This window comes from Dendropsophus ebraccatus, chromosome 7 (genome assembly GCF_027789765.1).
Source record: "Dendropsophus ebraccatus isolate aDenEbr1 chromosome 7, aDenEbr1.pat, whole genome shotgun sequence".
Classification (NCBI taxonomy): domain Eukaryota; kingdom Metazoa; phylum Chordata; class Amphibia; order Anura; family Hylidae; genus Dendropsophus; species Dendropsophus ebraccatus.
In genome coordinates this window covers 49,474,305-49,546,393 of record NC_091460.1, presented here as the reverse complement: position 1 = coordinate 49,546,393, position 72,089 = coordinate 49,474,305, and the positions used below count along the sequence as shown (strand labels likewise).

At 43.5% G+C, this 72,089-nt stretch overlaps 2 protein-coding genes across 2 annotated transcripts; one reads left to right on the top strand and one right to left on the bottom strand.

The window, feature by feature from the left end:
• Positions 1 to 16,609: 16,609 nt before the first annotated feature.
• Positions 16,610 to 37,854, bottom strand: ZCCHC4 (zinc finger CCHC-type containing 4). Its single transcript, XM_069977487.1, has 14 exons — positions 37,823 to 37,854; positions 35,344 to 35,557; positions 34,519 to 34,637; positions 31,642 to 31,724; positions 31,249 to 31,524; positions 30,946 to 31,026; positions 30,422 to 30,494; positions 29,017 to 29,167; positions 25,753 to 25,850; positions 25,057 to 25,178; positions 24,176 to 24,251; positions 23,090 to 23,141; positions 17,376 to 17,526; positions 16,610 to 17,202 (listed from the first exon to the last, which is right to left on the bottom strand). The coding sequence occupies exons 2-14, from the start codon at positions 35,492 to 35,494 to the stop codon at positions 17,094 to 17,096; spliced, it is 1,542 nt and encodes a 513-aa protein (XP_069833588.1). The 5' UTR covers positions 35,495 to 35,557; positions 37,823 to 37,854; the 3' UTR covers positions 16,610 to 17,093.
• Positions 37,855 to 38,092: 238 nt separating this feature from the next.
• Positions 38,093 to 64,931, top strand: SEPSECS (Sep (O-phosphoserine) tRNA:Sec (selenocysteine) tRNA synthase). The gene is made up of 10 exons (XM_069977488.1): positions 38,093 to 38,306; positions 39,641 to 39,795; positions 40,577 to 40,695; positions 40,784 to 40,942; positions 41,569 to 41,722; positions 42,756 to 42,858; positions 44,708 to 44,929; positions 50,141 to 50,234; positions 59,032 to 59,122; positions 64,299 to 64,931. The coding sequence occupies exons 1-10, from the start codon at positions 38,193 to 38,195 to the stop codon at positions 64,585 to 64,587; spliced, it is 1,500 nt and encodes a 499-aa protein (XP_069833589.1). The 5' UTR covers positions 38,093 to 38,192; the 3' UTR covers positions 64,588 to 64,931.
• The last annotated feature ends 7,158 nt before the right edge of the window (positions 64,932 to 72,089 follow it).

Genomic DNA, 72,089 nt, shown 5'->3' with positions numbered 1-72,089 from the left:
CTCCTCAGAGCTTATCCTCTATGTACATCAGGTGCACCGCTCGTGGACACGTACAGTCTAACCAACCACAGACACTCTGCCATTATACAGGAGGCGCACTGCTAATCAGAGCGTACGCTCTATGGACAGCCAGACGCGGGGCTCCTGCGGCCACATTCCCACCAGGGCCGACACACCGCCAACATTCTCACCACACGCACTAGCTGCACCGCTCGTCTGAGCGCGTACACTCAATGTACATGAGAAGCTCCAAAGGGCTTACACTCTAATAGCCAACAGATGTCCTGCTCCTCATACAGCTTCATGTCTGGAATCATCCTCTTCAATCTGTCAAGTTAGAAAAGATGATTCAGGTTTAGAGGTTTGTACATTCTGCAACAATTGTGATGTCATATGATGTCTATGATGTCATAAGCCTTATGATGTAATGTGGTACACGCTATCTAGCAGTGTTATGATATGAATGTCCTTTGTTGCCCGTAGTAACATGAGCTCATTATTATTATTATTAGGAAGCTGGGCTGGGACTGGTTGCTATGGGCAACAAGAAGTATCTTACTATAAGATGACATAAGAAATGTCGTCAGTCACCCCCTGATCCAACAGGACCAGAAAGGGCTGATAACAGAGAATTGTAGCCATTTTGCTATTCGATTTATGTTACACAATGCTAACAAAGTATAATGGTACAAACCACTCAACAATGGAGCCTGATGGATGTCATAGAGAGAGCGCAGCTGTGATCCCTATATATGAGCAAGAGAGGGAAGGAGCTGCAAGCATCAGCCTGTGTGTATAACATAGCCAGTCATCCCTAAGGGAGCCCTGTAATACCACATGTGTCCTGAGGAGGCAGCAGCGCCCCCACCCCTATAACAGCCCAGAGGAAGGATAACTCCTGTAAGGCCGGGTTCACACATGGCAGAATTCCTGCACATACTGCTCACATCCAGGGAGATTTATTAAACATGGTGTAAAGTGAAACATGCTCAGTTGCCCCTAGCAACCAATCAGATTCATCCTTTCATTTCCCAAAGAGTCCGTGAGAAATGAAAGGTGGAATCTGATTGGTTGCTAGGGGCAACTGAGCCAGTTTCACTTTCCACCATCTTTGATAAATGCCCCCCTTATTTAGTTTACATTTTTTGGCATAAATTCTAGATGTGTGATGAGGTCTCAGTATTTAGGGAGGAGGGAAGAGCTACATACCTGGACTCTACAAGCTGTCAGGCTCCAGTGACTCCAGGCTCAGGATTGCAGCTGTTTACATTCAGTGTCAGTGGTGATGTCATGTCCTCTGTGATGTCATCATAACTGCTGTTCTGTGTGTTATCTCTGTGAAATGCAGAACATAGGGAGTGGGAGGGGCTTAGCAAAAGGACGCGTGGCCTGACATTGACGCTGTAATTGATACCAACAATAAATGTACATTGCAGTGGGAATAATGATGGGGGTGATCTGCACAGGCTGTCATAAATCTCCCCCACGGGGTATAATTCTGTTTCGGCTGCAGACCGGTGATGTGTACATCTCCTCATGCTTGATAAAGGTCCGTGACCCAATATATAGACCAAAACGTGTTGTGGCAATAAAACGAATACTAAGTCACACCGCCGTGCCATGGTTTGTTGGTGACCGTGCCGACATCCTGGACGTTTACCTGCGCTGACCCTCCTCTGGGGTTTCTCGTGGTTCCTGTGACCCTTCTGGGACACTATGGGTAATAGGGGTGGCTTTGGCCTGTTATCGTTGCTGCTGATGTCACACTATATGAACCCATTCCCCCGTCCGCCACACGACTTATATCTTTACAGCCACAGTCACAAAAAAAAAACCCATGCAAACTCCTAGAGACGTGGAAATGTTCAGAATTCCTTTATAATCTGCTGCCCTTTGCACGGTTCAGTAATTTTATCACCTTTCTTCTTTACCTAACCATACCTTTAATGTGTCTAGGGCAGTAAAGCAGTAAACACCTCGCCATCATTATTGCTGTTTATTGAGAGTCACTTCTAAAGCCCTGACCTTAGCTAAGGTGACAAGTGCTGCATAAGGCTCTGAGAATGGGATGTAGGCTATGAGGTTCTCTACAATGCTCAGTATGACCTGCTCCTCAATAGCCTGGCAGGACTTTTTGTCCTTAATATATTTTATGATCTGGAAACGTAACCTTGTAGTACTCACATTCATTTTATAAGGCTGCGTTGACACCTGCATGGTGAAAGCCACTAAACCAGGAGTGGGGAACCTTCGGCCTTCCAGCTTTCCATTGTAGTTTTGCAACAGCTGGAGGGCTGAAGGTTCCCCATCCCTGCACTAAACAGTGCCAGATCCCTGGCTTGACAGACACCACCAGTGCCCTGGCCACGCCTCTTTGACTCTTCACACGACCAGTCAAAGGCATCTTTCAAGTTTCCAGCCAATCACAAGGTATTTTACTAGTGACATTTCTCCTGTGTCCAAGTATGGAGCTGGCAGGTAGATTTTTTTTTTTAGCTTCCTTGGTTCCAGTGTGCTGTGTATACAGTATGATAAGAGGTTAAAATTCTTTTTTCAAAATAACACTGTTCTTTATCAACTTTACTATTTCCTTGTTTGTGACTACATATAATGGGCTTTCACCTCACACTAGTTGGCTTTACCGTATGCTTCTTGGCAGCAATCTTATTTATGGGTCCTTTAAGGTTTATTATATGGTACCTGATGGTCACATGACTTTTGTTAAACAAATTCAGTGACCATCAAATGTATCTGCTTCTCTATCCCACCGCTTATACCTGCACTGGAGCATGCTTAAGGCCTCCTTCACACATCCATAAAATCTTCGAATGGCCCTGTTTACACGCCCGTAGGCATGTAGTCATTTTCTAAGACTCTAAAGGTGCGTGCACACTGCGGAAGTTGAAATAAAACACTGACTTGAAGGGAAAACTACCTTTTCAGCACCCACACTTTGTCAATAACACTAAAAGGCCCCCTAAAAAAATGGCTCTACACAAACAACTTGTCTTTGTACAAGTGATAAAATTCTTAAAGGGGTATTCCCCTCAATAATAACTTTTGATATGTTGCTGCCCATGGTAAGACTAACAATTCATTCCTTACTTGTTATTATCAATTCAGTCTCCTTCCCCCCAGATCTAAGCTGCTGCTTTCTGCTGAAGACACTAAAAGTGTGTGAGCTTTTCTCTCTGCTCCCCATGCCTTCTGAGACAGCTGATGTAAACAAGTCCCTAGCAAGCTTTATCTGCAACATTGTAGCCTCTTTGTAATGCTGGGAGGATTAATCACAGTGAGTTCACTAGCAACTTGACCTTAAACTAACCCTCCCAGCATAATGTAGAAGCTACAATGTTGCAGATAAAGCCTGCCAGGGACTTGTTTACATCAGTTGTCTCAGAAGGGAGGGAGGGGGAGAGAGAGAAAGTCTTACACACAGATTGTTGTGCTTTCAGCAGAAAGCAGCAGCTGAGAACTGGGGGAAGGAGACTGAATAGATAATAACAAGTATGGAATGAATTGTTAGTCTAGCCATGAGCTGCAACATATCAAAAGTTATGTTTCAGTGGAATACTTTAAAGATTTGTTCAATTTCTTCTCAGATTAAAAAAATCTCCAATTCTGGAATATTTACTCAACAAAAGCCACCACAAAGAGAGCATTCCATAATCATACCTACATTCTTTGAATATTACAGGGATAAAACTCATATGTGCAATAAAAAGCTGATGACACGAAGGTCAACTCCTAAGCAGATATAACTACAGAATTTCGGAAATACTATGAATCTCCCTGTAACCTTGGACTTTGACATTCCTGTACTATACACCCACACGCAATAATCTCTAATAAGCTTTTTCCTTGTAGTAATGGAAAACAGGTCCACCCTGATGAAGTCGATGGCCTATTGATATTGATAATTGACCCATATACTGCATACTGAATAGATGTGACACGTTTGGCACAATCTCAGAATTAATTACAGGGCGACATATGAGCTTAATGTATCAGCCCCAGGAGACTTAAATGTTTACTGTCATTTCAAAACTACTTTCCTCCTTTTGATAGCCTATGTCAGGGGTACTCAACAACTTTTAGTGAAGGTCCACTTACCGGGGTCTATTGTCAGGTGAAGGTCCGAGCTGAACATCAGTAGGAAACGTGTTTTGTTACTTTGTCACAAACGTTCAACTATTTACATACAGAATTGCTGCTTATTAGCGGGAAAACTGGCATTTTTTCTCTCTCACCAGGCCTTTGATATTAGGTACAAAGGGGGTGACTGCCTTGGTAGTATATAGCCCCCCTGTTGCTCCCCCAGTATTGTATAGCCCCCCTGTGCGCTCTCCCCCAGTAGTATATAGCCCCCTGTTGCTCCCCCAGTAGTATATAGCCCCCCTGTGCGCTCTCCCCCAGTAGTATATAGCCCCCTGTTGCTCCCCCAGTAGTATATAGCCCCCCTGTGCGCTCTCCCCCTGTAGTATATAGCCTCCTGTGCGCTGTCCCCCAGTAGTATATAGCCCCCCTGTTGCTCCCCCAGTATTGTATAGCCCCCCTGTGCGCTCTCCCCCAGTAGTATATAGCCCCCTGTTGCTCCCCCAGTAGTATATAGCCCCCCTGTGCGCTCTCCCCCAGTAGTATATAGCCACCTGTTGCTCCCCCAGTAGTATATAGCCCCCCTGTGCGCTCTCCCCCTGTAGTATATAGCCTCCTGTGCGCTGTCCCCCAGTAGTATATAGCCCCCGTGAGCTCCCCCCAGTAGTATATAGCCCCCCTGTGCACTCTCCCCCAGTAGTATATAGCCCCCCCTGTGCACTCTCCCCCAGTAGTATATAGCCCCCCTGTGTGCTCCCCCCAGTAGTATATAGCCCCCCTGTGCTCTCCCCTGTAGTATATAGCCCCCGTGCGCTCTCCCCCAGTAGTATATAGCCCCCCCGTGCGCTCTTCCCCTGTAGTATATAGCCCCCCTGTGCTCTCCCCCTGTAGTATATAGCCCCCCTGTGCGCTCTCCCCAGTAGTATATAGCCCCCCTGTGCTCTCCCCCTGTAGTATATAGCCCCCCTGTGTGCTGTCCCCCAGTAGTATATAGCCCCCCCTGTGCTCTCCCCCTGTAGTATATAGCCCCCCTGTGCACTCTCCCCAGTAGTATATAGCCCCCCTGTGCTCTCCCCCTGTAGTATATAGCCCCCTGTGAGCTCCCCCCAGTAGTATATAGCCCCTGTGCTCTCTCCCTGTAGTATAAAGCCCCCTGTGAGCTCCCCCCAGTAGTATATAGCCCCCCGTGCTCTCCCCCTGTAGTATATAGCCCCCCTGTGCTCTCCCCCTGTAGTATATAGCCCCCTGTGAGCTCCCCCCCAGTAGTATATAGCCCCCCTGTGCTCTCCCCCTGTAGTATATAGCCCCCTGTGAGCTCCCCCCAGTAGTATATAGCCCCCCTGTGCTCTCCCCCTGTAGTATATAGCCCCCTGTGAGGTCCCCCTGTAGTATATAGCACCCTGTGAGGTCCCCCCTGTAGTATATAGCCCCCTGTGAGGTCCCCCCTGTAGTATATAGCCCCCTGTGCGCTCCCCCAGTAGTATATAGCCCCCTCAGTAGTATATAGCCCCCTGTGAGGTCCCCCTGTAGTATATAGCCCCCTGTGCGCTCCCCCCAGTAGTATATAGCCCCCTCAGTAGTATATAGCCCCCTGTGAGGTCTCCCCTGTAGTATATAGCCCCCTGTGCGCTCCCCCCAGTAGTATATAGCCCCCTGTAGTATATAGCCCCCTCAGTAGTATATAGCCCCCTGTGAGGTCCCCCCTGTAGTATATAGCCCCCTGTGGGCTCCCCCCAGTAGTATATAGCCCCCTCAGTAGTATATAGCCCCCTCAGTAGTATATAGCCCCCTGTGAGGTCCCCCCTGTAGTATATAGCCCCCCTGTGCGCTCTTCCCTTACAGATGGCCCCCAGACAAAAAAAACAAACAAAAAACAACTCACCTAGCACATCGTTCCCCGCTGCGGCTGTCTTCTTCTCCTGTCGGTCCGGCCCCCGGCTGATACGCGCTCTCTGGGGACGTCCCGGGGATTCCCCAGCAGAGCGCGCATCAGTGACCTCAGTGTGCGCCGCCGTCCTGTACTTCCGGGAAGTTCAGGACGGTGGCGTACACTGAGGTCTGTGGTGAGCGCTCTGCTGGGAAATCCCCGGGAGGTCCCCAGAGAGCGCATATCAGCCGGGGGCCGGACCGACACTGCCTCCAGCCCCACAGGCGTACCGCAACCTAAGGACAGTATGCCTATGGGGCAGGAGGCAGTGCGGTGGGGAGCGGGACCTCCTAACCACCCCGGGACTGACCGGATCCGGGGCGGTTAGGAGGTCTGACCAGGGGTCCGGACAGCTGGCCTATGGCCAGTTGAGGACCCCTGGCCTATGTGATTCCTAAATTATTTTTTAAATTATTATTATTATTCCTAAACATTTTTTAAAAACTAATAAAATGACTCCTTATCCCCCCCCAAAAAAATAGATGCAACTTGGTGTCTCACTTTCCTGATCTCCTCTTATTCTGTGGTGACCCCCTGGGGTGTTATGTCGGAGGTATGGCTGGTCACTTTCTAGGTGGTGAGTTGTGTCAAGATACAGCCAGGTCCAGTGATGTTATGTCATGATGCCAGTGCCGGTTGGGCACACAGGTATGATGGCACACCTGCTTTTAGTTTAAAGGGCTGGTTGTACCCTGTTCCCCTGTGGACAGTGTCCTGCCAGGCTGCTACGGGGTCCCTTGGGATGATATCACGGTGGGCCGGAGTGGTGTAGTGACCCTTCTGGACTATTGGAACTGCAACCCACAGAAAGGGGAAATGTTCCAAGGCTGTAGTGTACACTGTGTCGGTGTGGGGCGAAGAATCACAAAGTCTCTTTATCATAAATAATCTTGTTTTTACTAGGAAAGTACCTGTGTGCAACAGGTAATACAGCTTTGCTTTAACACGATATGTTTCTCTTGAGAAAGTACTTGATAAGACACCTGATAATACACTCGGTAGAACACTTAATAATACAGCAACCAGATCTGTGATAGGGATACAGTGAAGAGTACAGTCATGCCGACTGAGTAGGGTGTTGAGAGATACAAGGAATCAAAGGAGCAGAGAGGAGGATGTTGTGAGAGTCCCAACCCAAGTAGTACTGTGCTCTGCCGGGATGTTGGAAGATGAGGTAGAAGAATACTTAGAAGAACACTTGTGCCCGTGTATTGACCACCTAATGACTACCAGTGTCGGCTGACCTGTCCTATGAGGGTGACACAAGGCACCAGACCTTGTTACCTGGGATGAGCGGAATGCTGAGGATTACTGCCGACAATCACGTTGCAAGATAGAGTTCATAGGCTCTTAGCAACTTTTTTTTTTTTTTTTTTTTTTTTATTATAATTTTCAATTCCAGAATACAACAATTCACATAAAAAACACAGACCCTTATCATATCAAAAAGCAACCATCCCCCCCCCCTTCCCCCCAATTCCTCCCCCCCCCAAACCCACCCACCCCCCGTGGAGTGAAGAGAAGAACAGCAAAACAAACCGGAAAAAAAAAAAAAAAAAAACACACCTTCTTCAACATCACCCCTATAAAGAACCCTTGAGTTTTCTAACACACCCCTTCCACATCTCTTTATTGGGTGGGACCATGGCAATCCAGTTCCGAGTAATCATCAGACGTGCCAAAAACAATAACCTCAATATCTTTCTCCGGCTCTCTCTACCAATCTTTAGGCCCGTATGATCCCCCAAAATAGCCAAACCTGGTGTATAAGGTATTTCCATGTTCATTTTCTTTTCAATTTCCCCATATACCTCCCTCCAATACCCCTGAATATTATTACATGACCAAAACATGTGGATAAGGTCTGCCTCTGCCATATTACATCTGGGACAGTTACTATTGGGCCATTTTTTTATTTTCTTTAGAAGTACCGGTGTAAAGTAGGTCCTATGCACAATATTGAACTGTACTAATCTATGATTCCCTGACCTAGAGGCCAGATTTATCCCCTCATAAATTCTACTCCACTGATTATCCGTCAGCTTCCCCACGTCTTCTTCCCATTTCCCCTTGCTTCTAAAATTAACCTCCTCCCTCCTCTTTAACTGAGCATATAAGATCGATATCAGCTTCTTCTCTATTGTCTGTTTCATAAGATGCTCAACAAGAAAATCAAAATCAAACAACACCTTTTTAGGAATTGAGGCTTTAGATAAGACCACTCGAAGTCTAAGATAGTCAAACCACAAAGTCTCAGGAAGCTCAAACTCTGCCCTGACCTTTTCCCACTCTTTAACCTGGCCTCTATAAATAACATCACCCATGGTCCTGATACCTTTTCTCTCCAAACTTTTTATCACCCCCAACTTCCTCAGCTCCTCAAATCTATTATTCTCCCATAATGGTGTGAATTCAAAAACTGCGTTCAATTTCAGCAACTTCTTTAGCTCCATCCATGTTTTACCAAGTGCTTGAACCATGCGCCAGTCCTTTCTACTTCCAGATCTCCAATACTCTCCATCTAGAAACTCGAATATAGTACATGAACCATCCCGTGTTCCCTCCCCAATACACTGAAAAAAGTTGTAAATTAAGGAAGAAATTTAGGGAAAGGGAGGGGGAGTTAAGGAAGGTAGTGGGTAAAACGGAGGAGGAATATATCAAGGATAGCTCCTTGGCTAATAGGGAAAAGTTAGAACAAAGTCATGAGGAGTTAAATACATTTCTACTTAAAAAGGCTGAAAGTCGTCTTGCATTTCAGGGTAGAGAGCGGTATCTAGGGTCAGGGCTCCCAAACAAGATGTTAATGGCAGTAGTGAAAGCCCAGAAGGAAAAAAGGGATATACAGGCAGTTAAAACTCCACAAGGTAGCATAGTGAACTGTACAGAGGACATATTGAGACAGTTTAGGGTTTATTATGAAGCAGTTTATAGCTCTGAATATAAACAAATGCCGGAAGAGTTAGCAGGTTTTTTTGGGGAAATGGAACTGCCAAGGTTGTCCGATGAGCAGAGGGAGTTGTTAGATGAGGATGTCACGCTTGAAGAAATATCTGGGGCCCTGGATTCGTCCCCTAAGAGCTCTGCTCCAGGGAATGATGGAATTCCATATGAGCTGTACAGGAAGCACCGGGGTTGTATGCTCCCTATGTTGCTGGAAGTATTTAATGCCTCCATGGATGACGGTCTGCTCCCGTCATCCATGGAGGAGGCATTGATCACACTGATCCTTAAATCAGGAAAGGATGAGTTGGAGGTGGAGTCTTATCGCCCTATTTCTTTAATGAATGTGGACGCGAAGATTCTAGCCAAAGTGTTGGCGAATAAGGTACAGAAGGTGGTGTGTGATTTAGTACACGAGGATCAGTGTGGCTTCATCCCGGGTAGAATGGCCAAGTTTAACACTAGGAGGTTATATGAGAATATCCAGCTAGTAGAGAGTCCGAGTTCCCACTCCATCCTGTCCCTGGATGCCACTAAGGCGTTCGACAGGGTGGAGTGGGAGTATTTGTGGGGGGTATTGAATAAGTTTGGTTTTGGTCCCCGTTTTGTGTCATGGGTTAGGTTATTATATAGGAAACCCAGGGCGGCAGTGGTGGTTAATAACGTGGTGTCAGATTTTTTTTTATTGTCACGAGGAACCAGGCAGGGTTGCCCTCTCTCCCCTCTCCTCTTCGCCCTGAGTATTGAGCCCTTGGCACATCTGGTGAGAGCAGATGATGGTATTGAGGGTTTTGGGGCGGGGGGGAGAGGGGACAAGGTCTCCCTGTATGCTGATGATATTTTGTTTTTTTTGAAAGACCCAAATATTGCAGTTCCGAGAGTTATAGATTTGGTAGAGAGGGTGGGTAAATTCTCCGGCCTTAAAATAAATTGGGGAAAGTCAATCCTGATGCCCTTGGGGGTGAATAAGCAATTTTTCTTTCCCCCCTTAACAGTTTTGGGGGAGGGAGGAGATTTCAGATACTTGGGTATAAGGGTGTCAAGAGAGATCAAAGAGTTCAATGATCTTAACACAAGGTTGGTTATAGAGGAGGTGGAGAGAAAGTGTAAGATCTGGCAGAAGTTATGCCTCTCTAGAATGGATAGGATAGTGTTGTTTCGAACAGTATGTCTTCCTAAGTTCCTTTATATTTTTGGTACAGCCCCTATATGGATTTCAGAGAAAAGTCTAAGACGGATTGGTATTATCATTAACTCTCTAATATGGGGGAGAAAGAGGGCTAGATTAAAATTGGAAGTACTGTGTCAGCTGAAAAATAGAGGTGGTCTTGGATTCCCAGATTTAAAAAAATATTTTCTTGCTTCTCAACTCTTTTGGCTAGGAAAAAAGAATCAGGCTCTTAGCAACTTTGCTCTATCCGGATCAGTTCCTAGCTTATTGCTGTCTGTGGATATTGTCCTGCACTGTGACACTCCTATTCCACGGCGTGGGTTGAGGTTATCTCTGATTTGTCCTCTCCTGTAGGGTCTTCAACACTGCATAGTGTTGTATAGAGTAAACGGAGGAGAAACTGTTAGCTGTGTCTTGTCTTGCTTCCTACCCATACGGGAACCTGACTAAGACTGAACTGCTCTTCCTGTCTCCCACGTGACTTCCTTCCTCAGCGTATCTAAGGTGCGCTGTGAGTGGGTGAAGAGTGCAGTAGAAGTAAAGAGAGATGATAGGATAGAAGAAAAGATTCCCATAGGTTCACAAATCCATGTGACACACAAACAAACAATAACCCTTTACACACTTCAGCCGTGCAGCATCTGTGAACATACATCTATAATAGCGACATCTAGTGGCGAAACTTTATCACTGCTCATCACCCCTTAAGTACAATAAGTACAGTCTTTTGCGAAGGGTGTAACCCATAGCAACACACGTGGTGGGACACCACACTTGTCGTTAGGTGTAACAAAGATACCAGATAGAACCCAGAACTGTGGACAGGGCTTAGCTAGTGCTAAGGAGAGAGTCTGGACTGTACATGCAATCTGTAAGCCTGTTTGCCTTCTCAAGAAAGCGTAGACCTGATTTGCATACACATTCTTAAAACATGCAAAAAAATAAATAAATCAAAGGCTCATTTTGTTTGCAAATACAAGAGCCTTGTGAATATAGTATTAGAATTCAGAGTTAGGCTAGGTTCACATTATGTAAAAATGACGTCCGTCTTTCATAAGAATGTCTGTCATTGCAGAAATAATGTCCTTTATTTTTGTTGTTGTTATGCAAGCCAGCCATCCTTTTTTATGTAACGCTACAGTACTTGAGGCCATTCTATAGTTTTTATACTAACCTATTTTCTGCAATTTGTCTACTAAAATTGTTCGTATTATTTGCTTATCTGTTTCCAAGGCAGTCTATATCTGTTTGGGCAGTCTATAGATATGGGAACAATATGAGTAACAACACCAATATAGATGTTACATTGTCAATTTTTAACCAGCTATGGGATAAATTGGGTTAGGTGAGAGTGATTCGAACATAAACCTGCCTGCATTATATACGTGTAAGGTATATTATTAGAAATGCACAGTCAATGGTTAACTGTCCTTAGAACTGCTAGGTAATGAATATGATATGTCAGTTGTCTGGTGCCGTTTCTAGAGTGCAAATAGTCCCTCTAAACAACAAAGTAAAATTTCCACATAGCAGATTATCTGTATTTTACCAAATCTCATCCATATTCTGCAGATGTGTTCTGTACAGAAATGATCCCGTAGAGCAGATTTTAGGATCCGCAGTATGTCACTTTCGGTTGTGGACACACTTTCAAGGTAGCAGATGTGAAATTCTCCCCATATACAACTTAACAGAATTTCCATTCAGGCTGCTGGGAAAGCTGAGTGATGACAGTGTGCCACAATGGTGACCAGAGACCTAATAATGCACTGAGGGCTTTACATGATGAATTTTTCATTCATCACACAGGTTGTTATCCTAGGTTCCCACTTCTCTTATAGAATACCTAGTCATATTTGTTATCCAAAAGCCAGGGAAAGCTGTGTAAGAATCCCTAGTAACTAGTTAGGCAGATTTACCTTTCAGGGTCCAGGGAAAGCTGGGTAACCACATGGAGGTGTAATAGGGACAGCTTAACATTAAATCTACATGGGTAAACCCCCCTTGCCTTGGGAAAATAAGCCTTTCAGGAACCCAGGAAAGCTAGGTAACTCGCAGCTAACACTATTTACTGTATATAGAAAGTGTGTATTGCTTCACAAGACTTGGAATCCATCCTTCTATGTGCCATTTGCCTACTCCAACAGTTAAAAAGACTTACACTTTCTGCAATGGATGCCACAATAAGTGAGCTTATACTGAGATATCAGCCAGTCTCTAGCAGAAGATGAAATGGATATATTTCTTTGGTGGGCAGATGTCCAGATTTTTCACTGCAATATGTGATAGACCTCCAGTTCCCAAGCAAAATGAATTAAACCAAAGCGCACAAAATAAAGGCAAAACTTTGTAATCGGGTGTCAAATGGTTGCAATTTCATTTAAAATCACATGACAATGAAAAAAAAAATCAAACCATGACTCACAAAGAGTCACCCTCCAGCACTCAGGTGAGGAAAAATACCATGTGGAGGAAACCTAGAGGGACCCATGGCTGGTGAGTTGCCCCTCCCCTGGGCTTAGAGGGTAATACCAATATAATATAGTTTAAGGATGCATACATTTTATCTGATTTACAGACAACAAAATAAAAATAGACTATAAATATATTATGTGAGAGAGATCTGTCACCTTATTAATGACTAGGGAGAAGTACCTTTTCTACCTTACAGATCCACCTCTCAAGAAGATGGAGACTTGTATAAAAGAGTAGTCTAAAGCAAATGACCCCTTTTCCACTGCTAGAACCTCCAAATTACATCAAGGGTAGGAGAGAAATAAGCAGTCAAGCTCAGGGCCCTCTGGCACATCCATGATAGCACTTATCCAGGCAGCAGGCCTTTCTTTTATGGAACCTTCTTTATGACATAAGCGATTGTCCTCACAGTTCATGGTTGCCATGGTGACTAGAGGGCCTTACAGTGATCTGACATATTAACCCTTTATTGACTAGTGATGTGCTTTAGCACAGAGGCCATTAAACACACTTGTGATCAAACAGCTTATGGTTTGGGCACTAAGAGTACAAAAAGCTTAGTGATTACACAGGTGACGGCCCTGTATCCAGCACATACCTCAACTTTTTGGACAACCAAAGAGGGACACATATGGTCACTACAGTACACTAACACAACGGCTCTGTAACTGTCTAGAGCTGCACTACATACAGCGTCTGTGGCTGTCATGGTGATGCTGCCACAACTAAACATGGCCGTCCTGCAACATCTTGTGCTGTTATGAGATGGCAGAAGCATGGCGGATACATAGATAGATAGATAGGAATCCAGAGAAGCAGCACATCCAAATTCAAGTCCAAAGCAGTGGGTGCAGGGGTAACAGTGGGTTACAATGAGGCCACTCAGTTTTGCCATATATCAGATGCGCTCAGTCTCTAGTAAGTATTCCAACTATCCTCATAATAGATGGCTCTCAATGAATAATCACATCTTTATCTTTAGCTTTTTATCTGTTTTGTGTGATTATATATACATTTTTTACTCCCCAATCTTTATTTCAAAGGGAATATTAGGTGCATTTACTGTGATGTCAATAGGCTTTCAGAGAGCTAATCCTTTCTGTTCACATATTAGCACTGGGTTACCTGGAATTGTATAAGCCATTAGGCAAATATTGCAAGCCCTCTTCTGCTACCTTCTACAAGTTATCCTGTGAGAACATTACGACTCTCAGCACCAGGACTTCTTTTATTGTTATCCAGTCACCATTTCTAATTAATATGCAAACAACTAAATCTTTCCAATGAAGAATACATTATACATCAGCAATCCTGTTTTTTTTTTCGTTTACACCGTTCACCGTGCGGGAACAATAATGTTCTATTGTATGGGACAATTCCACACGCTAAGATGTTTTTTTTTTTCTTTTAACATTTTTATAATGGGCAAGTGGGTATTTTAAACTTTTATTGCCCCCCCCCCATTAAAAGTTTAAAATACCTCCTTGCCCATTATAAAAAATATGTTAAAACACAAAAAAATACATCTTAGCGTGTTATAAGGGTTTTTTAAATACTTTTAAAAACTTTTTTTTTTTTTTTTTTTTTTACAGTTAAACATGCATTCATTAGATTGCATATACTGATCTATGCTATGACATAGCATAGATCAGTACTATCGGTGATCTTTACATAGAGTCTGCCTGAGAGCAGACTATCTACAGAACGCTGATTCAACAGGACGGAGGTAAGTGTTTTACAAGTGATCAGGTCCCGATTAGTCACAGACTTCCTTAAACGATGCAATCGCTATAGATCGCGGGATAGCAGCTGCCTGTCATTTTCCTCTGCACCGGACACAATTATCTGGACACATCTAAAGCCCCTCACAGTCAGGAACATATATATGTGTGTGTGTGTGTGTGTATATATATTGCTGACTTGAAGGGGTTAAGTAGCTAGATTACTGCTATGTTCACACATAGTATTTTCGTCAGTGTTTTTTCAACCAAAATCAGGAGTGGAGCTGACAGGGCAAAATTATAATGGAAAGATTTGCACAGTTTGTGTTTTCAACTAACTCCTGTTTTTGTTAGAAAAAATACCGACAGAAATACTATGTGTGAACATGTGTGAGCCTAAAGGTTAATGTGATACAATGTTTTTTTTTTTCATTAGGAAAATTTCCGATGTGCCAGTTCCAAAGTATTATGATGTAATACTCTTCACTATCATTTCATAAGTGCCAATATTATTCTTGTTTTTATTGAGTGCTATTAAAGTGTAAAAACTAAAGAACTAAAGATTAGATTGCATTCTTATCATATTACTAACCCTGACCACGAATAACATCTTGTAAGTATTGGGTATTTGTTTATTAAGCGCTAAATAAAAAAGTCTATAACATGAGGTATTTATCTTGTATAAGTTGACATATTGATTAGGGGCTCCTGATCATTGGGTTACATACTTCCTCGCTCCCCACTGCTGTAAGGGTCTATTTACACAGAAAGATTATCTGACAGATTATCTGCCAAAGATTTGAAGCCAAAGCCAGGAACAGACTATAAACAAAGATCAGGTCATAAAAGACTGAGATTTGTCCTCTTTTCAAATCCATTCCTGGCTTTGGCTTCAAATCTTTGGCAGATAATCTTTCTGTGTAAAAGGACCCTAAGAGTCCCTGATGTGCTGCACTTCAGTAATCACTGTGATCCATTGCCCCCTCAGCCAATCAGCAGCCACAATGGTGTGCGGTCTCAGCCACTGATTGGCTGAGTAGGTAATGGTTTATACCATCCCCAATCTTGGAAGTGCAGCACTGGAGAGAGAGACTTGGAAGTGCCGAGACTGGAGCTCTGTGATGGAACAAGGAGGGTAAGGATGTGTTAATTTTTTATTTTATTTCTCTCCTCTCTGAGCATAAATGTGTAAAAAAAAAAACAAGCAAAAAAAACACCAAATAACCCCTTTAAAAAGTTATCCCCATAAGGATGGTTTTTGGCATTTCCTACGGGTATTTCATGGCCAACAGTACTGCATAAAGAGGCATTTCAAGTGTTCTACTGAAGCCACTCAAGTAGGCTACCTTGATTTATTTTATTTTTTTTCCTATCCCTGTTTGAGGGAGATCCACTGGTGAGTATTGGCATTCCTCCTAGGTGCAGTCTGACTGCATTACATAATGTAGAGGAAAAAAAACAGGTGACTGCTATATGGCATAGGTAACGTTTTCTTGAAAAAGTGGTTAGAACTTGTGGTCAGAATAAACCTTGTAATCATAGAAAGTTGCTAGACCCTTTTCCTCACAATGAACACCAAAGTCAGGTGGTGATATTAGTTGCTGTGGTAGGACATGCCAAAGGAAGGGAACATGAGCAATATTCACCAATCCTGCAAAGTAGATAATTTATTAGAATAATAAAGGCCGGACATCTCCAGTGCGTCACGCTACTAGTCTTGACATGTGCACCACTGAAGCATTGCATCCTGTATGGACTATACTACTTTGTGTGCAGTGTAGAGCGGTATTCACACAGTAGTGCCAGCTCTTTGCGCTTAGTGTGTCTGCTGTAGTATGACATCTATCTCAGTGTGCCCTCCTTTTATTGTCTTTAGTTCAGACAGGCTGAGAGCATGAATTAAATAGGGTAAATGAATAAGTGAACACATGGAGGATGTGACTACTACTGCCATCTGTGGTGTCCATTAAAGGACAAATCCATATTACTTAGAATCTTGTTTTGTATGTAAACTGGTTGAACTCCATAGCAGAGTGAAGGTGCCCTTGCATGATGTGATATATAATATCTGACAAGTGAGCCAATAATGTATAAAACCAAACCCTTTCCTAACATACAGTGGAGGATGTATTGATCTATGCTATTGGTTACCTACATATACAGACTAATTAACTCTGAGAGTATATGTAGCTGAATAGGCCTATAATACAGTATATACAGTCAGTAAACAACTTGCTGGAACATGTAAATGTATGAAATGACTGAAATATTTACTGCTTCAGTATAACGCTGAGTCACAGGACAGACCTGGGTTGGTTTAATTATTGTAAAGATGTACGAAAATATAAGAAAACATGTTGAAAGACAGAGGAACAAGACAGCAGCCTGTACTAGACAAATGCCAGCTGGATGTTAAAGGGAACCGGACACATTAAACATGCTGTTTGAGCAGCTAGCATGGCAGAGAGCAGGAGGAGAAAAGCAGATATCCGTATAACTTTATGTATTTCTCATTATAGTCCTAGGAGTCCAGTGGGTGGTCCAGAATGTGCATACAGATAGCTGTCAGTCACTGAGTAGGACCACCCACTGGACTCCTCAGTCCAGAATCAGCACAAATAACACATATGTGACAAGTTATGCAAAATCTTGGCCCAAAAACTATATATCAATCTTCTCAGCTGCCCCTGCTGGATAATGCAACATTGGCAGACCAGACACAATGTTCAATGTCCTAGCTTCCCCGCAATATGCTGTACACTCAGAAAGCCTGTTTCTTCTGCTTCTGTTTCCTATTAGTCTTCCGTGCGGCTGGAATATGCCAACCTTTCTTTGTGATTACTTTTCGATTTCTTTTGCCCTTTTGCATTCTGTAAGGATTAAACAGAGTTATAAGAATAATATACAATATACACAACACACTATGCTCTGAATATACAACACAACACAAAATGTCCTGCACAATTTACAACACAACAAATTTGTATATATAATAGAGAAAACAAATTTGAGACACATTCCATACAAAGTTTTCCGAACTCACTTTTTGTGGACCCCGGTGACAAAACGTTGAGGACAACTGCTACGTTTATGACCTTTGTCTCCACACAGAAAACAGCCTTCTACCACCGTGCTATTACCACAGTGATGGTCTTCAAGAACACAACGGCCACACGAGGAACAATGAGTCCATGCTGTAAAATAAAGCCAGTGATAAATAAGATTCTGCTCAGTTGTGTTTATTGTGTTACCCTAGGGCCAGTTCACACTAAGTAAAATCGTTTGAACTGTCTGCTGCGGAATCCAGCCTGCCTTAGTGTGACACTGTTTCTGTATGGGAGGGCTCTGTGAGCGGACAGCCGCGGAGAGCAGGGCGCGCAAGCCCTCCCATACAGAAACAGTGTCACACTAAGGCAGATTTGTAATTTACTTCTATTTAAAAATCTCAAGTCTTCCAATACTTACCAGCTGCTGTATGTCCTATAGGAAGTGGTGTATTCTTTCCAGTCTGACACAGTGCTCTCTGCTGCCATCTCTGTCCATGACAGGAACTGTCCAAAACCGTAGCAAGTTTTTAAAGAAAACCTTTCCTGTCATGTACAGAGGACACTGTAGTCAGACTGGAAAGAATACACCACATACACTAGCTAATAAGTACTGAAAGACTAGAAATTTTTAAATAGAAGTAGAACCCAAATCTACATAACTTTTGGACACCAGTTGATTTAAAAGAAAAACAATTTAGCAGAAGTACCCCTTTAATCCACTGATTTTACCCATGTACTGTTCTACTGACGTGTTCTCAAACGTGCCAATTCAGTAGATACATGGACCCACTGAAGTGATCCCATACACATTGTCTGCACAGAGGTATAAAGCACCCTTGTACTGAATTCTTTGTGTAGGTATAAGTGGAGGTAAGGGCTGAGTACACAAAATGCAGGTTAACAATAGCACAAGGTATCCTATATAGTATGGTCCCATTCATGTCACATTTCAGTGCCCTGTTGCCATCATAGGTTTGAATAACTGACAAGTTTAGACTTCTCAAACTTTTTCAGTTCGGGCCTCACCAACCAAACTACAGTGTTGCTCGGGCCTCACTATTGGTGGATGTTGAAGCCAGAAGTGAAAAAGAGTTAAAAGATTATCAGAGGGCAGGGATGTGGGGCAGAGGGCAGGAAGCAGAGTGCAGGGATGTGGGGCAGAGGGCAGGAAGCAGAGTGCAGGGATGTGGGGCAGAGGGCAGGAAGCAGAGTGCAGGGATGTGGGGCAGAGGGCAGGAAGCAGAGTGCAGGGATGTGGGGGCAGGAAGCAGAGGGCAGGGATGTGGGGCAGAGGGCAGGAAGCAGAGTGCAGGGATGTGGGGGCAGGAAGCAGAGGGCAGGGATGTGGGGCAGAGGGCAGGAAGCAGAGTGCAGGCATGTGGGGGCAGGAAGCAGAGGGCAGGGATGTGGGGCAGAGGGCAGGAAGCAGAGTGCAGGGATGTAGGGGCAGGAAGCAGAGTGCAAGGATGTAGGGGCAGGAAGCAGAGTGCAGGGATGTGGGGGCAGGAAGCAGAGGGCAGGGATGTAGGGGCAGGAAGCAAAGTGCAGGGATGTAGGGGCAGGAAGCAGAGGGCAGGGATGTGGGGGCAGGGAGCAGAGGGCAGGGATGTAGGGGCAGGAAGCAGAGTGCAGGGATGTAGGGGCAGGAAGCAGAGTGCAGGGATGTGAGGGCAGGAAGCAGAGGGCAGGGATGTAAGGGCAGGAAGCAGAGTGCAGGGATGTAGGGGCAGGAAGCAGAGTGCAGGGATGTAGGGGCAGGAAGCAGAGTGCAGGGATGTAGGGGCAGGAAGCAGAGTGCATGGATGGTTGGGCAGGAAGCAGAGTGCAGGGATGTTGGGGCAGGAAGCAGAGGGCAGGGATGTGGGGGCAGGGAGCAGAGGGCAGGGATGTGGGGGTAGGGAGCAGAGTGCAGGGATGTAGGGGCAGGAAGCAGAGTGCAGGGATGTAGGGGCAGGAAGCAGAGTGCAGGGATGTAGGGGCAGGAAGCAGAGTGCAGGGATGTAGGGGCAGGAAGCAGAGGGCAGGGATGTGGGGGCAGGGAGCAGAGTGCAGGGATGTAGGGGCAGGAAGCAGAGTGCAGGGATGTAGGGGCAGGAAGCAGAGGGCAGGGATGTGGGGGCAGGGAGCAGAGTGCAGGGATGTAGGGGCAGGAAGCAGAGTGCAGGGATGTGGGGGCAGGAAGCAGAGGGCAGGGATGTGGGGCAGAGGGCAGGGAGCAGAGTGCAGGGATGTAGGGGCAGGAAGCAGAGTGCAGGGATGTAGGGGCAGGAAGCAGAGAGCAGGGATGTGGGGCAGGAAGCAGAGTGCAGGGATGTAGGGGCAGAGGGCAGGGATGTGGGGCAGAGAGCAGGAAGCAGAGTGCAGGGATGTAGGGGCAGGAAGCAGAGTGCAGGGATGTGGGGCAGAGGGCAGGGAGCAGAGGGCAGGGATGTAGGGGCAGGAAGCAGAGTGCAGGGGTGTGGGGCAAAGGGCAGGGAGCAGAGGGCATGGATGTAGGGGCAGGAAGCACAGTGCAGGGATGTAGGGGCAGGAAGCAGAGTGCAGGGATGTAGGGGCAGAGGGCAGGAAGCAGAGTGCAGGGATGTAGGGGCAGGGAGCACAGGGCAGGGATGTGGGGGCAGGGATGTAGGGGCAGGAAGCAGAGTGCAGGGATGTGGGGGCAGGAAGCAGAGTGCAGGGATGTGGGGGCAGGAAGCAGAGGGCAGGGATGTGGGGGCAGGGATGTAGGGGCAGGAAGCAGAGGGCAGGGATGTGGGGCAGAGGGCAGGAAGCAGAGTGCAGGGATATGGGGCAGAGGGCAGTAAGCAGAGTACAGGGATGTAGGGGGCAGAGAGCAGGGATGTGGTGGCAAGAAGCAAAGATCAGGGATGTGGGGGCAGGAAGAAGAGTGCAGGGATGTGGGGACAGGAAGCAGAGTGCAGGGGTGTGGGGGCAGGGATGTAGGGGCAGGAAGCAGAGTGCAGGGATGTGGGGGGCAGAGAGCAGGGATGTGGGGGCAAGAAGCAAAGAGCTGGGATGTGGGGGCAGGGAGCAGAGTGCAGGGATGTAGGGGGCAGAGAGCAGGGATGTGGGGGCAAGAAGCAAAGAGCAGAGATGTGGGGGCATAGGGCAGGGATGTGTGAGGTGTGTAGACTGTGTGTAGACTATTTAAGGTGGAACAGACAGCCTGAAACTTGGCCACCAGGAAGATTAACCTTTGCTGCTGGCCGAGGTTCAAGCTACCTGTTCCACTTTAAATAGGCTCCCTTAACAAATCCCCCCCCCCCTCAGCTCAAGGAAGCTCACAGCTGTCAGGCAGGTCACAGGTTGGTGAGGTGCGGGAACAGGCTCTGACTGATGCCAGTCTGCCCGCTCGCCTGCACGCCAGCCCGCACCGACGGCTAACCGCCTCCGTACATCCGCGGTGCCGTTCCTATGCATATACATGTATGCACACTCAGGCCGGTCAGGAAGCTCAGCCGTCAGCCTGAGAGTGTACATACATGAATATGCATAGGAACGGCGCGGCGGACAGATAGAGGCAGTGAGCCGGCGGTGCGGGCGAGTTTGTGGGAGAGCGGGCAGACGGGCATCAGTCACAGCCTGTTACCGTGCCTCACCAACCTGTGACCCGCACCTTACTGGTGAGAAGCGCTGGGCTACACTGTTGAGCCCTGCAAACAAAGCATATAAACTTATGAAACAGACCAAACATAGTCATATTTGGTCTATTAAGTGCCGCATGTATGCGATGTACAAGGCCTAAATTTATGTTGCAGATTTGATGCTGCTATTTATGCAATTTATACAGGATAACATCAGCAGCATTAGTTCCATCCTCCATTATCTCACCATGTACACCACGCCCCATCTTCCATTATCTCACCATGTACACCATGCCCCCATCTTCCATTATCTCACCATGTACACCATGCCCCCATCTTCCATTATCTCACCATGTACACCATGCCCCCATCTTCCATTATCTCACCATGTACACCATGCCCCCATCTTCCATTATCTCACCATGTACACCATGCCCCCATCTTCCATTATCTCACCATGTACACCATGCCCCCATCTTCCATTATCTCACCATGTACACCACGCCCCCATCTTCCATTATCTCACCATGTACACCATGCCCCCATCCTCCATTATCTCACCATGTACACCACGCCCCCATCTTCCATTATCTCACCATGTACACCACGCCCCCATCTTCCATTATCTCACCATGTACACCATGCCCCCATCTTCCATTATCTCACCATGTACACCACGCCTCCATCTTCCATTATCTCACCATGTACACCATGCCCCCATCTTCCATTATCTCACCATGTACACCATGCCCCCATCCTCCATTACCTCCATTATCTCACCATGTACACCACGCCCCATCTTCCATTATCTCACCATGTACACCATGCCCCCATCTTCCATTATCTCACCATGTACACCATGCCCCCATCTTCCATTATCTCACCATGTACACCATGCCCCCATCTTCCATTATCTCACCATGTACACCATGTCCCCATCTTCCATTATCTCACCATGTACACCATGTCCCCATCTTCCATTATCTCACCATGTACACCATGCCCCCATCTTCCATTATCTCACCATGTACACCATGCCCCCATCTTCCATTATCTCACCATGTACACCATGCCCCCATCTTCCATTATCTCACCATGTACACCATGCCCCCATCTTCCATTATCTCACCATGTACACCATGCCCCCATCTTCCATTATCTCACCATGTACACCATGCCCCCATCTTCCATTATCTCACCATGTACACCATGCCCCCATCTTCCATTATCTCACCATGTACACCATGCCCCCATCTTCCATTATCTCACCATGTACACCATGCCCCCATCTTCCATTATCTCACCATGTACACCATGCCCCCATCTTCCATTATCTCACCATGTACACCATGCCCCCATCTTCCATTATCTCACCATGTACACCATGCCCCCATCTTCCATTATCTCACCATGTACACCATGCCCCCATCTTCCATTATCTCACCATGTACACCATGCCCCCATCTTCCATTATCTCACCATGTACACCATGGCCCAATCCTCCACTATGTGCATATACAGTATGTATGCATCCGGACCTACTGTATTTCCCCCCCAGGGTTTAATGAAAGCTTGTCAGCATGGAGGGAAATTCTTTAGATGGGAGATGCTCAGTAAACTTTTTGCTGTTGCTTTAACATTGCCACTTCTTATATCCTCCAGCTCTTGGTTGACATCTCTCTCCCGTTTGGTAGTAATAAAGAGACAATTGTCAACCAATGGCGGCAAAGTAAGGGAAGACACTTACCACTCCAGGCTCACAAAGTGCTTGGCTTGCAAGTTATAGGAAATCTGTTCCCTTAAAAAAAAATAATCTGCAGATGCAATTGTGAATGCCACCTATATCCATATGTAAGGGGTGTAAGCATTTATTTTGATGCCATAGATGAGTAATCTCACTAGAACTCATTTGAGGTTTTCTATCTTTAGTATTTGCATATGGCTCACTGGGCCTCACTCCAGGTTCCACCCAATGGCTTCATGTTTTAATAAGAACACCTAATATGATCTTTAAGGAAATGTATTATAAATACTATAAAGAAACAATAGCTAACATATAATATAAACCCATTGAATGATGCTGGTTATGTATATTGATGTGGAGGAAATACCAGGTTGGTACTTACATGGCTTGACACATTTATTACACAATGGACAGTGTTTCCACGCTCTGCCGTCCTATAAGGAAATAATAACACCTTATATTCTGACTCATAATCATCATGCAACAAGCTGTTCAGGAGCATCTAAATCAGATTACTTGTTTAGTTTGCAGAAATTTTGGATTAGTGATGCCCTATTAAGTTTTCATGCAGGATCTAGATCTATGAAATATTGTTACTTAACAAGGCATTTTCTCACACCAACCATTAGCATATTGATAAAACATGGACACAGGACAGCACTTTTAAGTGGACTCAAACATGACGTCCTATCCGTAAACAGAGTTAACTGCTCAGATCAATATTGTGATATAATATAACATACAGTAGTAAAAAAATTGTTTTGTTAGAACATAATACGGGCAATTATTCCTGCTTACTCTAAACACAGTCCAGAGTACAGTGGGCGGTCCTATCAGAAATAGCTCTCTCTGAGTACAAGTGCCCACATTATTTAGAGTTTAGCATCTGCAATATATAATGCAGTCCACAGAACATGTTGGTAGCATCCACTTTAAGCCTTTTGAAGGGAAACTATCAGCAGGTTATATGTATTTAACCTTCTGCTATGTCCCTTTTGCCCTCAGGGCACTGAGGAAGAAGGAAAGTTTCTTACCTTCATCCGCAGCACCATTTCCATGCAGTTTGTAGTAAATTCCATGGGCTAGTAAGGTGGTTTAGTGCACTGGGGGCAGGACTACCACCCCCAGTGCACCAATCTGCCCCAGCCAGTCCACCCCTTCTAATGAATATCACCCCCCAGTGTACCAAACCGGCCTACTAGCCAAGGAAATTAACAATAAACTGCACAGAAATAGCATTGAGCACACTGTGCGCTATCAGCATATTAGATTAGATTTGGACATATCAGCAAGTTAGATTTGTCTAACCTACTGATGGTTTCCCTTTAACCAGAGCTTTATACTCTCTCTCACGTGTCCCCCAGAAAAGATAATACTTACAATATACACAATACTTTGTACAAGCAGACTATTAGCAAAAAAGCAGAAAATAGAAGAAAAACATAGGAATAAAACCATGAGCCATTACCTTGGAGGTACAAGACATGCAGACGTCACAGTGTTTATTGTCGGCAGACACATATCTCTTACAGATGGAGCAGAATCTAGATGGTAAATAACATTAATGTCAAGAAATATAATAGTTGACAATATAAAAAAATTTATGAAGAATCACTCTCTCTCCCACCTAACAAGTAACAATGTTCACAAAGACAAAATCTAGCATCCTTCCCTTCATATTCATATCGTAGAGTTTTCCCAACTGGTGGCACACAAGCTGCTGTAACACTACAACTCAAATAATTCCCTAGCTATCAAGGGATAATGGGTTTGTTGTAGTTTTGCAACAGCCGAAAAGCAACAGGTTAGGAAATACTTGACTGCAGAATCAGACTACACTTCTTGTAGTCTGTAACCATGGAGACAAACAGAACATATAACTCTTTACAGGAGCTGCATACAGTAACCAATAACTTAACCAATATTATTTGCAAGGCTGCTTCATTTTGGTAGCAAAAGCCTTTAAACCTGTGATACGCTTCTTCCTAATAATAGCTGAATGTTGGGGTGCAATGACACGCAGCAGCACCACAGGCGGCCTCATCTCAGCATTAACTATGAGGCCTACTCTGTACTACTATGTATATCACTGTTTTCAGGGCTAGATGACAACTTTTGGAAAAAGTTAAGTGGCACAAAGGAAGCTGGGCTGCTTCCTCTAGAAAAAAAATCACATTCTACCTTTGCTTCTTTTAATTTCCAAAGGCCTCAGAAAAATTATCAAAATTGACAAGCAATTGGATAAGATTTGCCCAGTTGTGATCAACTGGATAATTGTAAAATCCAGCAACTAAAATGGGGTTATCCAGGATTAGGAAATCAGCATATTGTGTACACGGCATACTGTACCTGTAGCCTTCGCCAGCTGGAAGGACAATGCTTTTTGGGGAAATATTGGTAAAAATGCGGACAGGTGACTGCTTTCTCCCAGTCTTCCCATGCTTATACTGGGTGTGGTTATCATAATCTACCTGGAATGATATATACAAATGTCTTCTATTATAATCTGCACAATAAAGATATGTATTAGAATGAGAAGGAAGGATGAATGGATATGATGGCATTCTCCATTTAAAGGTGAAAAAAAATTATTGTTGAACTAAATGTACAAGTTTATTTTTATAAAAAAAAAAACGTTTGGGAGCTTTGTGCTATCATACTCCCTCTAATGCAGAGAACCCCAACATGAACTCTCTGCTGCCCCTTCTGTCTGTGTCAGAACACACTCCTACAAAATCGGAACTTGATAAATCGGGATCATCTTCACAACTGTGCAAAATGTGATTGATGTGATTTCTGAAGGCCGGCTGCAGACTTGCTATAAAAAGGCTGCCTTATACAATATACTAAAGCCAGCTGACAGTATGAGGTGTATGGGGACCTCCAAACTCTTCAATGTCAGATGGTGTCAGCGGAAAGAAGGGTCGGTCGTGATGGATTTATACTGCCTGATCCTTTTGTTATTGAAGGGATATGATGATGGCTGCAGCTTACATCTCCCTGAGAGGCCGGACTGACCTCCCCAGGTCCTAGGCAAACACTTACCTGATAATCTAACATGCAGAAATCAGGAAAACACTGAAGTATACGAGTCTCAAAGAAGTAGGGGAAGATCCAAAACATGGGCAGCTGTGGAGAATCATCTGAAACAAATAGACTTCAATGTTTAGTGTCCTTATAAACTGTGAGATCACCTGCAGAACTAGAGAAACTCTCCTACAGGAGGCTACCTCCCTCCATAGCCTAATATGAATAAAAAATATTATACATTATCCTATGCTGGGGAAGGCACAGATTTGGGGACTGTCTCACACTGCTGTTACTGGAGACCAGCAGTCAGGGATGGGGCTGTCTGGACCACACAGTTCTTTATATCTTCTTTATGTGTAAGGCTAAGGCTAGGTTCACACTAGCGTTTTTCCTATTTGCTAACGGATCCGTCTTTATTAATTGAACAGATAAGCATAAACTGATGAGCAGACTGATGCAAACGGACTGCAAAATGTTCTTTTTTTTAATGGACTGTTTGCATTTTGGCTTAAAAAAAAGGCTTTTTTTACATCAGTTTGCTTCAGTTATCAGGACGATCCCTTCTTCAATCACTGGGTTCATCGTTTTAAATTTGAGGATTTGTTTGGGTTACTGGAGTCAGGTAGATTGGGATCAGTGGGCTCCGACCTTACACTTTGTCATCTAGTAAAAAGGGTGTGGAAGGAAGTAAAAAGGCGAGGATCAGACAAGGGGTATTTGGGTTGCACTCCAATTTGGGAAAATGTAAACAACCCCGAATTTGGGAAAATACTCCTTAAGCAATTTTGGATCAATAGAAAACTTCTGTACGTGACACAATTGTTTCATAATGGGGAAATTTGCCAATTTGAGGGTCTCAGTCGGGACCTCACACTTAATAGGAATCTTTTTTTTTTCTATTTACAGCTCGCCCATGCAGCCAGCTGCACTGTCACTAAAGATTTTTTTAGGCCCACAAAGAATAAGGTATTACAAATACTACAAGGTATGGGGTCCACAAAAAAAAGTTTATGATTTATTCATAGGTATATTATTCTAAACAAACCACAAGGTAACAGGTCTACCAGTCGGTCCCGATAGGAGAATGAGCTGGGCCCTGTAAGCAATGAGGTATGGCTATATATTATTAGCAACATAAATAAGGTTTCACTTTCTTTCTTTTTTTTTAAAGATGTTTTATTGATGGTATTTCAAGTTAAGAAGCATACAGGGTAGTAGTCGTTATTGATAAAGATGACAGAAAGAGTCGTAAGGTTTCACTTTCTGAGGGGCACAAGCTGGTTCATCATCCATAGATGCTATTATTCTCCACTTCTGCTATCTCGGATGGGAGTAAAGGATAAGATGTAGCAGGGACCAGGCTGATCTTGGTCATATGTTTTGGGGGGTTGCTCTTTGAGCAGTTTTTGGTAGCGGATTTTTCAATTTCTTGAGACTAAATTTAACTGTACCATCCCACGTTCCCCTCTGACAGTCGTACTAGGGAACATAGTCAGTGTGGAAGATGAGAATATCAGCAAGTTGATTACCAAATGTTTGTTCTATGCTAGATTAGTTATCCTAAGGAATTGGTTGGCCCCATGACCCCCGGCATTTAATGAGTGGCAGAATCTTGTTAATCAAGTACATCAGTATGAAAGGGTTTGGTTCTCAAGAAGGGGGGTGAGGGGAAAGTCACGTTTCCAACGTTTGTGGCAGAATTGGTGAGAGAGGTGACTTGCTTCCTTTTTTTTCGTAATAATGCTATTTGTGTTTTGTGTAAAATCATATAAAAAAAAAATTTGCAAATGGATGTAAACGGAAATACCTTCTGTTAGGATCCGTCCTCATTGACTATTACGTTTTTGTTTTTTTAAAACAGAACACTGACAGAATACATGCAAACGGAGCACAATAAAAATACATAGAAATGAACAGATACATCAGATTCTATTTATGTACTTTAAAAATGGAACAGCTAAATTGAACTGTGGTGGAGAAAATAACGCCAGTGTGAACCTAGCCTAAGTTCTGTATCTTTATACAGCAGAGGCCATAGAGCAAGATATATGCATATCCGCACTGTCAGTTTCCCTTTGCCATTGGCTGCACATCTCTTATTTACACAGGAAGATCTGCTTACGATAGTGGTAAATTTTAAAGCAGCGCAATAGATGCTATCAGGCAGGAGATTTATCTGACAGATTTTTGAAGCCAAAGCCGGGAACAGACTATAAACAGAGAATAGTTCATAAAGGAAAGACTGAGTTTTCTCCTCTTCTTGCATCCATTCCTGGCTTTGGCTTCAAAAATCCATCAGATAAATCTGTTTATACACCATTATATAGGCAGATTATTGGTCCAAGAAACGTTTTTAGCAATGCTCCTTGCCGATAATTGTCCAGTGTAAAAGGCCCTTAAGTCAATGAAAAACTGATGCAGCAGGACAGTATACAATTTCATTTTTATCATCCATTTTTTTCCTTTAAAAGGATACATTAAGCAAACAGCAAAAACACTTTGTGGCCCTAGCCTACGCAAATCAGACAGCATACTAAGATATATTTTATATTATATATATATATATATATATATATATATATATATATATTAAAATAGTATAGTATAGTTTATATATAGTATAGTATATATATAGTATAGTATAGTTTATATATATATTAGTCTGAAAGTGTCTAATATGTATAACCACTGCGGCTGAGGTTCTCATAGAATACATATTCGGTATGTTACACCCAACGAATGCCAGTGAAAGAACTCAAGTAGTTTAATAACAAACACAGCATGCCCTCTAGTTGACAAATGTGTGGTTTACAATAATAAGGCTGGTCAGCCAGAATCCACCACAAAACGTCTTTTTTTGGCCGCTTGAAGGACGTTTTTATTTGTGGACAGCGGTCATTTTGCAGCCAAATGACGGCTGTTATTTTAAAACAATGTTATTTTAAAAAGACGTTGTGTGGTTGTTGCCAGATAATGCTGAATGTGATCTTTCTTCTATGTGAAAACTAACACAGGATTACATACAATACAAAAAGTTTATTCTAACAAGAAAGTTGCAGGTAGAAATATTAAGCAAATGGAAAATATATAACAACAACAACAACAACAACAACAGATAATAAACAGATGATATAAACCAACAATAGACTTCACCAGCTGCCCTCTGCTATGGCCGATGGTAGGGTCCCAGACACTGTGACCTTACCTAGCCAAATGCCTTGACATTTTTTATACTGTAACTAATAAAGCAATATGTTTCTTCCGTTTGCCGAGGCTTACCTGTATTTGCTGTCGTCCTCCACATATCACTAATTTTTCTAAAGCTAAAAGCCAGAGGTTCCACTAAACCTCCAAAAGGTGGATCAGTCACCATGATAACTCCTTGTCCATTGTCTTCCTGTAGATACTTCTGACAGATAGTCTGTGCGGCCTGAAATACATGGTCATTGTCTGACACAGGACATGATAAAGCTCATTTACAACAAAAGGCGGGATAAGAGACCCATGTGTTTCTGCAACAAAAGAAATCAATGTATTTAAAGTGACTCTGAACCCACAATCTTCCCACCCCAAACTGTTTGTACCTTCGGATAGCTGCTTTTAATCCAAGATCTGTCCTGGGGTGCGTTTGGCAGGTGATTCAGTTATTGTCCTAAAAAACAACTTTTAAACTTGCAGCCCCGTGCTAAACTGGCGTGGCCTAGAGTGACTATGCATTAGGCCGGAACCACCTCTCTGTCCCTCCTCATCATTAGGAATGCCCCAGGCAGGTATTCTCCTATTCATTAGCTGTGTGAATACTGAACATGGGCTGGATCGTTAAGGCATCTGTGCAGTGTTCACTAAAGAGGAATATGAAATATTCTGCCGGTGGCATTCCTAATGATGAAGAGGGTGGGGAAGAGGGACAGAGGGGTGCAAGGTTAAGGCACAGATACTCTAGGCCACGGCAGTATGACACAGTGCTGCAAGTTTAAAAGTTTTTTTAGGACAATAACTGCATCACCTGCCGAACGGACCCCAGGACAGATCTTGGATTAAAAGCAAATATCCGAAGGTACAAGTGGTTTGGGGGGGGGGGGGGGGGGGGGGGGGGGGGGATCTGTAGGAAATCTGCAGCGTGTGAACATAGCGTCAAGGTGAATAAGCTGTAGTATTAGTTTATAACAAATGCAGGACACACACAGGGTTAGTCAACCTTTCAAAAACTGGCATTATTTACATACACATGTAAGAAATCTATGTCATCAATAGGGGACAATTTCTATGGGACTCCTATTCACATCAATGGAGTTTTTTATTGCTATTACAAATCCCCATCCGGACACCAGTACTCATATTTTCTTCAACTTCACATGCTGCAAACCTATATAGCCTGCGGCTGCTACTGGCCGCTTCCTTTGCTCTATCTGTAAAATTATATACACCCTAGCTTATATGTGTGTGTATGTATATATATATATATATATATATATATATATATATATATATACACACTAGGGTGTAAATAATTTTACAGATATATATATATATATATTATATATATATATATATATATATATATATATATATATATAAAACCGTACGATGGTGAGTACGGTGCTGGATTTGGAGTGTAAGGCAAGCTGATACAGTTATTTAGATTGTAGATACTATGGGAAAATTCTGTATGTAAAATATTTACCTCTCCACCAAAAAAATAATGGTTAAACATGTTATAATGACAAAATTCATCCTGGCTGTAGAACTGAGAATACCTGAAAGTAGAGGAAAAACAAGAAAATATAAACTGCTTTGTAGTTTAAAGCGTTACTGTCATTTACAGTCATATTTGACATTTCAAAAGTTGCTGATCATACCGAATCTCCCTCCTGAGCCCACTACAATCCTAAGATAGAGCTGGGGAAGTGCATGGCAGAGAGTGTCTCTCCCCTGCTGTCAATCAAATGGGACTCACTTCATTAGTGTCTATAGAGCCATATGTTCTGCTAACAGGGGAGTGAAGTGCACTGCCACGCACTTCCTTCTGGTTTATGTTGAGATCCCAGCTCGTCTTAGGCATGAAACCAAGTGCGATTAGAATTTTCACATGTCTGAGGATATATCAAAAATGACTGCAAATGGCAGTAATGCTTTAACAGTAGGTTTGTGCAATAGAGATCCAGCAGGAAGTCCATCTTTCTAGGGACATGAGCACTTGTTCTTTACCTGAAGTCAATGTCTAACAAGAGACTCTTCACCTTGGATTTTGAGTCTTTTAGGGTCTTGGATTTTATCCATTCATGTAATCTGAAAAATAACAGAGACAGTGCTCAATATGTCAGACAGGCTGTGACTGATACCTGGCAAACGGGGGAAATGTCTATACATCTATTCATGGACCAAACATTGCCAGTGGTATCACCGCATTAATGGTAATCACAGTCTTATATGTTATAATCGTATAGGTAACCCACCAGCAGACAAGCAAAAAAGTATCTTCCCCAAAGCTGCGGCAGTGAGCGGACATACCTGGGGGTTCCCACACACAGCACCCGGGTAAAGCCCAGCCTGGTAATAGTGTCCAGAAAGAACGTGCAGCTCCTATCTGTAAAGAGGTACTGGGCATTGCTCTTCTTGTTCTCCAGCGGATGCAGCAGCTGACTGGGTCTCTTCATATGAGATACAGAGACATCACCGAGAAGATGGTGCCCCGAGTGCTCCTGCCAGTCCCCCTCCAGTAACAGCAGCTGGCACTCTCTGCAAAACTTCCTTTTAGCTAGTGGGAGTGCAATGAATTCTTGAAACCTGTTGCAGAGGTTTAAATCATATACATATATTACAGTGCAAATTTGTATTTCAAGAAAATTATAGTATCCAGACTATTGACACTGTTGTTTCTTAGCACTGGAGTCTTCTCTGTACCTTGTCATATACTGCTGATGGGTCATAGGGGGCTGACAGCTGCGGTTATACTCCTCTCTTGCTAGAAGTCGGACTTGTGAGACCTGTTAATATTTTCATACAGATAAAATGATGTTAAAGCTATTTATGTATATCTGTATCTGGCAGACACATAAAATATACCATATACATTTATATAGGTGCAGTTCTGCCTCTCCGACCAGAGAGATCAGCTCTCTTTCTCATGTCCCCGTCACCCTGTGTAAATGGGCCTTTAGTGATGTCTTATGGGATTTTCAGAAAGCTAAGTTATAGCCAGTATGACCATTATCATAGCTCCTATGTGTAATACCAGCTTTCCTAGACTACATGGATTGACACCCCTGGGGCAGACTGCCACTGAACCAGCTAGGTTGAATAAGAGCATTAAAGGGGTTATCCAGCAATCAGACCAATTGGTGTCACAATGTTGTACAGATTTGTAATTTACTTCTATTTAAAAATCTCAAGTCTTCCAGCACTTATCAGATGCAGGAAGTGGTATGTTCTGTCTGACACAGCGCTCTCTGCTGCCCCCTCTGTCCATGCCAGCAACTGTCCAGAGTAGTAGCAAATCCCCATAGAAAATCTCTCCCACTCTGGACAGTTCCTGTCATTAACAGAGGTGGTAGCAGAGAGCACTGTGTCAGACTGGAAAGAATACATCACTTCCTGCAGGAAATACAGCAGCTGATAAGTACTGGTAAACTTAAGATTTTTAAATAGAAGTAAATTACAAATCTTTATAACTTTTTGGAACCAGTTGATTTTAAAGTGACTCGGTACCCACAATCTAACCCCCCCCCCCCCCCCCAAACCGCTTGTACCTTCGGGTAGCTGCTTTTAATCCAAGATCTGTCCTGGGGTCCAGTCAGCAGGTGATGTAGTTATTGTCCTAAAAAAACAACTTTTAAACTTGCAGCCCCGTGCCCAACGGCCGTGGCCTAGATTGTGTATGCAGTAGGCTGGCACACCCCCTCCGTCCCTCCTCCTCACCCTCTTCATCATTAGGAATGCCACTAGAACATTTTCTCCATGCTAAACATTGCACAGGTGCCTTAATGATCCAGCCCATGTTCAGTATTCACACAGCTGATGAATAGGAGACAATCTGCCTGGAGCATTCCTAATGATGAGGAGGTACGGAGAGGTTGTGCCAGCCTAATGCATACACATTCTAAGCCACTGCCGTTGGGCACGGGGCTGCCAGTTTAAAAGTTGTTTTTTAGGACAATAACTGCATCACCTACCGAACGGACCCCAGGACAGATCTTGGATTAAAAGCAGCTATCCGAAGGTACAAGCGGTTTGGGGGGGGGGGGTCAGATTGTGGGTACAGAGTCACTTTAAAGACCCCCCCACCCACACACACACGAGTACCCCTTTAACAACATTTTACGGACGCCACACGCTAATATGGATAAGCATACGTTATAATATAGGCTTTTAGCAAGTTTGGTTGTACATAGACCTAGGAGGCCACTGCATGATTTAGGTCAATCTGATTTATATGCTTACTGAGACCATTTCTAAGTGAATATAAGATATAGCTACTGTGGCTAGTGGTTGTCTTTAATACTGGATCCTTTTGCACTGTATTATTAAATGGAGATTTTATAATCTTGCTGATAAAAATTGTTAAACATTTTTAAATCATAACCTTGTAGTGTGTAATTGTATTGTGTAAGGGCTATTTTGTTATAGTGCTTTTAAACAGGTTACACTATGGTTAATTAATTCTGTGAGGCAGAGACCATGTTATAGATTTGGCTGTCCATTGGTACTATTGTGCATAAAACATGAAGAGAGGTGGCAGCGTGTCAGACGGGAAAGAATACACAACTTCCTGCAGGACATCCAGCAGCTGATAAGTACTGGTATACTTGAGATTTTTAAATAGAAGTAAATTACAAATCTGTATAACTTTTTGGAACCAGTTGATTTGAAAGACCCACCCCTCCCCACACACACGAGTACCCCTTTAACAACATTTTTTATGTAGGGGTCAACACTTTTAGACAGTCACTTTGCATTCAATGTTAATGCTGAATAATCACATACGATGCGATCACAATAGCAGCTAAAAGTTACTGGCATGGTCACAGTGGTAGTAGTGGCAGATGACCAGGCTTTCTTAATAAGTGGGCAGTCAGAAGTAGCTGGAGGCATTACTTACCAGAATATGCCCACCTACTCCACCCCAGGGACAGTGGGGTATTCTAACTATTAAAACTAATCACCTTTTCTAAGAATATTGATTCTAGCTGTCACAACCCCAGTAATCCTAGGTCCTTAGGGTCCGTTTACACAGGAAGGTTGCGTGCACACTACGGAATTCCTGCGTATAACCCGCGGTTTATTCTGTCGCTCGTACCCGTACGCGGCAGCATATTCAGTACACGGGCGGATTCCGCCTTCTGCAGAAAGAATTGTCACGTCAATTCTTTAGGCGGAACGCGGAATCAGCCGGCCCACAGAATGGTGTCTATGGAGCCAGCTAAAAGGCGCGTGGCCGTGAGCACGTACAGGCAACGGAATTCCGCAAAATTTATCTGCGAGAATTCCGTAGTCTGAACCCGCCCAAAGATTATCTGACAGATTATCTGCCAAAGATTTGAAGCCAAAGCCAGAAACAGACTATAAACAGAGATCAGGTCATAAAGGAAAGCCTGAGATTTCTCCCCTTTCCAAATCCATCCCTGGCTTTGGCTTCAAATCTTTGGCAGATAATCTTTCTGTGTAAATGGACCCTAAATCTTCCCCTTCAGAATAGAGTGCCGCAGTTATCACTGTATCTCAGGGATTGTTAGCAGCTTCCCCTTTACTAGCTCTCTGGACAAGTTATAAAGTAACATATACCTTTTCATCTGCCCACTGGAAAAAGCGACAATCCTTCCTGTCACGACAGGCGGAGCAGGCGTAGAATCGTCTTCCCTGCTCTTTCCCCTGACATGTCTTTACAAATAATAGTGTTGGGCCTGCGGAAGTACAAGAATACAGAGAGTGAAATGACAGATGCATTTAGTATACAGCCAACTATTCCTACAATGACAGAAACTGTCCGGAGCAGTAGCAAATCCTTATAGAAAACCTCTCCTGCTCTCGACAGTTCCTGACATGGACTGAGGTGGCAGCAGAGAGCACTGTGTCAGACTGGAAAGAATACACCACTTCCTGCAGGACATACAGCAAATTATAAGTGCTGAAAGATTTGAGATTTTTAAATAGAAGTAATTTGACAACAATTTATTTTCTCTGGCCTAGGGTCAGCAGCGGTATAAGATCCTAACCTGCTGGATAACCAAACACCTCTCATATAGGCAGCATGGATGGACACTATATACACACTTTAAGCCGAGGTTGTCCCTGTTCAGCAGATCTCTTGCTCCCTGTTATCAGCCCCTTTCCTGCTGTCTGTAACATATTACCTTACTACCGTGAGTTTGAGAAAACTTTCTGCTGCCAAGATGTCTACTTTATGTCACACAGATCTATTACTATAAGTTGTTCTCCATTATACGCTGTCACATTTTACATTACATCTGAGGACAGAGGATATTGTGATTATATATATATATATATATATATATATATATATATATATATATATATATATACACATGTGAGTATACGGCAATGCTTTGTTATAGAGGAGACCTATAGAGCAGATGATTCCCGTCTCACCGTGTAAGCAGTGGGGGGCGCTGTCTCCGCTCTGGTCACTCAGCAGCACTTGGATACCCTCGGTCTGCACTGCTTCCCCTGCCTCCTCCATGCTGCCGGCTGCAGTATGTGATGATGTCACTGTGTCATGTGACTGATAGGGCTGCATCATGTGACCAGTCAGTGCATGCAGAGGCTGATGGTATAGGGTTACATGATAAAGACCCTTCCACCTCTGAAAGAGAATACTTAGGGCGTGTTCACATATTCAGGGTTTTAATTGCAGAGTACAAAGCCAGGAACAGATCATAGATGGAAAGACGGAGAGTTTTCCTCTTTCCCAGGTTCCCTGGTCACAATTGTGCAGGAGGCCTGTGCTGGAGCTGGGACACTGGGGCTGAATTTGTGGGCAACTAGGCTTGCATGTTAGGGCATGCACACAACCGCAATAAGCTGCTGAGCTGCCGCCATTGATTTTAATAGGAACTTAATTTCATTTTTTTTCACCCAGTTTTCTATCTCTCGTTCAAGTCAATGGGAGTGGGGGCTTCAAAGGGTACCTATCACTTCTGACACGTCATAGCGACATGTCAGAGGTGTATCGGTGGGGGTTTGGGTGCTGAGACCCCCGCTAATCGCTAGAATAGGGCAGACGCGCTCAGCAGCACCCGCTCTGCCCCATCATCTCCGCTAAAGCAGTGGTGGATGGAATTACAGGCATTACATACCCAGTAACCCTATATCATTCATGTCTGTATACTATTTCTTTTTGCACTATATGTATATATTGTATACATGCACACAGTGACCCCCAAACTATCACTGTTTTATGGGGTATTTTGGGGGGTATGGGGTATGTTTTTAATTGGATAATCATGAATAAAGATTGAATTGATGTATCATTTAGTGGGTGGGACATACAGGTGTTGGGGAATTTAGTACGGTCTCCACCCTAGTGATATATGAAATTGGAAATGTATTCTCTGTATGATAATTGTAGGTGTAGGAATTATAATGGAGTCTATGCAATTACCGGCAATTACATCTACCGGAATTTTTATATGCTCCAATTGTAATTCTGTCTAGTGCTACTTTAGAAATTAGGGTCCATTTACACAGAAAGATTATCTGACAGATTATCTGCCAAAGATTTGAAGCCAAAGCCAGGAATGGATTTGAAAAGAGGAGAAATCTCAGTGTTTCCTTTATGACCTGATCTCTGTTTATAGTCTGTTCCTGGTTTTGGCTTCAAATCTTTGGCAGATAATCTGTCAGATAATCTTTCTGTGTAAATGGGCCCTTAGAGTGGAGATCGTGTTGTTCTAGCGATTGGCGGGGGTCTCAGCACCAGGAGCCCAGCGATACAAACCTCTGACATGTCCCCATACGTCAGAAGTTTCTTTAAACAAAAGGTACCCTTTAAGGTAGCTTCACACATACCAGATCTGCAGCGGATTTCACGCAGTGAGTTTGAAGCAAAATCCGCTGCGGATCCTGGTAGTGTAAAGGTCTATGGGGTTACATATCCGCAGCAGAATTTTCATTCCACTGTGGATATGTAAGCCGGCCCCTTTAACCCCCCACCGCGTGCTGCCAGGAGCATATATTACCTGCCCGGCACCGCGGCTGTGTGTGAGGCACGGCAGCACTGATTGGCTGATGGGGATTCGGGAGCATTAACACAGCTGTGGCGGGTAATGTATGCTCCGGGCCGGGGGCTGCGGGGGTAAAGGGGCCAGCTTACATACAGTATCCGCAGTGGAATGAAAATTCCGCTGCGGATATGTAGTGATGAGCGAATACTGTTAGATCGAATAGATATTCGATCGAATAGTGAGATATTCGAATATTCGATATTCGTACGAATATCCCGCGAATATTCAATAAATATTCAATAAGCGTTCAAATCCCCCAGCTTCCGGTTTCAACCTTTAAATGGTCGAATAGATGTTTTTCACTAATCGAATACTTGTGCCCATAGACTTTAATGGGATCGAATATTCGTGGGATATTAGTACGTATATCGAATATTCGAATATCTCACTATTTGCTCATCACTAGTCAAAAGTTAAGATTACATCGGGTCTCAGACCTGCAGCAATGAGGAGTTATAGCCAATGGAAGCGCACAGGCATGAGCTTCACTCCTCCGCTGACTGATAGCAGGAGTCAGGCTCTACTTGCTTTAAAAAATAAATGACCGCTCCACCTGATGGTACATTCACTTTAAATCTCCCATTGATTTCATTGATAGAATCGCTCCCAGTAACAATATTTACTTGTACTGGTTGGGCAATCCTCACAGAGCAATGTCCAGAAACACACCGGACTCTGTAACCAGCAGACTTTTTTGGTTTCCATGGTGATAGAATGTTCAGAACAAATTAGTATAGGAAACAAATAAAAGTTCCCAATTGGAATCAGTGATATTACACAGCCTATACTAAACGATTATAGATAATATGAGATACAAAATATAAAAAAAACACAATGGCCCGTACGGGGATCGAACCCGCGACCTTGGCGTTATTAGCACCACGCTCTAACCAACTGAGCTAACCGGCCATGTTTATGAAGCTCATCCTAGACATTTCCAATGCTGACTGCCTTCACGTGACTGTATGACAGAGGTGTCCCCTCCCCGTTTGGGGCGTGGCATAATCGCAGCGCTCAGCTCATCTATGTTTTGACTTTTGTCCAAAACTGAAACGCTGCTGGTCGCAACCTGATTGGCTGAGGCAGTATTTCCATCCTGTGTTCGCTCCTGATTGGTCAGTTATACGACCAGGGGGCGGGGCTTAGTCGCGGCCGAGTCACGCTGTGCCTCAGGCTGGAGAGTTACCGTCCGCCTCTGTAGGGCAGTCACCGGCCATGAACGGAGAAAGTTTCAGCGCCGGGGAGCAGCTTGTGTCCCCGGCCTATATCCGGCAAGCGAGGGAAGCGCGGCGGAGCCACGAGCAGCTGATACGTGTCCTGCTGGAGAAGGTAAGCAGCAGCATGCAGGCCCCTGTGGTCACATGACAGCCGGCCGCAAGGTATCTTGGGATTTGTAGTTCAGAGAGAAACACATTGGTTATATGTTTTATTATCATATGTGTTCTGTAGCTGTCCATAGGCACAGTCTCTAAAGCTGCTCAGAGATTACACCCTGAAAAAGACGCATATGGATAGTGAACACTGTTCACACAGTGCAGAATGCTAGAGGCAGTATCCAGATGGTAGTAGTCACGTGTGTATTGGGAGACACCACCAGATATTGCATACATGTTATGTATATTCGGCCTCATGGAGCCTGTATGGTAATATATGGGGTGCATACAGTTTCCCAGTCTGCCTCCATGTCCTGTAATACTGTTATGTACTAAGTAGTCAGCCCCTTTAAGTCTAATGCAGCCCGAGGATCACTTTTTAGAAAATGCAGTGGCCCTGGCTGTCATAGAGACCTCCCCCCATATGGTAGCTCTCTCTATATCACAGGGGTCAAATTCCCCGCCCTCCACCTGTTGCTATACTACAATTGCCAAGGTTAACCCCTAAGGCTGTGCAGGCATGATGGGGATTGTAGTTATACAACAGCTGGAGGGCCGGGAGTTTGACTCTATAAGGCTCCTTATTCTTCACTAGAAGGCGGATGCAGTCCAGTATATACAGATTGGAGGCCATGGTCACTATAACAACATGGCCATGTAATGCTGCCACACGTATGTGCCTTTAAAAGAGTTGTTCACCCCCAAATATTTTTCTTTCAAATCAACTGTTGCCAGAGAATTGTAATTTACTTCTATTAAAAAATTTCAAGTCTTCCAGTACTTATGAGCTGCTGTATGTCCTGCAGAAAGTGGCATCTTCTTTCCAGTCTGACACAGTGCTCTCTGCTGCCACCTCTGTCCATGTTAGGAACTGTTCAGGGCAGTATTAAAGGGGTTATCCAGCTCAAAAAAAAATGGCCACTCTTGTCTCCAGCTTGGGCAGGGTTTTGCTGCTCAGTTCTATTGAAGTGAATGGAGCGTAATTGCAAACCGCACCTGAACTGGAGACAAGAGTCGTGTTGTCTCTGAAAGAAAGTGGCCATGTTTTTGTAGCACTGGATAACTTCTTTAAATACCAATAGAAAGCCTCTGCTGCTCTCTAGACTGGAAAGAATACCACTACCCGCAGGACATACAGCAGCTGATAAGTACTGGAAGGCTTGAGATGTTTTAATAGAAGTAAATTACAAGTTTCTAGCACCAGTTGATTTGAAAGAAAATTTTGGGTGAACTATCCCTTAAATGTTGGATTATGACTGTCACCATTGTAGCCTCCTTTATGTCTTCCAGGGTAAATGTCCGCAGGACGCTTGGGATGAGAGCACGATCGAGCTCTTCCTCCATGAGCTGGCCGTGATGGACAGTAATAATTTCCTTGGGAATTGTGGAGTGGGAGAGCGAGAAGGAAGAGTAGTCTGTGGCATGGTCGCCCGACGACATTATCGGTATTTCTCTTTTTTTAATAATAGTCTTGTACTGTAACACCGGCCGCACACCTGCCATAGCTGGCGGCCGCACACCTGCCATAGCTGGCGGCCGCACACCTGCCATAGCTGGCGGCCGCACACTACTTGCCTTAGCTGGCGGCCGCACACTATTTGCCTTAGCTGGCGGCCGCACACTACTTGCCTTAGCTGGCGGCCGCACACTACTTGCCTTAGCTGGCGGCCGCACACTACTTGCCTTAGCTGGCGGCCGCACACTACTTGCCGTAGCTGGCGGCCGCACACTACTTGCCTTAGCTGGCGGCCGCACACCTGCCGTAGCTGGCGGCCGCACACCTGCCGTAGCTGGCGGCCGCACACCTGCCGTAGCTGGCGGCCGCACACTACTTGCCTTAGCTGGCGGCCGCACACTACTTGCCTTAGCTGGCGGCCGCACACTACTTGCCTTAGCTGGCGGCCGCACACTACTTGCCGTAGCTGGCGGCCGCACACTACTTGCCGTAGCTGGCGGCCGCACACTACTTGCCGTAGCTGGCGGCCGCACACTACTTGCCGTAGCTGGCGGCCGCACACTACTTGCCGTAGCTGGCGGCCGCACACTACTTGCCGTAGCTGGCGGCCGCACACTACTTGCCGTAGCTGGCGGCCGCACACTACTTGCCTTAGCTGGACACCTGTCCAACCCGCAGCGCTCGCACCAAATCCCTCCGTGACGTGGATGCTTAGCTGAGTGTGCATATGTTCTGACTGAGAGGAGGGGTAATATTTCTCTTTTTTGCAGGCTTATCCATGGGATCGGACGGTCAGGGGATATATCTGCTGTACAACCCAAAGCTGCGGGCTCCAGTCTCCTGAATAAGCTGACCAACTCCCTGATGCTGGACGTTCTCCGGACTGCAGGCGGGTGGACTCTTCCATTACATTCACATCGCCTCCAAACACAATGGCATGAAAAATCACTCATTGTACCGGCGACTTCTCATTACAGGTGTGCGGGCGGCAACAAGCTGCTTTGTTGTTCCAATGGCAACTGGAATGAGTTTAACTCTTTGCTTTCTGACGCTGCGGCATAAAAGGCCAAAGGCAAAATACATTATATGGCCGCGGATAGACCAGAAGTCCTGCTTCAAGTCGATGATCACAGCAGGTAAACACTGGGCGCTTTATATTTTCCGGATGGGCATCACATATTTACGTGTTAAAGTTGGCATTAACCAATCAGATTCCAGCTTCCATTCTTTTCAGTGGACAGTTAGAAAGTAAGCCGTAATCTGATTGGTTTGTATGACCCGTCACTGTTTCTAGGTTTGATAAATCTCCCTGATTAAAGGGCTGTTCCAGTCAGATTTTTTTAATGTGTAACACAGCAGCAAATCACATTACCCAGGGGTTCACTTGTGGTGTATGCAGGTAGAGACAGGGATCAGGGATCGGCTGCAGAATCATTATAGGCAGTTTAGAGGGACATCATGGAGTCTGCCTGTACAAAATCTTTTAAAGCGAATGAACCATCAGGTCCTTTTCTTTTTTTTCTTTTTACATTAGCAAGTCGGCGCTGGGATCTCATTGGTGCATTTTTTTTTATACCGTGTTTACCTAAAATAAAACCATGTCTTATATTAATTTTTGCTCTCAAATATGCGCTGTCTTATTTTTAGGAGATGTCTTATTTTTCCTTGAAGAAGAACAAAAAAAAAATTATATACTGTATAGTAGTTGTCATCACAACCCAGCATAACTAGACTGTGTACCATCCCATCATCTCTTCCCAAGGTTTTGAGCCTGTGGTGATTGAGAACATTCTAGAAGGGGATGAATTGCGCACTGATCTAAATGCTGTGGAATCCAGAATAACTGAGCTGGGAGCTGAGAGTATCCTGTGTGTTCACTCCACTACATCATGTTTTGCCCCTCGTGTGCCTGACAGGTAAAAAAAAAACCTACGTATTTTTACAATAAACAACGGCCGTTATTGCAAGTTGCAACAACGACTGCTACTTATTGACAGTGAGAAATCACACTGGTGTGTATGAAACAACATCCGTAGTGTTTACAAGAGAGCCTTTTCTCACAGTGTAAAGTACGGCTCCTGGCCATACTTTACATTGTGCTCTATGGCTAATTGGGTGCAGGCACACCCTAATGTGCCCCGCATTCCAATTTAGATAAAGAAGTATTCACCCAGCCAATACTGCAGTATCGGCCGGGTGAACATTTGAGACATTGGCCATTGTTTGACTCGTCAAACAACGGCCGATGTTCATACAGAATGCGAACATGGCCTAAGTTGGAAGATTTATTAGTCAATCTTTATCATGACAAACCTCATATTCTTCCATCTCATCACACCTTGTGTAATTTAAAGGACACCTGTAACCCCCCGTGCTGGGGTGACAGGCTCCCAACCCCCTGTTAGATCCCCCTATACTCACGTGATCCCGCCGGGTCCCGCTTTCCTGGGCCGGTCGGGTCACAGAGATATCAGCGCCCGAAGCCCGGCGCACGCGCTGACACCAGAGTCAGATGCCCATAGAGAATAATTGGGGAGTCCGATGCTCCGTCATTCTCTATGGGCATCGGACTCATCTCTCAGCGAGCGCGCCGGGCTTCGGGCGCTGATATCTCCATGACCCGACCGGCTTAGGAAGCGGGACCCGGCAGGATCACGTGAGTATAGGGGGATCTAACAGGGGGTCGGGAGCCTGTCACCCCGGCACGGGGGGTGACAGGTCCTCTTTAAGTCCACCAATCCCAGACTATATCCCGGTACCTCTCCACCTAATGTACACACTACATCGCAACCTAGCATTGATGTCTATGAAGCCTTTACTGTTATGCACTATTATAGACTCCTACTCCCTACACTATACTGTTATAAGTTAGTAAAAACCATTTTGTAGAAGAAAAATAATTATAATAAATTCCCATGAATGTTACCAAGAGTCTCTTTTGCTTTTTAGACTGGAGGAACTGGCAGAGATCTGTGCCAAGTATGATATTCCTCACATAGTTAATAATGCCTATGGTGTCCAGACTTCAAAGTGTATGCATCTCATCCAGCAGGTACTGTATATAATGTATACATATCATGCATCTGTACCGCATACATTTGCTTTTCTAAATCTTTAAACTTCACCCTTTTTTGTACTTTAAAGTAGAAAATGACCATTGCTCAGACTTGCTAAACCTTACAGCAGGTTATGTGTGCAGCATAAGTCATGAAGTCTCTGGTCATTATAATGAGAGCTTCGATGGGATTCTCTTTAAAATGATTAGACACAATTACTTTGCTGCTCACATGACCTGGTGTATGTTTCATCCAGGCTGTAAGTGTCAGTCATATGGTCAAGGGCAGGACCAAAATGGAACCAACAAGTTGAAAATTAGGACCGTATTACACAGGACGATTTTTGTTCGAAAAATCATTAGATCATCCGGATTTAAATGATAATGGTTTTATGTAATAGCAGGCAATGTTTAAACGACCAACGAGAAATCATTGATCGTTTCATAAAATTTGAACCTATTTTCATTGTAAATCGTTCGAACATCGTTCGGTGTAATACCACGTCCTTCCCTGGTCTATCAGCCAGGAAAGGACGAGCGCAAGAGTGACCGCAAGTACTTTGTAATAGGGTGAACGATTTAATATCGTTTGTCATAGAGGTAGTTTGAGATTGTTAATCGCCGAAAAATCATCCAGTGTAATACCACCCTTAAAGAGAACCAATCATGGCCGAAATTTTAAATTTATTTTTTTTTTGCTAATTAGCTGTAAATTAATATTTTATTAATATTTGTAATTGGAATTATTTACTTTTATGCCCGTGATTTTACAATATACACATTCTCTTTTCCTGTCTCGCGCCGGCTCTTTTCAAAAGAGCCGGCGCGAGACAGGAAGCTCCCGGCATGCCGAGCGGCGGGAAGGGCTCCCATGAGCCTTTGCCGCCGCTCTGTAAATACACAGTGATCCCGCGCTATACAGCGCGAGATCACTGTGTATGTCTATTCTAACTGGGCCTATTAGTATGTCCCTGAAGGTACAGACTGCCTGTGCAGTCTGTATCTTATGCGTTTACCTAATCCTGTAAAGCGGAGCAGTAAGAGCGGGGGCGGCCATCTTGATGACGTCACTGGTGCGTTCCAGCACTGGAACGCAAGGGACGTAATCAAGATGGCGTCCGGCTTAGCTGCACCGCTACAGAGGACTGGGTAAAGTATAAGATACAGACTGCACAGGCAGTCTGTATCTTCAGAAATAAACTACATGAAGATACAGACTGCCTTTGCAGTCTGTATCTTATACTTTACCCAGTCCTCTGTAGCGGTGCAGTAAAGCCGGGCGCCATCTTGATTACGTCCCTTGCGTTCCAGCGCTGGAACGCACCACTGTGACGTCATCAAGATGGCCGCCCCCGTCCTTACTGCTCCGCTTTACAGGATTAGGTAAAAGCATAAGATACAGACTGCACAGGCAGTCTGTATCTTCAGGAATAGATTTAGGGAGAGAGAATCTTTTATTATAGGGACAGTTAATTTTAGGTGATTGGTTCTCTTTAAGCTATTAGTAACTAACTCTGTAGCTGCACTACATTGCTGTGTACATAAGGTAGTAGTCATTTTTATAGCCAAGGTGCAGTCAGGTGACAGCTGCATGCAAGTTCGTATGAGACTCGTGACCAAAAATCTATCATAGATTTACTCTATGTTGGATTTAAGAATTCAGCAGCCTTCATGAACAGCACATGTAATGTTACCCAATGGTTGTGTCTCAAGACCAAAGTCATTATGTAGCCCTAGCATTAGGTTATTCACATCAAATAAAATCTTTTAAACAAAACAATAATTTCTTGCAAAATTAGTAAAATTTGGATAACCACAAAACTCATGTTTCTTCTCTACCTTTCAGGGCGCCCGTAAGGGCAGGATTGACGCTTTTGTGCAGAGTTTAGACAAGAATTTCATGGTTCCTGTAGGTGGCGCTGTTATAGCAGGCTTTAATGAGTCTTTCCTTGAAGAAATTAGCAAAATGTATCCTGGAAGGGCGTCAGCCTCTCCATCTCTGGATGTCCTGATAACGCTGCTGTCACTTGGAGCAAATGGATATAAGAATCTATTGACAGAAAGGAAGGTAGGCTCTTCCACTGCAAATTCCCCCCCCCCCCACACAATGGGAAGGGTAAGATTGTGAAACTATACAGATACTGTGCTAATACTATATAGCAGTGTGATCCCACCGTTTACGGTATAGTTTTGTGCTATTTTTGTTATTTTATAGTATAGCTTTACTGCAAACTAGCCTACATGTATGGTCAACCGCTGGAGAACATTAGTGACTGACAGCTGCCCTCCAGCATCGGGATGTCAGAAGATAATGTTAAGTGTAGTACTGTATGAGCGATCAAATTACTTGTACGAGTCCCCTAAACCACTGGTGTCAGCCCTCCAGCTGCTGCAGAACTACAATTCCCGTTAATATGCCTTGACAACCACAGCTTTGGCTTTGTCTGTACAGACATGATGGGGGTGATGGTAATGGTGTTTGTATAATATATGTTTATGTAAAAGTAATATATATATATGTGTATATATATATATATATATATATATATATATCTTATACATAAATATATAAATACATAAATATGACATTTAATTAATAAACATATATTAAAAATACATATAAAATATATACATATATATTCATAAGCGAGAAACTAAATAGCTACGACAAGAGGTTAAAGGCTGTAATCATTCCTTCTCCTCAGCTCCGGTGATGTATATATTTTATATGTATTTTTAATATGTTTATTAATTAAATGTCATATATTTTTACATTTATTGTGAGTTTTTTCTATAAAGACAATTGATACGTTTTACGGGTCCTTTTACCCAGGCCTCGTTTTCTAGACCTCCGACTATGGAGGGAGCATATAAAACACCCAGCCATTTAAGCACCTAACCTGTATCTGGCCTTTTATGCTTCATAAACCTCCACCATAATGTCCAAGTGCCAGTCATAAAACCAATTTATGTATGCCCAATGGAGGAGAGTAATGAAGTTGTCTAAAACTAAGACTGTTGCCTATAGCGACCAATCACAGTACAGCTTTATTCATATCACATCACACTAGTTTTCAAAAATTAATGGGGTACTCCGGAGGGGAAAAAAAAATCATATCAACTGGTGTCATAAAGTTATACAGATTTGTAAGTTATTTCTATTTAAAAACTCAAGTCTTCCAATACTTATCAGCTGCTGTATGTCCTGCAGGAAGTGGTGTATTCTTTCCAGTCAGCTCTCTGGTGCTACCTCTGTCAGGAGAGGTTTTTTTTATGGGGATTTACTACTATGGGCAGTCCCTAACGCTGATAAGATGGCAGCAGAGAACACTGTGTCAGGATGGAAAGAATACACTTCCTGCAGGACACACAGCAGCTGATAAGTACTGAAATATTTTTAATAGAAATAATTTACAGATCTGTATAACTTTTTGACATCGTTTGATTTAAAAAAAAAAAAAAAAGTTTTCTCTGGACTAGCTCTTTAAAGCTGCATTGCTATTGGTTGTGCTTTGCGATTGGTTTTGTGTTTTTTTTTTTTTTTTTTTTCTTTTCTCCTGACACCTTTAACAGATCTGCCCCAGTAGGATCAGGAGTTGCCTACCAAAAGGCACAATGGTAAATGGGTGACCACATCTCACCCACTGGTCTGCATTAGTGACACCAGCTTCTTACTAACCAGGCAGATAGGTGGCAGTAGAGTTTTTTCTATAGGTGATAATACTGTGACCACGCTGCCTTTAAGAATCAGCCACTTAGTGACTAATATAGAAATGACCTTCCTTGTAGTTTATCCTTGAGACCTATATAATACCATATTGAGAATCAATTGCTATAAAAACACAAAGTATAATTTGTTTTTATATTTCTTCAATCTAATTTAGCCTTTACCACCGCCGTTCTTTCTACGGCCTGACATTGATTTATTTTGCGGAATCTCCTCTCCAGAATTACAGGGGGGAGAAAAAATTGTCCAGCTTTTTCTATGTGGTCGTACGGTGCTTTCAGAATTTTTCCAATTGTTCATCAGAAAAGAGAGGCTAAAATTAAGCTAAATATAGTCCCTAAAAATCAATGCTGTCACCATCTCATTTCTCTGCAACCTTGCACCGCATCTGCTTGGGGTGCTATTAAGTTCCCCTTCAGAGTAGCTCAGGAAGAAAGCCTGTTATTGATTTGACCCCTGAAAGGAAGAATCCTCCGTGCCCATACGCTCTATTAATCTCCATTAAATAGGATCCCCATCTGTTTGCGTGTGACCACACAGGATATGTGCCTCTGTGTGTGTTAGAAGAAGCGGAGGTCGGGGCAGGGGAGAAACTTATAGGCACAGCTAGAAGTTATAAAAAAGTCAGTGTGATTGATGGAGATGACTTGCGTGGTATTCCCTTCCTTTGATAAAACCGCTGATACTTAATGCATTTTATTGATGGGTAAGACCAAGGGCAACCATCGTCACTCGATTCTGCGGTCAGCTGAAGGAGACTCCACAATGATAGCGTTATCCACTCACTATCTGATTAAACATAGCGTATTACTAATCTATCCTCCCAAGATTTACATCCCTGATAGACAACAGGCCGACCTTCCGTGTGTCAGTCACTTAACGCTTATTAGACTACTTTGTAATAACTAAACCAAACAATAGAAGTGTTTATTGCAAGGAATATAAGCAAAGGGTTATGCTCTTAAAGGGCTGCTTCACTTTAATTTAATTATGGTTACACTGAAGTTGGTATATAATAAGTATACTCCATTGAACGTTGGTGCCCAAGAGCTTATCATGGGGGGAGATGGATGGGGTAGTGGTCGCAGATGTTGCTGGGAATGATTTAGCTACTGCTTACAGGGAAGCCATTTAAGTCCTCACTGGCATATGCAATGCGGCGTCTAAGGCAAACAACCACTTTAAAGGGCACCTATCGCCTTTATGCTGCCAAAAACGTGGAACATTGGGTTGGGGAGAAGCCACTGATGATTGCCCCACCAGCCTTGATCGATAGGTGTCTCACTATACCCAAAGAGCCAGCTGAAGGCACCAGGGATCACTCTGATGACTTCTATTTTAGGTAGCATAAAATTGATAAGTTCCCCTTTAACAGGAATTTGTGGTCTATAAAGCCTCCCATACAGAAGGAATAATAACTTCTTTTTAGAATTTGGTGCGTGCATACAGCTTGAGGCTGGGTTCACACTACGTATATTTCAGTCAGTATTGTGGTCCTCATATTGCAACCAAAACCAGGAGTGGATTAAAAACACAGAAAGGCTCTGTCCACACAATGTTGAAATTGAGTGGATGGCCGCCATATAACAGTAAATAACGGCCATTATTTCAATATAACAGCCGTTGTTTTAAAATAACAGCAAATATTTGCCATTAAATGACGGCCATCCACTCAATTTCAACATTGTGTTAACAGAGCCTTTCTGTGTTTTTAATCCACTCCTGGTTTTGGTTGCAATATGAGGACCACAATACTGACTGAAATATACGTAGTGTGAACCCAGCCTGAATCTGCATTGAAGCTTTTTGTAGCATGTGTTGAATTCTCCTGCAGCACCTCCGCAGGCACGTTTGAGTATTGCATGGATTTTGAGCTGTTCAGTCTTCCAGTAAGATATGTTCTAATAATAATAATTAGTTGGGAGTTGGCTTGGGAGTACCATAGGTGGTTCTACTATGTGACTCTCTGTGTACACACGTACAGGGACTGCTGTCTATTGTTGAGTAGGACTGCCCACTTGACTCCTAAGCATAGTAAGTGGGGAGTTTTAAATGAATAAATTATTGTATACATTATAAAGAATCTGTCTAATACATATAACGAGTGATTTATTCATTTTAGACTCTGCACATTCTGGATTTTATTTATTTTTATCCAACTACAACTATCAATCACAGAAGGCACGTCTCATCACCCAGAAAGATTTTTTCCAAATTGTAGAAAATGTATGTTTTATCCAATTCTCGTATTTGATACTTGTATAAAAAAAAAAAAAAAAAAAAGCTTAAATAACCCAATTTTTCCTGTGTAGAGTGTCTGGCAGCATGGGTACATTTTCTGTAAAAAAATAAAAAAGCAGCATGTAGTATAGACACTAGAGAATTGTATCAGTATTGTATATCTAGACAACAAACTGTAGACTGTAATATAATATAATCCTCTTGGTGTCACTAAAGACCATATGATTATTGCATTCTGGAGTGTATTGCTACAACCTACTGTATATATTACTGTTAGACACTTGTAGACACACACATAATCTCTTTAAATTTTTTTTTTTTACATCATATCATCTTGACGATAAAATGGAACCTTATGATATTTCAGTGTCCAATAAGAGTACAGCATACAGTCAGCATTTAGTATTACTGTAATTATTATTAATTTTCTTCGAGGGTATGTTAACAGCAGATTTTTTAAAAAATTTTCTAGTTAACTTCAATAATGTCAGAATAAACAAAGAATCTGAGACAAGTCTGCAGCGTACCTGCCACATGTGAACATACCCTTACAGGGGCCGATCAACAGGATAGTTAAAGCAGGAGTAGTTGAACAGATGAATGTGCAGCCTTTAAGAAGTTTTAAAGAATTGCTGCACTCTTGAACATGTTATGCTTACCTCCCCCGGTGTCCCGATGCGGCCTCTCCGGGGTCCCCCGCTGACTGCAGCTTTGCTACTTCCGAGACTAACTGGTCTGTGGAGTGACAGCCCGCTCAGCCAATCGCTGGCTAAGATGGCACAGAGCCGCGGCCAGTGATTGGCTGATTCATCAAAAATATCAAAATTCTCAGCATCTCATACAGGAGATTATCTACATCAGTATAGGCCTGGTGCATATAACCCAGCAAGTAAAGTGTCACTGGACTATATAACTAGGTTTCCTAATAGCTGCTGCTATTATGTTTCACATACACTGGGAAATCTTGATCCACTTTATGTAACTCTCACACACAGAAGTAGCAGCAGTGTGGAGGACTTTATACAGCAGCACTAGGCAGGTTTATTACTTTTGCATTGGGGTAAAGTAGTAGAACACTAGAAGCAGCGGTGGCTTTGTGTGTATCTATTTCTGTGACTGCAGCAGCTCCCTAATCCCCCTCCCTTCTCCATAAACCTTTCTGCACTATAACCTTGTCCCTCAGTGAAGCAGATCATCTTTCTTACCAACAAACTGAGAGGCAGGAAAGAAGAGGAGTCTGATAATTAAAGAAAGAAATATATTGTACTATTGCTTTATGGACATTGAAACAATGCTTATTATGTCTTCTAGGAGCTATTTACATACCTCACCAATGAACTGAAGGCCTTGGCAGCAAAACATAATGAGAGACTACTAGATACCCCCCATAACCCCATTTCTTTGGGTAAGTGACATAAAATTATTAGTGGTTACACTCTTTAATATGCTTTATAGTACCACACTACTTATATAACTGGTGGCTCATGTGCTAAGACGACCCATATAAAGTTGGTTTGTTTAGCCTGACCCCATGTAGTCTACAGAAATGTCTGCTTTAGAACGTTCTGATGACATCACGATGCAGATCCAGAGGCCCACAAGAGTTCTGTTGTAAAAAAAAAGTTGGCTCCTTTATAGAAACTACATGCTTTTTGGGCTAATCTGCTATTCTGTAATATTATCTATGTTTTTCCCCATACAGCAGCCTACATTATCTATTACAGGAACATCAAAAACAGAAGTCAGAAGTGTCATTGGTGTTAAGATCCCGACCACACAATAACGTGTGAAGGGATTTTGAAACTGTGGTTTAACAATTATTGGGCTTTGTACAAAAGAACCAACACTAGAACATGTCAAATACTTTTTAAAAAAGTACCCTTTAAATATTTCTCCATGAAGATCACTTATCCATAGCACCTTGGTGGACCAGGGGATAGACCTATTCCTTAAAGTCCCCAATAGGGCTGGGCGATCAAATTAATTCGATTAATTCACCCAGAATGTTAGAATCGATTATTTCAGCAGGGCAGGCGGTGCGGCCGGGAGTGTCGGGGCGAGCGGGAACTGCGGTGCTGAGTGTCGGGCCGGCGGTATGCAAGGCGGGCGGGAGCTGCGGTGAGGTGTCGGGGCGGCCGAGAACTGCGGCGCTGAGTGTCGGGCGGGCGGTGCGGCGATATGCAAGGTGGGCAAGAGCTGCGGTGAGGTGCCGGGATCTGTGGCGCTGAGTGTCGGGCGGGCAGGAGCTGCGTTGAGGTGCAGGGCAAGCGGGCAGTGAGTGATTGACCTGCCCCCGCCCCTTACACACAGCGTCCCGCTCCCCTCTAGGCTGCACATGCAGGTCCCCAGTCTCTGGAGGAGCAGAGAAAGCTGCAGGGACTGTACAATAGGGTGATATCGGCGCTGCGGGTCCTGGAGCTGTACAGCGGGACACTCGATCCCGCTGTACAGCTCCAGTAATGACAGCGTCGCTATCACCCTATTGTACAGTCCCTTCAGCCTCCTTGGCTCCTCCAGAGACCGGGGACCTGCATGTGTACCGGGGTGAGGAGAGGAGGATGAGGGCAATGTGCACTCCTGCCTGAGTCACCCCCAGCTGCCCCCAGTCACCCCCATGTACTACTACTTCCCCCCCCCTCATCCTATACCTGTACTACTACTGCCCCCCTCATCCTATACCTGTACTACTACTACCACACCCCTCATCCTATACCTGTACTACTACTGCCCCCCTCGTCCTATACCTGTACTACTACTGCCCCCCTTGTCCTATACCTGTACTACTACTACCCCCCTCATCCTATACCTGTACTACTGCTACCACACCCCTCATCCTATACCTGTACTGTAATAAGGATGAGGTTCAAAAAAAAAGGAAAAGTGTGCTTTGGAGGGAAATTTGAATTATCCAGGACGGCAGAAGAAAACTTGTAGGTAAAAAATATGGTGGGTTTAATTCTTCACCAAAGGAGGTACAAATATCATATAATCAGGATATCAATCATAAGAGAAATAAGGCAATAGTCTTACAAATGTCTTAGAATGTCTTTTGTGGTTCAAGTCTCAGAGTCCCAAAAATGATGGGGATGTAGTCTCTTTCCAATGGTGACTGAAGATTTGGCTGGAGAACAAAGAACTTCCTTGGGTGAATTCCTGAGGTGGGGGCTAACAAACCCCAGATGTGCGTGGAGGCTTCTCTTGAAAGATGGTATACAAAAGCCCCCCAACCAACTAACCTTCTAATAGCCCTATTCCACGAGTCGTTTGGAGGAGCAAACGAGCGCTATTAGCGCTCGTTCGCTCCTCGTGAGTGCGGGAGGGGCTGCTCGGCCGAATACGAACGATATTGCTCCTTTAAACGACCCGTGGAATAGGGCTTTAAGTCTATATACTCTCTTGACCGGGAAAATATATACACTTATGCCCAAATATGGTTACACCCAGTACAACTTATATCCCAAAAATGGTATACTGGCAAAGCTCCAAGTGGATTGGTCAAGCTGGACACGTAGCTATATCTCACTATGATCCATACTTTACCCACGTGACCATTTAGACACAACCATATTAGGACTTCCAGTCATCCACCATTTTGGAGGTCAAGAAATTACTAGGTGAGAGTTCAGCCCTATACTCAATATGAGAGTAGAGAAGAGAATGAGACTGGAATACAGTGTTTGTATATCTGGGATGATAATAATTTGATTCCACTAATGCCAAAGATAATATGATCCATTCAGCCATTAATAAGGTTAGATGTTATAGATGGGGTTACAGGTTATTAGTTTTTTACATGTACTACTACTGCCCCCCTCATCCTATACCTGTACTACTACCACACCCCTCATCCTATACCTGTACTACTACCACACCCCTCATCCTATACCTGTACTACTACCACACCCCTCATCCTATACCTGTACTACCACACCCCTCATCCTATACCTGTACTACTACCGCACCTCTCATTTTTACCTGTACCACCACACCCCTTATCCACTATAACTCCACTACTACACCCTACCTAGATATCTCCTATACTACATGGGGGCACAGAGGGGGCTTGTATACTACATGGGGGCATAGAAAGCACTGTTATAGTGGGAAGCAATACAGTTGTCTCAAACGTCATTAAAATAATATCTGACGTTGCAGGGAGAAAATGTTCTTTTTATTTAGCAAAAAGAAAAAAAAATCGAGATTTAGATCGAGAATTGTCCAAAAAAATTTTAAAAATCGAGATTTTTCCTTATAGCAGGAGTTGGGCTTCATTAAAAGTCTATAGAGCCCAACTCTTCCTTTTAGTCAGTTTGTACTGCTGGCTGGGAAATGACACGTACAGCCACTTTCATTCCTTCTTAAACCTCTTATCCTTCTTGGTCGTTTTACAAACTTCACGAATGGGCTGCTTGTCCATGTCTTCCAAATCCAAGTATAGCATAGGTATAACTGTTTCTCATTCTCCCTATGAAGAACTATGGGGGGGAGATTTATCAAACATGGTGTAAAGTAAAACTGGCTCAGTTGCCCCTAGCAACCAATCAGATTCCACCTTTCATACCTCACAGACTCTTTGAAAAATGAAAGGTGGAATCTGATTGGTTGCTAGGGGCAATTGAGCCAGTTTCACTTTACACCATGTTTGATAAATCTCCCCCCATGTAAGATACACATGACTTGCCCTCCACACAGGATGACCCCTTCATAACAGCTAAAATGATCTCTTGCACTAGTAACCTGTTTCCAGCATTTTACATTTCATCAAATTATAGACCCTGATTTATAGAGTGGGCTCAATAACTGACTGATCTGCAGCTGACTCCTGATGATCCCGGTCTTTAAATGGTTACTGTCTTTCAAACAACTTCCCTCCATGTTATCTGTCTGTAGTCAGGGGAAATCTGTCTCTGGTAATAGAGAAACACAGACAAACAAAGGAAGTGGAGGCAGGGTTAAAGGGGTATTCCAGGGAAAATCAATAATTTAGCAATGGAAAGGGTTAACCAAGGTTAACCCTTTCCTAATATACTTACCTGTCCGTTTTTGGCCCCCCAAGGAGATCTCCCGTCCGGTCACGTGATGGTCCAAGCTGTGACTCACGGATCCTCTTCTTCCGGTTCGGTGACGTCACCACCCGGCCGGCGACTGACTCTTATTAGCAGCAGAGCACTGAACCCTGACTGACTTGTAGTGTGTAGCCAATCAGGGTTTAGTGCTCCTGCTGTACGAAGTTAGCCGGGTTCTGATCCCCCCGGCCCCCTCCTTCTCTATCATTACAGCGATCCCCCCGGCCCCCTCCCTGTGCTATAAGCCCGATCCTCCTGGCCTTCTCCTTCCTATGTAATCTGTCCTGATCAAAGATAGCTCACCCGCATCCCCCAGTGTGCTGCGGCGCCGGCCCCCGTATCGGCACTTATTGTAAGCAGCTGTTCTCAGCTGACAGGCGCTGTGTGTGTGTATGAGGCAAGAGAGAGTTCATGCTTCCGCTGTGTACGGAGTCAGTCAGTCAGGGTTCAGTGCTCTGCTGCTAATAAGAAAGAGTCAGTCGCCGGCCGGGTGGTGACGTCACCGAACCGGAAGAAGAGGATCCGCGAGTCACAGCTTGGACCATCACGTGACCGGACGGGAGATCTCCGTGGGGGGCCAAAAACGGACAGGTAAGTATATTAGGAAAGGGTTAACCTTGGTTAACCCTTTCCATTGATAAATTATTGATTTTTCCAGGAATACCCCTTTAAGCATCTATGTTAGGGAGAGCCTAGTCTGTGTACCTGCAGTCTTTGAGCCCGTTTGCTTGCTGAAAATAACCCACACTGTCCCTAGAATGTAAACTAAATACTACAAACGAGCACCGATCTACTAGATCTGTGCTCATTTACTGTGCCTATTACACTGGGCAAATAATTGTTTAGCAAGGGCTGCACGGACATGGTTAGTGATGTCTGTGCAGCCTTTGCCTAATAAGTTTTTACATTACCTATCCATGTTCCCAAACATGGAAAGGTAATGTAAAAACTGTTGCATCATCAGCAATCGGCGGCACATCGCTATTACATGTAGCGATACACAGTCTCCACCCAATGATTTTAGGTCCAAGCCTAAAGAAACGATCAGCTGATCTTTGTGTGTTTATAACACGGATCGATGATCGGCCTTAGGGTAGCTTCACACACACCGTATCGCAGCGGATTTGATCTAAATAACTAAACGGCATCAAATCTGCTGTGGATCCACACCCACAAACCCCAGGGCAACTGTCCCTAGTGTAAATAACAACCTAGTGCTGGACAGTCCCAGTGCTGCAGTGTAGACACTCCCACACACACACACACACACACACGCAACCACACACACACTAGCTTCTCAGCAACAATACTACAATGTAAACCTTTTTATCTCTATTGCTATTGCTCACAGAGCACATTGCAAACCTAGTACATCAGTAACCCCTTCTCTCTTCCACATACCATCTATAGAACTTTACTGTGTAAATCATCCCCCAGCACATTCAGCCCTTTCAATTTACTTTCGTAAAGACTAGGACATGGCATAGCAGTGACGAATGCGTATTGTGCTGTGATTGGCTAGGAAACTATGGGAAGAAATTTCTGTGTGTGACACTGGCCAACAGCATAGCCCTGGTCCTAAAATGGCCACTGCTCTGAATGGTTAATCCATACCCAATTTTCACATAAAAAAGAACCTATCAGTAGGCAGTCAGTAAGTGTCATTGATGTCAGAGGGCATCATGACATCATGGGCATTGTATCTTGGCACCAGGTGCTCTTTAAATCTGATTCATTATTTATACAGCTTTATATTCAGATATTGCCATGTGAAATAAGTCTCATCTCTGATACATTTTGTTCTATGTTCTCTGACTCTACAGTGAATCTGTATTATCAGCACAAAGGGATACTTGCAGTAAGCACTTAGACCGGACGTAATGGTTTAGTACAATCAATGGATCCGATCCTTTATGGCGCTGTGAGAATGCCGAGCACAAATGTTCCCTGATACTTACTTTGTGCTGTGTGACATTAAGCCTATTAATGCTATAAAGTCTTCAACTGCAAGGAAATGGCTGTCAGAGTCTGCTGGGATTCTGCAGATTGCAACACGCATTTTATTCTAAGATGTCTTGATTATACCTCAATCTGTTGGCTAAGATGCGTGTACTCCGATATCATTGACTTCCCTTATCTTCTTACTTAAACATTAGGCAGGTTTATAAAAAGTCTAGAATTGGTGCAGAATCCTTCTGGCTCTATGCAGAATGGTATATATATGAATATTGTGCATGATTACATTTCTGTAACCAGACAGGCGTGTCCGTTTATATACATCTGTGCACACGCTCCTGCACCCATGGACAGACATAGGCCTGACAACACCCCTGTTTACATCTCCTACAGCAGGACCAGAATGAAATTCTAGAGTGAGCGCACGTTTGGCTCTGCTATTTCTGTAATTCCCGCAGACTACAGCTTTCGTGTTTGAGACCTCTGCTCTTTCAACGGGTGGGGATCCTGTGACCATGCCATTAGTGTTATTCATCTGAACATCCAGTGCTTATGGGTTGTTGACATGGCAAACAAAAGATGCAGCCCTGGGGAGTCCAGGAATACAGGTATACAATCCATGGCTGTATGCTTGTTTTTCAGGGCTCCCTAGGGTTGCATCCAGCTTCTTCAGTCTTGAGTGGCCCTCATCTTTTCTGATCACCCATCTTCAGGATAGCTCATGTGTAAGACCAGCACTCATGAAGACTCGTTCTCCCCATTGCCTTCTCCTGACCTGATGGAGCATGTGGGAGATATAACCCGGACTTGAGAACAAACTTGTAGAAAAAAAAAAAAAAGATTGTTTGATGGTACAGCACCAACCCCAGGATTACATCTGATCAGCACAATGAAGGGGCCATGGCGGTCCAGCATGCTTCATTGTTTTCATAGACACATCGCTGTACACACGAGTGTGGCCGTGCCTGGTACTGCAGCTCAGTCCATCCTCTTGAATTGACAGCATTAAAGAGGGTGAAGAAGAGCGCCTCTTGATGACTTACTGGAATGTTTTAGGAGCTCTTTACCGTAAGTCCTTATACTGTAGATTGAAAGTAGAGACTGCATTTAAATGGATTCTCTGATGCAAATGTCAAGAGCCACCTTATACACATGGGTGTCAATTTACATGCCTAAAGAAAGGCAGCAATATGTCAGAAACATTGCTTCTATGCTTTAGGAGTTGGTGGTGTATCAAATATGATTTTCCCTTTAAGTCTCTAACTTCTTGAATATATCCACTTGACTTGTGCTGCAGTACCAAGCACTTGCACTTTTTTAATCTGTTGATAAGTACTAGAGGACAGACCTCCATAGATTAGTCATTGATGGCCATCAAAGTTTTAGTATAAGAAGACCCCTTGGAACAGCCTGGACTGCAGGTTGATATACTGTACCTTGCTTACACTTAAGGTGGTCGTACACCAACAGTAACTTTTGGGCACTCAGTTATCTCTCCTGCCCAGCCCCCCTTCCTCCCCATACACAGGAACGTTTTTGTCATTTCGATGGGGAGGGGAGAGCTCTGTGGCTCTGGCTGCAGCTTATCTCTCCCAGAATAAACAGGTCTGGCAGTGATTTTTCATCACGTCCTACCCCCATCTTCACCAACATCTGTCGGTGGTCGGTTGGGAGAGCCCTATACGCCCAGCTGAATCCACCATGAGCAGCTAGTATGGTGGATAAAAGTATTAGGTGTATGGAGACCTTTGGGGCCTTATTACACGGAACGATTATCGGCCAAATCGGGCCAATTCGGCCGATTATCACTCCGTGTAACAGAGGTAACGATCAGCCAATGACAACGATCATCGGCTGATTGTTGGTTTAGGTTTGGACCTAGAATCGACGGGCGCCGACTGCACATTGCTACGTGTATTAGCAATGCACGGCTGACATTTGCCCAAACACCTGATACCTAAAGCCCCTATAACACGGGGCGACATAGAGGAGCAAACCAGTGCTCCTCGTTCCCCACACGCGGCAGCAGTAAGCGGGCGAGTACAGGGGGGGCCTGCGGGGAGCTGTAGGAAGCGCTGCCTGGGTGATTTCTAGATCGTCTGGGCAGCCTATAGAGGATAGCGGCGGTCTGCTGCCACTGCTCCTATTCTGCGTCACGACAGCAGCAGATCGATGCTATGACAGGCGTTTGTCTTTCAGCATGTTGAAAGACAAAGAACAGCGACGATCAGCCTATATCGTTCATGTCAGCTGATCGTTGCCTTCTATTACACGGGACGATTATCGGATGAATACGTAATAATCGTTCTGTGTAATAGGGCCTTTACCTCTCCCTGCTCCCGGTCCTCTCTCATGTGCTCCCCAGCTTCCTGGTCCCGGCAACTGCACAGTCTGTGCGGCCTGTCGGCCTGACAGCCACAACGACGTCCATGCAGTCCTTACTGCCCAATTATCGGGCTGTCTAAAAGGTCCAGTAAACAAGTGCCGATCTAGCAGATCAGCAATTGTTCACTAAAATGATCAGGCCGTAGTCCGTCCATGTAATAGTGCCTTTAGCCACTGTAGTAAACAATCGGAACAGGAAAGCAGATTGTGCTACCAATGTACTGAGCATTGACTACACTGGATTTATTAGAAATAAACTAAGAATTGTTAGGTCTGCACAGGTTATCGACTCCTGGAGGTAAAAAAAAAAGTATATTACAAAGTTATATAACTTCATTGTATTGTATTTACATAAAACCCCAAAGATAAAGGGATCTTATATATATCATATCAGGTTATTGGTTTTGCTCGTCCAATTTTATTCCACATCGGCAAACTGTTCAGCAGGCGAAGAACACATACCCAAGACTAACAAAAAGCTTATTGCTGCACCTACAGTGATACTTAATAAAAAAGTAATAATAACTTTATTGCTAATAAAATAAGCAGTAAAATCCGAGGCTGTTAGGTATCACCTGTAAGCTTCATATAAAGCACAGTGCTACAGGTTCTGTGAGGTCACTTCTGTCTCCTTCTTCATTAGTGTCATGCCATACGGTCTAATATGTGTATATATGTATGTAGATAATTATTTTATCTTCCTATACTCCGGTATTAATTGTTCTTTAGAGTTTTCTACCTTTATCATACATGTGGCATTGTAATATTTTTCCTTTCTTCTTTTCGACTATAAAGCTATGTCTTTGAAGAATCTTAGTGAGAAGGACGGCATGGCCATCACCCAGCTTGGTTCTATGCTCTTCACAAGACAAGTGTCTGGTGCCCGGTGAGTGGATCTGATTTCCTATGAAACTTGTTATTCCTATCTATAGTTGGATAAATGGAGCTAAGGTGTAGCTGTAGAGGATGCAGAGGTATAAATTGCATCTGGGCCCTTGTGCAAGTGGCACATAGTTATGGGGGCCCTGCTACAGATTCTTCATTGGGATCCAGGAGCTTAAAGGTAAACGACTGATAGGATTCCCACCATGTAAATCTCTTAACTGCTGGGGTCTCCTTTGTGAAACAAGGTTTTCTTGTAGCAACAATACCAAAAAATGTGTATGAAAGATTAGTGAGCTAGAACAGGAGACAAACAGCCTGGGCAATGTGCAGACTTTGTGGCCACAGAAAACGCTTGAGTCACATGTTAGACAGCTCAGTGCTGGTCTGGGAACTTCTGAAGGTTTGTTACAGTGAGGTAGGGTTGCAGGATGTTGTTTTTAGTTATTGAAAAATGTATAGAAGGCAGCACAGAGGCTAGTCTGCATCCTCACTGTAGCTGAGCATAGAGAAAGCAGACACAGGGATGGAGTATGCAGGGTGCTAACCAGGGGGAAAGTGACATGTACTAGTGATAGAATGGCCAGATATAGTCCTGCTTCTTATGTACATACAGAGGCCGCCTTGGTTTACTTACTGGCCCGCTCTAAGTTATTTGAGACCATTCCCACTGTTTTTGGTGCCTCCGTTCCTCAGATAAGTTTTTGTAAGCCTGTGAGTTTTTACACTATGACGCCTGCTAGAAGACTACAGCTCCCGGCGTGCTGCGCTCATCCTCCACCTGATAACGGTTCCTCCTAGCCCACTGGAGAGACTAAGGACACGTGAGCGAGTCGGAGAGGACTCCATTCACCAGTTTTAGAGTGTTTGGAGGGGGATGTCAGCTGGAAAATGCACGGCACAGAGGAAGTGATTACATACAATCGCCAATATTTAAAGCTTGTGTATTACAATCGAATGATGCAAAGACCATTTTGAGCAGAATACCCATTTAAGCTTTGTTCTTAGATTGAAGGTGAATACCATTTCTAATAGTTTATTGCATAATTGTGCTGTAATATCCTGCATGGTTACTCTAAAGGGTTTTCCCAATCTTTACTTAAAGCTGATGGGGGACAGAAATGAGAGATTAAAGGGCTATTTCACTCAAAATGATCTTTGTAGTATTCAGTTTTATTCCACAAGCTTTAGATATTTGCTGTAGTATGTAATCACTGCCTCTGTGTCATTTTAGAGCTTTCCCAGCTTCTAAAGGCGCTCTAAAGCCAGGGGATGCATTCCTCTCCTTCTCACTCCTTGATCTTTTCCCCCTCCTTTTCAAAGACGTAGATCATGTGTCCTCAGTCCCTGCAGTTTGCCGGGTGACGGAGGACATGTGATCCACTGATCCACTCTTCGGGGCTTGTCAGTGGGCCATGCCTTTAACCATAGTGCAGAGACATGCCGAGCTGGAGGTGAAATACAGTGGAGAATACGTACTGAGATGGAGGAGAGACAGCAGCATAGGGATTAGATGGAGTTATGCAAAGATTATAGAGAGCTGGCACTACTAGACTCAGATACATGCATAGTCTTTCTGGATTGGACTTAACTCACATGTGATGCAAAGGTAGCTGCATCAAATAACCATAAAGAAGAATTCACAGCACTTTCCGAATATCTCTCAAGATATGGCCTTGAGAAAGCTGTGCATTGGGAATCAGAAGTTGGCCTATACATCTCTTAACCTGCAATAAATATCTTACAAGATTCGGTGAGTGCTGTGTATTCTTCTTTATGGTAATGATATAGAGGATGTGCGTGGCATGTCAGAAGCGGTGATGTCCTGGATGGCGCCATTTTGAAAATAGTCCCAGAATTAGTAAAACTTCCGTTGAGGAACAGAGGTGCCGAAAACATCAAGAATGGTTTCAAATAGCTCAGGGCTGGTGGGTAAGTAAACCAAAAGGGCTTTGCTTATTTTTGGGAATGGCCTAAGCTAAATACCTCTTTAAAGTGCTCATACAGTATGCTGGCGGCAGGTTCAGTCACCGGTAGAAGGTGTCCGGATAAGCCAGCTTACCCCTCCTTAGTAAATTGACAAATGGGTGTTACCATTCCCTCTGTCAATAGGATGTGTCCCTATAAGAAATAGACCGGTTCGGATTGGTAAAGAAAACTAAATATTTTACTAAATAGATGAGTTGGGAACGCTGACAAGTCCTTCGATTTATAAAATCCAGCAGGGGGGGAAAATGACTAAAAGTATGGATTTCCACTGCTCGCATCTGTGGTGAGAGACCAGACTGGCCTCTGGACCCCGCCTTGCTCTGGGATCTCCGGTGCTGAACCGTCACGACCCGGCTGATGGACTGACTGCTCAGCCATTCAGTGACTGGGGTGGGACGCCGCTCCAGTCACTGATTGGCTGAGTAGCCAGTCCATCAGCCAGGAAAGCCCCCCCAAGTCATGACATCATCACAACTTGGGGGAAAATGCCTTCCGGTGGGGTCCTGCAGCCAGTCTGCCCGTTCATCGCGGGCATGGGAGAAATAAGTCTGTAATTTTAATCAATTTCCTCTTTGTCCGCTTTTATAAATTGCCTGACTTCTCCTTTTAGAGCAGAATGTTTTATTACTTTGAATTATTGAGTTTTCTTGACCAGCTTTGGCAAAACTGCTGTATCCACATGTCCGGCGTTCAGCAGCTACGTGGATCATATTCAGCTGAGGCGGTAATGTGTCTGTACTGCTGGGAAGTACAGCAGCTGATCCACATCCTACCTCAGTGCTAGTAAACAGATACAGAACTTAGGAGGGGCTATAGGGACTATAGGAGCTCATCCATTTTTGATCAGTAAAATAACATTAGTAAGTTAAAACATTAGTAAGACAATAGGGTGCCTTAATTGAGGTGTAAGGGCCCTATTACACGTGATGATTATCGTGCGAAAAATCGTTATATTGTTCCAATTTAAACGATAATCGTTGTGTGTAATTGCAGGCAACAATCAAAAATTGTGTCTTCGATCGTTGATTTAGATCTAAACCTTAAATTATCGTTAATCGTTTGTTGTAATTCCTCATTTGTTCGCTCAAGTTTTGCATTTTTTCACTAATCGTTCACTGTAATTGCACATTGTTCATTGTTTTGCTGGGATCGGAAGGAGTAAATGATCATAGTAACGATCGCAATAAGCATCGTAACTAACGACTATCGTTCTGTGTAATATGGTGAACGATTTTAGGTTAACGATAAACAATCTCGTTTTAAATCGTTTATCGTTAGGGTACTATTACACAGAACAATAATCAGCGCGATTCGGACGATTATTGTTCTGTGTAATAAAGACAACGATCAGCCGATGATTGTTGTCATCGGCTGATCGTTGATATAGGTTCTGACCTATAATTGGCGGTGCGCGGCCGCCGACTGACGATATACATTACCTATCCATGCTGCAGGGCTCCTCTTCCTCTGTGCTTCTCCCCCGAACGCACCAGTTTCAGAGTGGAGTGGCCTGTCTCAGCTGCGGCCAGGGATTGGCTGAGTGGCCTGTCAGCTGACACAGGCCACTCTGAAGCTGGAGCGTGTGGACCCGGGGAGAAGCACAGAGGAAGAGGAGCCTTGCAGCATGGACAGGTAATGTATAACGTTTAAACAAGGGCTGCAAGGACATCGGTAACGATGTCCCTGCAGCCCTTGTTAAACTATTATCGGGCCGTGTAATAGGCCCAGTAAACGAGCGCCGATCTAGCAGATTGGTGCTCGTTTACATTTATTATCGGGCCCCCATCGGCCCATCTAATAGTACCCTTAGTCGTTAATCGTTAAAAATAGGACCCTTACTCTCTATATAGCGCTTATTAGTATGGTCCTATACATCAGTGATGGGGAACCTTCATCCCTCCCTCCAACATGCCTGGGAATTGTAGTTTTACAACAGCTGAAGGTTCCCCATTCCTGCTATAAAGGATTGTAGACATTTTTGCAATGTGCACTTTGTTATAATAATGAAGCCTATGGTCATTTTCATAGCTGATGGGTTATTTAATTGACTATTTAGAAATTGAGTGCCAAGTGGACAAATATCTGAGTTTTTTACATCCTGCGCCCCACAAAAAAATTATTTTTTAAACGCTGACAAAAAATAAAAATACAAATACAGGGGCTATTAACCCCTTTTCCAATCTGTCAATTTTGGCAACATAGGGAGAGATTTATCAAACATGGTGTAAAGTGAAACTGGCTCAGTCGCCCCTAGCAACCAATCAGATTCCACCTTTCATTTTCCAAAGAGTCTGGAGGAATGAAAGGTGGAATCTGATTGGTTGCTAGGGGCGACTGAGCCAGTTTCACTTTACACCATGTTTGATAAATCTCCCCCAGTGTTGCCAAAATTGACAGGGGTTAATAGCTGTGGGTTATTGGGCACCTTTAACAATACTTTTCTCTTATCGTGCATATTGTGTCCCGATAGTATAAGGACGAGCTCACGGAAATGGTATCTTGGAGATGGTGTAACATAATGCACGCCTCACATGGTTTCTGTTTATCATAAAGAATAAGATGTATCGTCCCTACTGAGAATTCCAGTTGCTGAAAGACATCTCAGCGTTTGCTGCATCTGGGGAAAAAACAATAGTGAGATTTATCAACACCAGCACACGGCTCATACCAGCTATCCCCCAGTGTATTGTGCAATGGTTTCCTCAATAAAGGGTAACCCTGGTGATGAACATCTTTTTTTTTTTTTAAATTATAAAAGCCTTGGAAATCTTTCATAGCACAAACACAGTTCCACAAGTGACACATTTGTATGTTCTAATTTTATATTTTACCATTCATATTATAACTAGAAATTAGCACCGACCGTTTGACATTTGAATATGGTGGCTATGGCCTATGGTTGTATCTATGTTTTCCAGGACTCCCTAGGGCTGCATTTAACTTCTTCAGCCACCGGTATTCATATGCTGAATGATCGGACTTAAGCATGCATGAGTTGCGTTCATCTTTAGTTATAACATTATACTGAATTTTTTATTTTATTTTGGCCCAAAGGACTAATAATAAACTGACACTTCCTACAGACCTATTTGACTTTACTGTATTGTTCCTATTCTTAGTATTACTGTACGCCATGGTATCCTAAATTTCTTTTGTGTAGCTCTAACTTTCTTCGCTTGAATCTTTTCCAGGGTTGTGTCACTTGGAACATCACAAACAGTGAGCGGATATGTTTTCAAGGGTTTTATGTCTCACAGCAATGACTATCCATGCGCTTATCTGAATGCGGCATCAGCCATCGGCATTAAAAAGCAAGATATTGACCTGTTCATCAAAAGACTGGACAAATGCCTCAGGCAATGCAAAAAAGAGAAGCACTCGGAGGATGTAGCCTCAGGTGCACCGCCAACAACAGAGGAAGATGTTACAGAATTAGCCAAGGATTTTACAGCCTCTATGCAGGTGGAAGCCGAGGACTAACACTGTATAAAAGCTAAAGATCTAGATTAAAACTGCAATGCGGTTGGCTGCATACACACTTGTCATGTGTTATGTATAGTATGCTATTAAGAATGCTAAATCTCCTTTGATTTCCGAACCTATATAATTTGGATGAAAATAAGAGGCACGTTCTGTTCATGAGTCATGTGTTCACTGTTTTGTCTGTAAGACAGTTCAGAAGTTATTTTTAGTAGGAAATGGAACATGGTAAGCCCGGCTTTATACCAAACTTAATACGTTGAAGTGCCTTCTACCCATGTATTCTCATTGTCCAATGCTGGTATATGTTTTGATTTATTTCATAAATAAATCTTTTTATGTCATGTTTTTATACATTCTTTTTACTGCTAGCCTTTTGCCAAGGTACGGCAAACAGATCAAACAAGACAAGGCTATCTAATAACTAGGCAGGTAGGCAGGCCTTCGTGGTAGTATAGTCCTGGACAGAACTAATTTATTAAAGGTTTTCAGCACTAAAAGTGCACGGTCCGCAATTACAGACAATGTGCTACAGACCGGAATTTGAAACTCCTGGCATCAAGATCTGAAACCGTTTAAACGAATGTGCTAGTTCAGTATTCATAAGAGGCTTTTCATTTGACCTTATGGGCTGGCGTGGTCCTTTTTTTAAATCGGCCGCTCTGTTCCTGTGATCCTTTCCGTTTTAAAAATATGGAATTAAGGTCGCTTGATGCCCTGGAACAGGCCCAGTGCACTGATATGTCCTCCCCCCAGGTGACGCAAGCCTTCTCCGTTTCCTTATGTCAAGCCTGGCCCTGCTGTGCGCCTGATCATGATTCAGCCAGCAGTTCTTCTCAAACATCCTCACTCCCTCAGCAGTGCATAGAGCTGGGTATGAGCATGTGCAGTAGGACTCTACCCCGCTCTGATGACGTTGCTCAAGATCAGGCTGGGCTTGACATGAAAAGGAAGGCAGAACTGAGATAACAGAAGGCTCACATCACCTGGGGGGAGGACAAATTGGGGCACTGGGCCCGCCTCCAATTGGCCTCATTTACATTTTTATCAAACGGCAAAGATTGTGGAAACTGATTGGCTGTTTAAAAAAAAAAAAAAAGTACCACACTAGCGGAATCAGCGCAGCGGCGCCCATAAGGTCAAATGAACAGCCTATTATGCATATTGAAATGGTACATTTGCCTAAAATCTTCACGCTGCTGTACTGACACAGCCACATGTTATTACAGTAGCGCAAAGATTTAAACTGTATTCAGAGCTCCCGGCTTCATAATAAATGATGATGAGAGTTTTGAAGTCCTTTTCCATAGCACGTCGTCTAATTGCGGACTGTGCAAGGGATGTGTGAATGACCCTCTAAAGAAGGAAATGCCACATGTCACTTGTCATTAGGTGGCAAATGGTGAAATGGTTAAAATATGGGTAGAAATGTAGTATAAAGGGTTACAGTCTTAGCAAATGGTGGTAGATAGAGGAAAATGAGGTGGGAGACTCCTAGAAAACTACAACCCCTGGCAAAAAATGTGTAGTTCTCACACTTAGAGGATGGTTACTGAGTTTTTTTTACTTTCAGCTAAACCTTCTGGCTTTATAAAGCATACCTTAAACACATAAATGAAAATTATAAAATAAAATTTAAAAAAAGTACCACTCCTTGGGATTTTGCCTTGCCCGAACTGTTTGGTGCATAGAATTCACCAATGACAAACAGTATTCTACATCTGTACTATCATTCTTAATCACTTTTGCCATGTTGTTATCAGTGAGACATCAGTGCAGTCCTGAGATACAGCCAGGGGTAGAGCGTGGCACTGCACTCTACTCCCCAGCCAGCTGATCTGGCTCTTTCACTTCATAGACTATATCAGTGGTTCCCAACTGGGGTGCCTTTGGATTCTGGTGGGTATATTTGCTTTAAGCATCCCTAAAAGCTGTGTGTGGCATTATCACTATGTGGGGGTGCACAGCAGGGGGCATTACTACTATGTGGGGTGCATGGCAGTGGGGCATTATTACTATATGGGGCATTATTATGTGGGATGTGCACAGCAGAGGGCATTATTACTTTGCGGGGGGCACATCAGGGGCATTTTTCCATATAGAGGGGCACAGCAGGGGCCATTATTACTATGTTAGAGGGGGGCACATCAGGAAGCATTATTACTATATGGAGAGCACAGCAGGGGGAATTGGTAATATATGGGGGTCACAGCAGGGGATCCTGCATTTCCAGAGCATAGCCTTATTATTAGCCATGGAGAGGCTATGAGATGGTAAGGATATACCCCATGGGTACTGTATATAACGATATACATTACACAGGGAAAATGAGACCTTGCTCTTTGCCGCAGCACTAGGGGATCAGGAAACGAAAGGCTTAGACAGCCCTGCTGTTCCCAACACATAGAGGGGGGCATGTTGCCCCATACTGCTGCCTGTTTTTTAAATAAAGGTATACTACAAAGTAATATTACTCTAATAAAGTATGTATTAAAAACTAATTTTTAGTCTCCAGAGTACCCTTTTAAGTCACTAATTTAATGAAGTTTTCTATAACTTTTTTTTTTCTTCGAATAAAGTGTAAAATCGTGTTCATAGATAAACTTATCCTTCAGGTAGGTAATGTACAGGTTATTTTACTTTTGTATAAGTAATACACAGACTGTACATGCAGGTATATATAAGTAATACGCAAACTGTACATGTTGGTATATATAAGTAACACGCAGACTGTACATGCAGGTATATATAAGTAATACAAAGACTACATGCAGTTATATATAAGTAACACGCAGACTGTACATGCAGGTATATATAAGTAACAAGCAGACTATACATGCAGGTATATATAAGTAATACACAGACTGTACATGCAGGTATATATAAGTAATATGCAAACTGTACATGTTGGTATATATAAGTAACACGCAGACTGTACATGCAGGTATATATAAGTAATACAAAGACTACATGCAGTTATATATAAGTAACACGCAGACTGTACATGCAGGTATATATAAGTAATACAAAGAGTGTACATGCAGGTATATATAAGTAACAAGCAGACTGTACATGCAGATATATATAAGTAATACTAAGAGTGTACATGCAGGTATATATAAGTAACAAGCAGACTGTACATGCAGTTATATATATAAGTAATACACAGAGTGTACATGCAGGTATATATAAGTAACATGCAGACTGTACATGCAGATATATATAAGTAATACAAAGAGTGTACATGCAGGTATATTTAAGTAATACGCAGACTGTACATGCAGGTGTATATAAACGGCATAAACTTTATTACTTGCTATAGCTTCCTTTTAATTGCAAATTCTAAAACTGCCTGGACCATGAATATCAAAGGAATTCAAACTGACTGACAAATGAACATCAGCAAAAAAATAATGGCTAGAAAATGGCCTCTGGATGCGCTTGAAGCGCGTTGAAGATGACCTGTCTGGCGCCCACGTAGAATAAAATATCCAGGTACGTCTGTGTTCCGTGGCCGCACATTCTGTAGCATTTCACATCCCGTCAAGGTACATTAAAGTTGGATTTAAAATTAAAAGAGACCCCAGTCGGAGGTAGAAAGGAAAGGGCAGAATGATCTGCTGTGTAATTGTGTTTTCCTTTTGTTGAAATGAGCACTTTATAATTTGTAGCTGCTGCGAACGGAACAGGGCAACCAGATGCATCGAATCTCCAGAGCCCAGTAGGTGGGGGGAAAGAGATTATGTTGCAAATGTTAATGCTGGCATTGCAATTTAGCTCATACAAACTGAAAGCGCATTATTGAAAAGTCATTTGTAGTGTATAATCATCATTTTCAGGACAGCTGGAGTCCAGAGACCTACATACTCCTCCACACCGCCGTACATCAGCAATTTTTCGATTTTTCATTGCTAAAGGAATGATAGAGCTAATTGAAGATTAATTGAAAGATTAATTGCATGGCCAACTTTTATGACTAATGGTCGCAGCAGAACATAACACTTTCTAAACAGATGGGGACGGGATCGTGATGATCTGCAAAATGCTCTTTAACCAGATTAAAGTTAACACATTTAAGGGTCTGCTCCCTCAAGATAGGATCCAATGAAACGGATCATTACACATTGTAGAACTAAGGAAAGGGATGACGAAGTGTGTTGGGAACCGCTTTGGAAAGCCTTAAGATGGGCTGACTGTGGGACTCAAATAGAGACTTTATTCAGATGAGCGCTCAAAGACTGGTGATGAAGCAGCCGGAATAGTCGCTCTTCATGAGCGTTTGGAAGCAAAATGATATATTTAAAACGTATAGGTTTGTAACAAGATTATCCGCTGCTTTACCAAGGAAATTACCTTAAAATCACTTCTCCCCAATGTGAAAACAAATCAGTGGTTAATATCTCTGACTTGTCACCTTCTGTCGGAAGGATAATAATTCTGTATAGCCCTGTATTAGGGACCATTTACACAGAAAGATTATCTGCCAAAGATTTGAAGCCAAAGCCAGGAATGGATTTGAAAAGAGGAAAAATCTTAAGCTTTCCTATATGGCCTGATCTCTGTTTATAGTCTGTTTCTGGCTTTGGCTTCAAATCTTTGGCAGATAATCTGTCAGATAATCTTTCTGTGTAAATGGACCTTTTGATATATATGTTCAAGGGAAAGATATATATGTTCCAGCGTTAAGCCTCTAAATTTTAATTTTTTTTAAGGTACATTATGAAAGTTTTTATTTTTTTAATTTCCCATCAGTATAGCTGTACAAGGACTTTGTTGCTGTTTGGGCAGGGGTAATGGAAAAAAAAATCTTAATTGTTTATCGTTAATTCTAAATGACCTGTTAACCTTATTCAAGTGGCTGGTATGAAGACGGTATTACCAAAAATAAATTGGTAAAATCATTAAAATCACCACTGCAGTCAGTCATTGGCCACCACAGGTACGTATGTGTACATTACTACAGCAATGGAACCAGCATGCACACATCAATATGAAAGAATGCATAATATACATGTTTATGTGATATCATGCACCTCCCTATATACTATTACCAGTGATAATATGGATGTGCATAATATAGTCAAGCCCAGGACCCATAGTATACCCCAGGGCCTCTGTATCTGTACAATAGGCTCCATATTTCCGAAGAGACATATCTATCATTATTGTCTATATACACTCACTGACAAACAGAATAATGCACCTAGGCTGCAAACACAGCATTTTTTTGGAGAACTTCCACTGCAGTTTTTGTGCCAAAACTAGAAGTAGATTCAAAAGAGACATAAATTATAAAGGGAGGACTTGTGGTTTAGGCACAAAAGTTGCAGTGGCAGTTTAAAAAAAAAAAAAAAAAAAAAAAAAAAAAAGTTGGGTGTATTTTCAGCCCAAAGTCTCAAGCAGCCAGGTAAAGCTGGGTTCACACTCTGGTTTTCCTTTTCGTTTAACGTATACGTTTTTGGGAAAAAACGGATGCAATTGTATTCCATCCATTTTGATCCGTTTCTCTAGTGACTTCCATTATGAAAAAAAAAACGTACCGGACACGTTGAACGGATAGTAAAAACGTAGTGTGAACCCAGCCTAAGTGATTACAGATGTGGTCTCATGGGTCTTGCCACAAGAGGGTGTAAAAGTGCTTTCCCTAATGCCCTATAAAAAGCTCTTGGGCTACTTTTGGGTAATGTAACTCTTGGGGAGAGATAGGTGACTGATAGGCATGTTTCTACTACGCACTTAAAATTTTGCTCAGTTTACAGACTTTTTGGATATACAGTGGTTATTACGTGTCCTCCTTATGACCGCCAGCCACCATAGCCTTTATTTGTAGTTGTGTTGTGAATGAGAACCCTGGACTGCTATGAACTATATTGTCTTAAGCGACAAATGCAGGTTCCGTTTGGGATCTGATGATGCTTTGAGTATGGGGCATGGTGAGCAATCCTGCCTTTGCTGTGGTGGGACACACTGCCCCTGCTGGTGCTATCATGTAGGGAGCCATCACATATGACAGTCGGTCACCCCTAGTAGTGATACTAGAACACTAACTGCTCAGTGATATGTACAGGACATCGTGCAGCCACATGTGTTGTCACTGACGGCAGGACTTCCAACTGGCATATTTCAGCAGGATAATGGAATCCCGGGAATATGCGGCCAGGATATTCCAGGGAATTCCTGATCGATGCCCTAGAATATCCTGGCCGCATATTCCCGGGAGCGCAACCATGCGGCCGGGATCGCAGGCATGCCGATAGAGCGAACTGCTTTTGGACCAAAAGTCCGAAAGATTCGCTCATCTCTACTCAAGACCCACAAACAGGTCAAGTTTTGCGGATATCCCATACAACGAACATCTGTGGCAGTCACTGGTGCACTGACTATAATTATATCACCTGGGAAATCCTCAAAACATGACCTGTTGGTGGGTCTTGAGGACTGGAGTTGAGAAGCACTGTTCTAGAGGCTATCTTAGTTATACTATGTTCCCAATAAACATCCTCTTGCTCTAATATATGACCACTTACATAGATCATTGTTGTCACACATACACAGTTTAATTCGACTCCAAAAACTTCTTCTTGGTGCATTCTCCAGTTACCTTCACAAAACCCAAGGATAAGTTCTCCAATTCTAATCTGCCACAGACGTCATCCATTACTTAAAATATTCAATAATGTTAATAGAAAAACAAAACAAAATGAAGCGTCAAGTTTGCCAACCAAGTGACAACAGTTTTCAGAGCGGGTCGGATTAGAGAAAAATCTTTTAAGTTTCTTTAATTGAACTTTTCTCACTGTACATTACGATAGTGTCCAAATGATTTGCACATTGTTTGTCTTCCATTTCCTTTTTGCTACCTGAATGTATTTCTCAGCCAGCTCAATTGGCCAGAAATGCTTATGTTTTCATTCCCGCCGTTTGCGAGCCTCCTGAGCATGAAATGAAGTGATGCTATTGGCAGCAGGTGTCTGTACACATATCATTAGTCCATGTTATCCGGGGTCTCAGCTCCAATTGATGTGCTATGGATGCTATTTTAAATGACTTACGTGTAACCCTCTCGATACCTGGGTATACCTGCCTTATGCCGAGTAAGACTTTGTGTTCCCTGCAGACATTTACATGGCAATATTCTACAATGACCCAGGGAGTAGCAATAGGTAAAGGAGCAGCCAATGCATCCTCCTGATGTATCTTAGACTAGCTCAGCAGGGGCCAAAGTGGAAGCAAAACTTTCCAATATTGCTCAAAAACTGACTTACATATTTACCGGAATAAATAGAGTATGGAGCTCTCAGAAGTACCACACTGTACCCGGATACACATTGTCCAGATTATATTATAGATATCATGCTTTTAAATGAACACTATAGGAAAGTAAAAAAATACAGTATATATATATATATGTATGTATATAGGAGAAGACTAGAGATGAGCGAACCTCGAGCATGCTCGAGTCCATCCGAACCCGAATGTTCGGCATTTGATTAGCGGTGGCT

Excerpts from the sequence above, each read along its gene's own strand:
- ZCCHC4 (XM_069977487.1), bottom strand. The coding sequence starts at position 35,494 with ATGATGCAGCCCTATCAGTCACATGACACAGTGACATCATCACATACT. Across the intron at positions 29,168-30,421 it reads ATTATTTTTTTGGTGGAGAG|GCCGCACAGACTATCTGTCA; the intron begins GTAAATATTTTA and ends CATGTATTTCAG. Across the intron at positions 25,851-29,016 it reads GAGGACGACAGCAAATACAG|ATGATTCTCCACAGCTGCCC; the intron begins GTAAGCCTCGGC and ends TATTTGTTTCAG.
- SEPSECS (XM_069977488.1), top strand. The coding sequence starts at position 38,193 with ATGAACGGAGAAAGTTTCAGCGCCGGGGAGCAGCTTGTGTCCCCGGCC. Across the intron at positions 38,307-39,640 it reads TACGTGTCCTGCTGGAGAAG|GGTAAATGTCCGCAGGACGC; the intron begins GTAAGCAGCAGC and ends TATGTCTTCCAG. Across the intron at positions 41,723-42,755 it reads GCCCCTCGTGTGCCTGACAG|ACTGGAGGAACTGGCAGAGA; the intron begins GTAAAAAAAAAA and ends TTTGCTTTTTAG.